This window comes from Gymnodraco acuticeps, unplaced genomic scaffold, assembly GCF_902827175.1.
Source record: "Gymnodraco acuticeps unplaced genomic scaffold, fGymAcu1.1, whole genome shotgun sequence".
Taxonomy (NCBI): Eukaryota; Metazoa; Chordata; class Actinopteri; order Perciformes; family Bathydraconidae; genus Gymnodraco; species Gymnodraco acuticeps.
Genome location: NW_022990271.1, coordinates 6729375 through 6795818, shown reverse-complemented (window position 1 = coordinate 6795818; position 66444 = coordinate 6729375). Strand labels below are relative to the sequence as shown.

The following is a 66444-nucleotide window of genomic DNA, read 5'->3' as shown; positions in this document are numbered from 1 at the left end:
ACAACAATAGATAGCAAACGTGTGTATGCCATGTCATCCTGTCATTCTGACCTGTAAACAACACATTACACATCACGAGGGACCCTGGAACTCCCCAAGAACTCTGTTATTGTCCAAACTCGCAGAGAGTATTATTCTCAAATTGAAGTGCGTCGTATGTAAATAGATTTCATGCAACATAAATATTGATGGCCCAGAATTGTCATTCCCCTGCAGCCAGCAGCTCAACAACAATGTTATAATTTTCTAGTACCCTACTTTTCTTCATCTTATTGAAGCACAACACTGGAGAGAATAAATATCACTTAAACTCTTCTCGTGTTTCACTGCCTGCCCTGAAGTTTTGCAACATTTTTATAATTCTAGCTTTTACAACCATTTGTCAACCATTACTTTGATTTCCTTTCCACATTCCAAACACATTACACATTTATTTAAATTTGCGCAAAACTTTGCTGCTTCCCACATCATCCAATTGAAGGTCGCTCTCAAGTTGCACTTAGGCTCTTTTTTCTCTGACAAGGAGGTCCTCCTCTTGTTATTTAGGTGAAGGAGTGCCGATAATATACAGTTTGCATAGTGCTGGCGCCAGACTGACTCGCTGGGTATCTGACTGACTGAGGACTCCGGCAATTACTGGCTCTGCTCTTAAAGGGGCCGCAGCCACAAACCCAGCTCCACTTTGGACTGCAGGGACTCTCCCAGCAGCATTGCTTTTTAAGTTTACAGAAGCTGCTTTCATACAGAATAAATCCTGTCTATGTGGATGAACATTTCTGGCTAAAACCTTTATGAAGCAATAAGAAAAGCAGAGGATCAAACTGAAAACTCTAAGAATCAAATACAGTTAGAAAGATGTTCAGTGGGATGATACACTTGCAACATCAGATTGGATCTGTACAATTTAACTGATAGGAGTTCAAAATCCAATCCATTTGATTTCTATAGCACATTTCTAAAAGGAAAAGAAAGACAATGCATGTTTACAGTTATCAAATCAAATCAGGTTTTATTTATATAGCACATTTAAAAGCGATTTTTGGTCGAGCCAAAGTGCTGTATATGTAATAAAAACACATTACTACAATCACAATAAAAGACAATAATTTACAACAGAAATATAAAAAACACAGGGAATAGTCAGGTGTCATACTCCGCTCTGACTAGATTATGTACTTGGCACAAATAGCTCCTTAGGTTTAAGGTACAAAGAAACAAGTTGTTTGAATAGTCTGCCTGGAGAGTAAAGATTTATGTAATTTAGATTGGATTGAGGATGAAGTTAATTTATTTAATCTTCTTCCATTTATTTAACAAAATGTTCAGTTTAAATGAATCAAATGCTCGTGTACATAATCAGTTGTGTAAGACTTTTAATTGTATCATTCAGCAGCTAAGCAAAAGCATAATTGGTTCTCAGTGTTCTTTCTCAGTTGCTCATTGAAGACCATACAGCCTTTAACTTAACCTTAACTTGTGTTGTATTTCCAGAATCACCTCCTCCCCCATACTCTCTGTCCCGTTCAGACGAACACAAGCCACTGGGTGAGTTTGGAACCACATTGTAAAAGAGAGGGTGCTCGTCACCATCATATTTTTAGACTGAAAACACAAATTATCTTTGAAATGCTGCTTGTGTTAAAGGGGTCATAGCATTGGTCGAGTTTTACCTGAGCTCATCTTTTGTTTTGATGTGTCTGACATCTGGAGTTTATAATAGGGAGGCTCTGTTTGTGCAAACAGGCAGTCTGCTCTGTAGTTTGAGGTTCCAACTAATGCACATTCATTCATCTTTAACTGTCATCCTCAAAGGGATACAGTGTGATCTTAAACTTGTTTTTGGTACAAATAATCAAAATGATTGGTCATATAAAACTTAAAATAAACACATTTGATTAACTGTAGCCAGCAAAGGTTTGGTTTTTACTTGAAAAATGGCTTAAAACTTACATCTGTCACCAAAAAACAAACTTTGATCAATATCTCACTCTTCTACTGTGTGCTTTTTCTGCTTTCACCAGACTCAAATCTGTCTTACACTGAACCTGTGCCCCCCCTCACCTCCAATCCGCCTCACCCGACGCCAAGAGACTACACAGGTGAGTCACTTGCTTCACTACTGCAGAGCAGCATGAACATTGTGACCAGGCAGATGTTTGATTCAGCAAAGTCTGAAGTTTGAGTCATATACTCTTTAGAAGTGAACTTTTCACCACAAAGAAGTTTGGAAGCCCAGATTAAGGAACTTTTGGAGTTGTGCATTCACAGACGCAGACTCTCATGCATGCAAACTCGCAGAGCACACATCCACTCTGAATGTTTAGATAGAAGGATACATTACATTTATTGGAGTTATTAAGTTTGACTTTACTTTGTGTTTTCAAAGGCTGTTAAGACGAACAAAAAGTCGACAGCATAGAGCTTCTATTGTCAACGAGGCATGGGGGGCTTGGTGGGCTTGGTGGGGGTCTGGGGTCTCTCGCTATCTAGATACCATTCTGTCTCTCATTCCCCGACTCTCCCTCACTCCATACGCTTTCTCCAGAGCAAAATATTTCACTGGGATGAAGCTGCTCCCAATCCCCTTTGCCTTTCCAACCACCCATCCCCCTCTATCCCTCTTTCTTCCCTCAAATCCCTCCATTCCTCTTGGCAATTGAGCAGTGGAAAGAGGCTGGCATTTTGGGGGCGGGGGAGCCGAGCAGCTCTGATGAGGCGGAGGTGTAGAGTTTTGTGTGCGTGTATATGTGGAAAGAGGGGGGCCGAGGGCTGCGTTTGGACAGGAAACAGCCCCCTCTAGATGATGAAACTGGAGCTTTATTTGTTTACGTGCTGGGGTCGGGTGGAGAGGTCCTTGTAGCGTTAGAAGAAACCCACAAACCCACTCGATCAAGCCTCCCCGGACTCACTTGTGGACGGTGTTGAAAGGTGAATGGGCACCTATGAAGTCTGCGTAGTGTAAGTCACCACATCACCGGCCTTTCTGAAGAGTGTGTTGCTCCCCAGTGAGACTTTTTTTGGAATTGTTTGTCCGTGGTGCCCAGAAATATACTTTTTGTGTCATTGAAAACATTTTACGAGTCCTCCTGTTGCACACATCACCACTTTTAGAAGATATAAGGTGTTAAAAACAAGATGTTTTGCTTGGATCAAGCTTTCAAGGTGTTTAATTTCCCAACATGAAGGCCTAAAAGTAGTTCTCAAGCCTTCCCTTATGCTTAAACCTCTATTTATCATTTACTTTGTAAACCTAAAATAATCCGTCTACCAACAGTTTGTACATTTTTAATTGTAGAATGTAATTCACAAACAAATGCAGACATGACCTCAGTGTCCATTTATTTACGGTCCTGTTTACAATGTTTTATATAGAACAGAGGGTTAAGATAAGTCATTGACATGTCTTTTTAATATTAAAAATCACACTCTTTGACCTCCATTACACACTTTTGGGTTTTGAAAAAATCTGCCTAATTTCTAAATGACTTTAAAGATGATTTAACGGAGAACAGTGTTATTATTAAAAACGTAATCATCACAAATCTGTTCAGTCAAGGTCACAGGGGAGAGGATCACTTTATTGTCTGCCTGTTGAAATGAGTGGAAATGGATCAGTTTTCTGTTAAGATCTGGTATGTTTGTGTGATTTTCTGTGTGAGTGTGTGTATGTGTGTGTCTGTGTGTGTATGTGTGTGTGTGTGTGGTGTGTGTGGTGTGTGTGTGTGTGTGTGTGTGTCTGTGTGTGTGTGTGTGTGTGTGTGTGTGTGTGTGTGTGTATGTGTGTATGTGTGTGTGTGTGTGTGTGTGTGTGTGTGTGTGTGTGTGTGTGGGTGTGTGTGTGTGTGTGTGTGGTCTCTGATCCCCTGCCCCCCGCACCAGAATGCTGGAGCCGAGAACTGGAGCTCAGGCCAAGTGCAAGACTAGGAAAGAGACTAAACAGACGTGGCCAAGTATTCTGCGTGGAGCTTTTTCAACTCTGACAGATATAAGACTTTTCACTTGAGTTACAGCTGGTATAATAACAGGACATATGCTGAACATAAAGCTTGTATAAAAGAATATACTGTAACCTTAAAAATACAAAGCACAAACCCCTTTATGTTGGTAATCTTTCAAGAGTGTAAATGAATCTTTTTCTGCAGGTGATCCTCTGGTGTATTTTTAAAACCCTGTGATGTTTTCTTTAGAACAAATACAAGCATTGAACATGTGCTCTGGCACTTCAGCATCTTTGTTTTATTCCTATATGTATCCTAGCTTGGAGGAGAAAGGAGAAAAAAGGCTGCAGCAGCAGGGTGTGTCCATACATACCTTTGCCCTGGCCTCTTTTATCATTCGATCAGCGAGCGCTCCCTTTAAACCGCAGCAAACAGCAAGGCTTTGAAAAGGGAAATGTCTGCTGGAAGTTTAGTAGGCTTATATCTACATGTACCTACCTCTGTGACTCCAACACAAAGTGTCATTCAGCTGTTTACTTTCTGGTTGTGTGTGTGTGTGTGTGTGTGTGTGTGTGTGTGTGTGTGTGTGTGTGTGTGTGTGTGTGTGTGTGTGTGTGTGTGTGTGTGTGTGTGTGTGTGTGTGTGTGTGTGTGTATGTGTATGTGTGTGTGTGTCCTGATAGAACCCCTATGTGAGTCCTGCGAGACGATCTTATCACTAACTCAGACAGAAATTCCTCCCTTTCTCACACACACACTCACACACACACACACACACACAGTCACACACAGTCACACACACACACACGATTAGCTGGAATGAAGTCAAAGTTCTGCTTGTTAACTTTCATAATTGATATATAACTATAGTAAAAGCTGAATGCTTGCTGTATTGTATTTAACATAGCTACTGTGGACTATCTGCAGTTTTTTTCCCGAATCTCATTCCCTGTTGTGATACAGTATTTTGGTATTGAAGATGATGAAAAACGCTGCTGTAGCTTCTACAGACTGAAAATGACGTCTGCAGGAAAGATGTGTCATTAAATTGACAAAAAATTACATAATAAATTCCTTCCCAATAAAATCGGGCTAACAATTGCCGTTTTATTCTTTGACCTCCGTACAATATCTGGAGAATAAGGCACACACTTTGTCCGGGGTTTCCCTTTATCAGATGTAGCACACATCAGGATTGTGTCAGATAAATACTCAGTTTGGTTTTGAGGAGGGGTAAAGCCTGGGTAAAACATAGCAAAAACAGGATATGTCTGTAGAATCAGTTTTTCGCCGGGGAAATCTCTAAGCACCACAATACTTATATACTTCAGAATGCTATTTTGACACATATTGTACCATATAAATACAGGGGTCACTTGTTAAAATCAATATTTCAGTTTTAATTTTGTTTTTCTACAATTATGTTTTGTGTATTAAGTCCAGGGAAAGTCAATTAAACTAGTGTTGGGTTGGTTTGATAAAATATCTATATAACTTTACTTAATATTTAAAAAAACATTTTCTCTGCACTCATGGGAATATCAATCATACTTGTTATTCGATTTTGATGCTGCCCAAGTTCATGATGGGATTTTGATTAAATTAAGATTAGTGGTTCAACTCTCCGATAAACACAAATGAGACTAATGAGAATGATGCCATTTTTATCTGAAATAATTTTAGAGTGTACGTCCGAGGACAATGCCAAAATAGTTAGTGATGTCCTTGTCAGCTCTCATCATATGACATCATTGTTCTTGTCAAACGTCTGTCCACCTTGTTGTCATTAGGCTCCGGCTTTCGGACATGTGGAAACAAGTAAACCAATGATACTTAGTGGACATTAGTATGGCCTCGATGCACTGAAGTAAGACAAGAAGACTGCTCCCTCTCTGCCCTCTGTAATCATATTTTGGTGGCTTGTTTGCTTAAGCAGAGCAAGGTATCAGCCAAACATCCTGTCTCAAAGCCCTGTCTGCACTCGCTGCAGCATTAACCCCATGAATTGGCCCTTTGACTGATGGGGCACGGCCCAGGAATGTTGGGAAATTGGGAAGGTGAGGGGGAGTAAGGGTCTCGGAGTGAAAGAAGTGGGAGGGGGGATCAGGGGGTCTGACTCTGGAGAGTGACACCTGATACATGTTTGAACATATTGCCGTTAATACTTAAGAAACACGGAGCTGAGCCGACATTCTTGGAAGCTTGGGAGACAATTTTAAGAGTTCGGCTGCACCGTGCTGTTTTAGTGAGTTTAGCTCAGAAAGCGTGAAGCTGTCCAGGTCAGTCCAGGTTGACACAGTTGGACATGGTTTTTGTAAATCATCTGCTGAGGCTCGCGAGTAAAGACTTGAGTCACAGATGCATGAATATGAAATAAGATACCTTTGTAGAATTCACTTCAATATTTTGTCTTGCGAAGTGAAAAATAGCACAGAGACAGAAAGTATACAGCCAAAAGATGCTGCGTCCACTGAGAATGTATCTGTGTAAGTCTGGATGGGTCCTCTCAGTGACCTGAACGTCCAGCCTGTTTTCTGGCACGCGTACAACACTTTCTCTTATGCCTGACTGAGACACATTAGACTATGGAATTCAACATCAAGTGCTGGCCCATTAAGCATTTGCCATTTCCTCAAATATTTTCCATCACTGTACAAGCAGGGTACACAGCACACAACTCACTCAGAGCTCTGTTATGTCAGTCTGGTCAATTTCTCCTGAATTTTTTCACATTTAGGCTCACTACCAAAATCTTAACAATGTTATTAAAACCCTGTCCCCTGGTTTAAACACAGCTAATGTGGAACAGCAATAATTGTAGTGAGGAAATGTTGTTACCGAATGTAACAGTGAAATGTTTACTGACAAAGTATTTTATTTGTTTTGCCCCCAAAATGGCAGCTCCTGCGATACAATATCCATTCATTTTGACTACCGCATTATTAAACATTTTATGGTTGGTTCAGTCAATGCCAACACTTTTTAAGGAACGATTATGGTCTCTGTTTATACAGATTAAGTCTGAAGCGATTTAAATCATGAAAAACAACATTATTATCAACATTTTAGTAATACCACAATCTTGCCTTGACCTTGACCAAAGTGTTTTTGTTGCCTAACTAACCGGGACTCGGGGTGCAAACCCCGGTTTCTCTTGTCAAAGTCCTGCTCTTTGTCCATCCATCATCCAACACGGGCACCTTTCTATGGCTCCAGGAGTAATTCAATGTAGCGTGTTTGTCACCACAACTCATGGGAAAACAGTTTAGTACTTTATTCATAATTAAAATTATTTCCATGACACAGTTTGTTATTATCTGTAAATAATCACACAACAGTAAAGTCGAGTTAGATTTCAGATGTTTTCAAAATGAAACTTTACTGCTTTAATGTCTGATGGTTTGTTTGTTTGTTTGTTCCTTTTGAACTAGAAACCATTAGCTGATCCACAAATATTATAAAATAAGAAATGAATAGAGAGATAATTAGAAAGAGGAGAAGTGAGATGAAAGGTAATATTGATGTTCAGAAACAGTCAACATTCATACCTCTAAAATACTTGTGCTCCAAGTATTTGAGGGTGTCTGAGGTTGAGCAGGAAAGGATATATGATATCATGCGTAACGTCAAACCCAGATCTAAAAGGAAGAAACAAAAGCATATTTCATTTCCTATTTTTTTAACATTTTGGTTTCTGGGGGTTGATGTTGGTTTTTCGTACATTACGTCTTCGTAGACGCAGTACTCCTTCATGTCTTTGTTAACAAAATGCTTCAAGAGGCAGGTTTTTTGCAGCATGCATTCATGTTCTCGAAGCCTTTGATTTTGACTGACAATGAATCAAGAGCCTTTGACCTTTTTGACATCAGAAACAATTGTGATTATCAAGTAGAGACTGTCTTATATTTTGCAGATCATGTATTCATCAGCTTTGTTCCCATCTATTGCTCCTCTTTCCTTCGCGTGTTCAGACTAACTTTTACTGTTCTTTGTCTTAGTGTTAATTCTTCTTCTCCCCTTGCAACCTCTGCTGTTTGTTGTACGCACATTTTAGCTCTCTTTCTCTCCGTCTCTCTAACTCTTATACTCTCCCCCTCTCTTTTAGTCTATGTTGTCAGGCCATCACAATTTAAAATAAGGTTTAAATTACAGGACTGGCTGTGGCTTTCCGTTGTTCCCTCAGAGTTTTTGCCAACCAGCAATTTGGCTTTTAATGGAATCCTGCCATGCTGCTGAACCTAAAGATTCTTTGCAGATGTCGACAGGCTCTCTGACTCTAAGAAATGTAGGAAACTGTCGCCTGAGCTGCAGAGTGCAACGCTGTGTTCGGACTCGGGAGTGAAGAAAACTTTTGAAGGAGTTTTCAAACGATTGAGCTGCCTGTTGTTAGTGAGAACAATTGAGTGTTTGATTGTGCTGAGCATTCACCCATGATAGTGGAAACTAAACTGACGTACAGTATTTCAACTTCACAAGTCAACTTACACCCCCCGATACATCCCCAGGTCTAAATCATCTGTCAGCTCACTGCTTGTTTTTACTTCCAGCATCTTCTTTACTGTTACTCTCATCTCCTTTACAGTCATTTCCATCTGGACCAGGTAGCTGCATGCTTACTGCAAAACATCTTTAATTGATTGCATTCTACCTGCACTAAATGAAAGACTGAGAAAGTAAGCAACAAACTAGTGAACGTAGTGAAGTATTTAGCTGCTAAAGAGACAGATATTTGTCTTGGGATTTACTGGAGACAGTAGTACATCAGGTTGAGTTGCTTCACTCCCAATTTAAAGTAGATTTCATGAGGAAAATGTGGGAAATGTTTACATGCAGTGTATTGTTATAGTACACGTTCGCTGAGGTAACTCTACTAAATCATCCGTCCGGCCCTGACTGTGCAAGTTACGTAAAGTGATTGTGTATTGTTTTGTCCACAGTCTTGTTTTTCTATACCACTGGACTTTCCCATTTAGATCATTCTCGCAAATTTTAGAAGGAATTTCATTATGCCTTCTTCATGGAGGAATAAATGAATCTATTCCACCGATAAATGTGTGTAATTATGTTGTGAGGATTGAAGGACCACGTGAGGCTCAATGAGAGACTTGTCAACTTGACCCCTGTGACTGGCTGAGCGGGGGGAGGAAGTGTCGAGGAAGAGGGCCTGTCCAGGAATGTGTTGGGAGGGGAGGCCTGTCAACTGCAGAGCTCCGCTTCTCTGGGTCTGCTTATATGTCTCTATTCAGATTTAAAGGTCTCCTATTATGCAAAATCCACTTTTTCATGTCTTTTATACATAAACATGTGTCCCTTTGTGATGAGATTCTGAAAGTTTCAGGAAAAAAGATTTGCTCACTTTTTCTCCTGATCCATTTATATAAAAACCTGTCTGAAAATGAGCTGATCAGATTTTGGCCACTTTATGATGTCATAACGATTGTTTTGGCTTGTGTAACCATTGGCCAATAACCAATCAAGGTAACTCCCCCCCCACCTTATCACCTGAATCTCCTCCTAGAGCACCATTGTGTTCTTTTTAACCAAATATCTCTCAGAGGGGCGTGGGGAGTGGCTCCTTATTTTCATCTAAAGTAACAGACAGAGAATCAGCACTTTTGAAACAGGGCTGAAACAGAGGGGATTATGGGATGCTACAATGCATGATCTGTTTGGTATTTGGAGCCAAACACTTCAGAGACATGTTTTGTATAATCTGAGACCTATAATATATTGTTGAAAAACAGTATTATAGGGGACCTTTAAATCATCTATCTATAAGTTGTTGAGTCTATAAACTTTGTTGTAAGTTAGTCTGAAAGTTACAATCTACAATTGTCCTTACTGAACTGTCTTAGTCCAGCCTGATTTATGTCTCAGTGTCATGATACCTGGGTGTGCGTGTCTCTGGTGCCTCTGTAGGTAACTCTTGATGGAAATGTAACCACATGTATAGGGGCTTCTCAGGCTATGCACACGCCACATGAACTGTGAAAGAGCCGCTATGATTGTTGATAGTGAAGACAACATGTAACAGGCTGAAGATGAATGTTCTCCTTATCAAAAAATGGTCAACAGATTAGCTCATCCTCATCTAGCAAAGCCATTTCCAGGGCAGACTTTGATGTGATTGTTTTCCCCACTGAACATGATTACATCAGGACCAGGAATGCAGCAATCGATCAAACAATCTCCTCTAACACTGGTGCAACAACAGTGAAGAGATAGAGCCTGTGCAGGACAATAAATAACGTCATGCTGTAGCTGCTGTGACACCTTAATGCACTGGAGAAGTATCATTTAGGATTCAGTCCCACCCTCCACCTGCTTAGCTGGTTGAGTTGCACAAAAAAACTGTTGCAAATGTTGCACTGAACTTGAACTTCAATGAGGAAGTTATTTATGTATTAGGGATGATTTCCAATAACACGCAATCAAAATTAGTTCTGTTTACTCAAACTAATTTAGCTTCAGATCTTTCTTGTTCAAAAACTTACCAATAGCTTTTAGCTGCTCATCAAGCCTTCTGAAAAATGGGAATAATAACTCAAATAAATCCTTGCATTGTGTTGCCATCATTTAGTTTATGTAAGAAGTGGAATCAATCACTGTGAGGTCTCCCATTGGTTTGTGCACTACAATATCCAAGCCTTGATTTAGTCAATTTGGCCTGCTACGCAGCTCTACCCAGCTTTATTTTTCTATTTTACTCCAAATGGGACCATCATTTACAAGATGCACATCATGCTGTATTGATGAAGATTTGGAACTTGTGATAGAGACCGTTAAAGCGAAAATCTTTAGTGAGGTCATACTTTAGATCAAGCAGGATCATTTTCTCATAGACTTTAAGGAACTCCTGCATTGGCTCCACTTGGTTGTGGTTAAGTTGTTTGTTAACTACTTTTTCATTGTGGATCGTTATTTATGGGTAAGGAACAGTTTACAACCCGTTTTATGCGTCAGAGCAACTTATTCTAAAATGTACCTGCAGATTTGTTATAAATATGAACTTGCAAATGTACCATGGAGAAGAAACCAGACTGCATCAATGAGAGAGCTGTGTTTCTGAACAACAGCGACTTAACTTTGTGCACGTTCTACGAGATCAAGTTGAGTGATTGGCTGTAAAATGATATGTACTTTTAGTTGATTGAATTGAACCCAGAACTATAACTCTACAGTTACCTGGCTGGATTCATGTCTCGCTTTCTCTGTTTGATTGTAAATGCTTTATATTTTTTAAGTAGCCAATGTTAAAGGTCAAACTTGTGCATTAAAACCATAGACTGATTAAAACACATTCAATAACTTGGAAATGTGAAATCTGAACAGAAGTTTTAATCATGTAGCTGAATTTGGATTTCAAATGTTATCAATTGACAACAAAAACGTGGTGTCTTGGTGGATGACACATATCAGACATGACAGCAAAGTTAGTCCAGGAAGCAAAGATGTATGCAAAGATTCCTAGGCTTAAGTAGTCCGGAACAGAAATGCAGGAAACTGGTTACTTTCTCTCTTCCTCTTCAAAGAGCTTTCCAAACTACCTCCGAACACGTCTTCCCAGGAATTTTACAGGGACACACAGTTACTTTCCTGTGGCTCGGTTAACCTGCAGGTTCAAGGAATGCGGTCGTCTGTTTGTATGAAATAATGAATCGGTGTAGAGGATTGTATTTCTTGTGCAGACGCAGAGGAAGATGTCTGGCTGCAGACTGCAGCAGGGTCCATCGCAAGATCAACTTTACAATGGAAAGAGAGGGAGAAGGAAGGAGTGTGTGTCTGCAAAAATGTGTGTGTTTGTTTGTATGTGTTTGTGAGCCCCGTTGTGTTGGACTGTGAAGCCCATGTCTGGCGATAACGCAGCCCTCTGATGGTAGAGATAGTCGAGACGCCAGCTTAAATGTGGCTTGCTGGATTGAAGTTGCCCTGTAATGATAGTTGTCTCAAACAACACAGAACCTACCATTTGTAGCGAGGGAGGGGTGTTTTTATTTTTTTTCCCCTTATTTTGACTTATTCCTACATTTTTAGAGCTCTGAGAGGAAATTTGAGGAAGTTGAAACAAAACAAAGCATCTTAGAGCCGGCCGACAATGGTCAGTAGCTGAATTCTATCCTCCTCTGTCGTCCCTCTGTCGTCCCTCCCCTCCTTCCCCTCCCTCTCCACAACCCACCCACTTCTTTCAGCACAGTGGAAGAGTCTAATAACTGGAGGGGAATCTAATTCTTGGCACTGGATGAAAGACGAGGGTCTCCCTCCCTCCCTCTCTTTCTCACAGTCTCTTTCTCTCCCTTCATTTTTTCCGTGGATGCTGGTTATGCTTGGCAGGTTCTCTCTCTCTCTCTTTCCCTCTCATTTTCCCGCTCCCTCTTTCACCCAGTCCCTCTTTTTTTTTACTCCTCTACGTCCCCCTTTTTCCCCCCTTAACTTTCTTCCTCTCTGTGCAGGTTAGGTTTAGCGCGAGCGAAGTCTCCACTGCTCAGACTGAAGAGATAGAACTAAAGTTAGGGATCTAAAATAAATAGTTGGGCATTTTTGGGAAATATGTATTTAGTTTTCTCGATCAGAATTAGAATATTGATCCCATTTTGTATTTGCTTGTTACATATGGTTAGTTTGCTTAGCTTATTATCAACACTGGAAACACAACAGCTGCTAGCCTCTCTCCAAACTTTAAAACATTTGTATATAATTGTTGTTTAATTTATGAATTTAAAAAGTCTTAAGATAACATTTCAAGATGGTGTTGCCTGATTGTAGGCAAACAGGACTTTACACCAACAAATAATCTAGGACACCCTGATTTTTTTCGTACATATGAGAGAAATGATGATGTCACGTTTTAGCTGTTTCTAGCAGCATTGTGGTTATGTTGAGCTAAGCTATGATAACCATCTGCTTCCTTGGGCTACATTTATCATACAGATAAAGCATAAGTGGATCAATCTTGTCATACGCAACATTCAACAAGAATGTGAAGGGTATTTCCCAAAGTGTCTTACCATTTCTTTAATATCTGATAAGAAAGAAGAAAGATGTGTGTTGCTGTTATTGTTTGAAGTCCAGGTTGGACACTCTGTGGGGAGACAGCCGGGAGCTGCCTGCTTGACCCGTTCACTTTGATTGCCATTGCTTTTTATCAGTACAAAAAACAAAGCCAGTCCATAAATGTATCTTTTTTCAATTACAGCAAGACCTTTTTTTACCTATCTCCCCACCTTTGTTTGAGTCTCCAAAAACAACACTGTTTACGAGGGCGTTTCCGTGAGATTGGCACTAAGAGACAGTGATTTTGAAATGAAATAACAAAGGCTACTTATCTAATTGGTAAACAGAGCTGTTAAATGGTGGTTGGCGTAAACGCTTGCAGCGCGCTGTAATTGCTGCCAGCCCTCACATATAGATGTAGGCACGGCACGCACATTCACACAGTCTCACACTAACACGCGGTTTTTATACTTCCTCCACTGGAACATAAACATGCTGATAACCTCCAGTTTGAACCCGTCTTTTAAAATTCCATTGATGAAGTTTGGTCGCCCACCCTCCCCTTCCTCCGTCCTCCTCCCTCCCTGCTCTCCGTCAGTCTCACACGGCTCATTATACCTTTAGCTGGATAATATCCAGGCTGAGCATGATGACACTAAGGACTGTGCCAGAAACATTAAACATGACATGCGGTACCACTCGCGCTGCCAAAATCATGATGAAGTGGTTTGACTTTAAAACATATCACTCAATCTGCAGAAAACTGTGGCTCTAAATCTGAAAGACAAAAATGCATTACATGTAAGAGCAGATAGAAGAAACACGAGTTACATCAAATAGAAGATACACAAATAAACTTAAATATATGAACAGCATACAAAATAGAAAAGCATCATACTCTTGACTTCAGGTTTCATTAGAAACTTAAAAGCCAGGATTTAATAATATACTGTGTGCAGCATCATTCATTATATGCTGGAAATTAAAGTGTACTATGTCTAAAAAAACCTAAAAAGTCCCAGTTTGTTTTATGACTTCTTTGGGAATTAATTTGATTGTGAGCTCATAAAGTCTCCCTGTGTTTCCCCAGACATGTTTGTGTTGCCTTATTACAGGGAAGAGCATGCCTTGTAAAAGTGTGTGTGTGTGTGTGTGTGTGTGTGTGTGTGTGTGTGTGTGTGTGTGTGTGTGTGTGTGTGTGTGTGTGTGTGTGTGTGTGTGTGTGTGTGTATGTGTATGTATGTGAAAAGAGTTAGAAAGAGATAGAGTGAGAGAAAGAGAGAGATCCTGCTAGCTGAGCAGCCTGCTCTCTTATTGGAGCGCTGTAAAAACTCCTGACCGCAGGAGTTGCCAGCCTGGAATTCACTAATGACACACGTGAGCCTCAGATGAGAAGTGCAATTGTGTGTGTGTGTGTGTGTGTGTGTGTGTGTGTTATAGTCATACTGTTTGGATCAGAAGCCTCCATTTATGTGTGTACGTGTGCATGTGTGAGGCCCTATCTCATAATCTAGTGTGTATGTGTGTGCTTGTATTTGCTTACAACACTCACACACATCTCCTCCGACTCCGAGTTCTCCGCACTACCACCGCCTCTGTTGCCCCATCCCCCCCGAAACAAAAATGGCGGCTGTACAAACATAACACACCTAGCCTAATCTCGGTCCTGGTTTCACCCAAAAGCCGCTTGTTAATGGGAGAAGAGTCGCAGCCATTCTGGCCCCTGGTGGATGGAGAGGGGGTGCTTGCGGGAATATGAAAGGAATGGGGCCACCGGCACATGGGTCTTTAAATCCTCTGTGTCAATAGAGTCTCTGGAGCAAAATAATGGCATCACTCTGTGTGTGAGTTAATTTGAGCTGATAGCATGAGGGCTGGGGGGTCAAGGGTTCACGGGCTTGCGCTAGGTTGACAGAGAGCTGAATGCTTTCTACCCCCCCACTCCCCTCTCTGCTGGTCCTCTTTAACCCGGGACCTGAAGGAGTGTTATGGAGGGAGATGATGAGGGATGTCAGGGGAGGAAGTGGGCTGTTTAGTGTTGACCGTTTTAGCCGCCTTTTCAAAATATTCAGATGAGTGACAGATTGAAGGAAAAACTTTAAAAGAATGAGAGAAGAAACAGTGAACACAGACGCTTCCCTGCAAAGCAAAAGTTCACCGTGTTCACCTATTTTGAAACACATAAACACGCTTCCAGGCTGCGGAAACATAATTCCTGTGAGCCTCACGAAAGGTTTGAGTTTGCACTGAATTTGAATTCAAGCAGTGCAAGAAATCATTTACTTTTGTCATGTGAAATGGAAATAAAAGCCATGTTTATCTTGCTGCTGTTTGATTGAAAACAGTAGATTTGTGGTTTTTGTTTGAGGGTTGTTTATGTTCTGCTGAATTCTGACACTAGTCGTGGTCCTGTTGGCATAACTGGTACGAGTATCGATAAGCATTGTTCCAAAATAATGAGGGTTGGGTCATGTTCTGCTCACATAAACACTTGTCTTAGTGCATGCAGTCTTTTTTAACAATGCATATATTAATATTTCAACCTCTCCTCTTCCCTCAGACACTGGTACCTCCATCGGCTCCTCGACTTCCAGCGGACATCGCTCTCACTGGTGCAGCGTTGCCTACTGGGAGCAGCGCACACGTGTTGGTCGCCTTTATCCAGCCCACGAGCCCTCGCTCAACATCTTCTATGACCTACCTCAGGGCACGGGCCTCTGCCTGGGCCAGCTCCACGCCAATGCCTACCACAGCCGCCGCGAGGACCCAGGCAGCCACAGCACGGCAGGTCTGCACGGACACCCCCGCCATGGAAGCGGAGGGAGTAGCAGTAGCAGCAGCGGCAGCAGCAGCGGTGTGCAACAGATACGCAGTAAAATCGGACACGGAATCGTGCTGAGCCGCGAGCCGGACGGAGTGTGGCTTTACAATCGCAGCAAGCACCCAGTGTTTGTACACTCGCCCACCCTGGACCCCCCCAGGGCTCGAGGGCTGAGTGTGAAGAGGGTGATGCCGGGCTTCTCCCTCAAAGTGTTTGACTATGAGCACTCCAGCTGGATGGCGCAGCACGGCGTGAAGCCTGAGTGCCATGAGGGGCCCTGGGACCCCCACAGTGTTCGCATCAGTTTTGCTAAAGGATGGGGCCCCTGCTACTCCAGACAGTTCATTACTTCCTGCCCGTGCTGGCTGGAGGTGCTGCTCAACAACCACAGATAGCACACACACACACAGACTCACAAGGCTTCCTGACCCATTATCCTTATTGTACTCTACCTAGATTTAATATAAAGTTTATATATTATATAAAATATATTATACATGTAAATACTTGAGTCATTTTTACAATGCAATTATTTATGTATAGTGTAATGTGTATATGGACAAAATAAAAAGGAACAAGAATATGCACTTTTGATTCTACATGCATTACAGTTTCTCAGTGTATATTTTGCTATTTTAAACTGTACAAGTAAGACAAAACCTGGTTTATGTTCTCATGATTTAGCAATTCCTTCAAAAGTATGCCATACACACATTGTCAATAAAGTATTTGTATTAAACGAAGGTTTCTGTGATGGTCTTAATAGCTTTAATGGACTAGTTGCTAGTGACAAACACTTTTCTATTTTCTGTTTTCTACTGGAGCAAACCAACATGTTCTTTTGTTACAGCATGGATGCTGTTTCAGTATTTATACTATTGCTTCAAGGCACTTGTGAAATGTATACTTAAAGGTTGGAGGTCAAATATTTTGATTCCATTTCTTACATGTTTCGAATCCAGTTTACATTATTGCAAAGTAAAGACAAAACATTAACTGTGTGTTTGAATCAACTCCTCCTCTTCTCATAGCCATCTCTACTGAAACACCGCCATCACCAGTCTCTATCACAGTGGATGAAATAAACACAACGATTGCGTGTCATTTTCAGTAATGAGACTAGGCAAAATTGTCTCTATCTGCAGTATCTTCCAGGGCTCACATTTGCATAAAGCACACCTCAACATCACTGATATCATAAAGTAAATAAAAGAATGTAAACACAGTAACTGCTGAGTATAATTAAAGCTCAACACAGCCTTGTACTGCTGGTGTTTCAGTGGTACCATACTAAAATCAGACACTTTTGTCTAGTGAAACCTAGCTCTAGGTCACATGACAACACTTGATTCATCTCTGGTCACTGAGAAAGACCGTGTGATACAATTAAAGTATCAGGAAATCAAGTAGACCTTTGAGCTGACATTCATTTTGATTACACTGTTCCCAAAGATGAACTTTCATGCTCAAATGTTTCATTGTGGGTGTCAGTGTCAAACTATGTAAACCTATTAAGTTTTAACTATCTGCTTGGCATTAAAAGGGGACGAGTGGCATTGGAAACAGTGAAAGGCGTCAGAGTGCCAGTGGTGCGAAAACAAAGTGCATAACTGAGAAATTACTCAACAAACCACAGCAGGGCACTCAAACTGACGTTCTGTGTTACTGCATAATGGTATCCTCTTAGATTTCAATAACATAATCATTTATGGAAACTTATATTAGAAACAATCTAAGCAGTAAGAAGGCCATAATCTTTCTGACGTGTGTTTACGAATCAACAGCAGCACCTCACTCAGCTCAGGCAGTCAGGCATTTTTGTTTTGACCCTGAACCTCTGCAGGCTGCTTTCTGAAACCTGTAATTAACTTTAGCTGTAAAACTAGAGAAGGGTTGATTACAAAGTTGCAGCACTCCTGACGAAAAACATTCAAACATCTCCCCAGTATTACAGCATGAGGAAGAAGAAGAAAAACTATACTACTAAGTCCTCATTGGGGAATTCCGTGTTTTACTGTTGTCACTCATTACACACCCATAAGCCTGAAATAAGGTAGCGGGCTGCCAAATAGTCAGCACTGTGAGCAGTTGGAGGTGTGGTGCCTTGTTCAACACAGGAGTTCAACTGGCTTCTAAAACGCTTGGAGTCTGAGCTAAAATTGATGTAAAACCATGTGTATATCTTAGTTTTTAAAACTTTTATTTAATAACAGCCAGAAATGGATAACAACTTTATAAAAGCTCATTCCCACATACATACACAACCCAAAAATGCCAATGTATATTTCAGTCTAGGCTCTGTTCTGCTTTTCCAGGCAAAGTGTGGGATTTGTGGTTAGGATACAATTGAAGGATTCAGAGGAGGGATCGGGGTGGGAGAGTTGCTGCTGGCAGAAGCAGTCTAAAAACCTTACCATGTTTCTCTTCCTTCTCTCTTTTGGTTTTCCAATCTGAAAACACCCCTGCCCTGTCTTAATTGTTTTCCTTTGTCAGGATTCAGAGTCATGGAGACGATGAAACAGATCCAGGCAGCGAGCGGCAGAGGAAGTTTTCTGGCCCTCGTCTTCAGGGCTGCGGTGTGTGCTGACCTCACTGTGAACTGAAGGAAAACGGGCTAATTCTGCCGCTGGCTTTCGAGCTCCACCCCTCCAACCGTATAATTATCCCTCTCCAGATTATGATGTTATAATTATGTTAATGAATACATCAGGGATGGATAATTAATGGCAGACATTTTCAGTGTATGCTATAAGCAAGATGAGGGATTGCTTAAAGGAACTTACAAAGGTGTTTACAGGCATTGTTACTTAACTGCAAATCATGAATGCTTTATATTTTAGTTTTCTATTATTTTCAAATGCACAGTTTAGAGAATGTTGGCACCCTTTAAACTGCCGAAAGTTACCTAAATGATGTCATGGTGTTGAGGTCAGCAAAGGGGTGTTAAGATGTCCTTTTAAAAAAATTGTACTTTGCAATTATACTTTGTATCTGCATCCTTGTAAAGTATATTTAAGATATGTTAGAATATACTTAATCGTGATAATTTATTACAACACGATGGCAAGTAACCTGTATTTGTTTTTTTTTATCAGCCTGAATTTGGAAAACCAATTGCCTCAGTTATAATCACAGCAGCAAACAACAAAAATATGAACGAAAAAGATGATACATTTATAATCAAGTTATAATAAAAAACCCAATTGAATATCTTACGAAATAAATGAATTCACAATTAATCCATTCAGGGATTTTTTTAGATGATTATCCAGCAATGAAGAATCCCATGACTGCAGAAATCTGAACCAGTTCAAGTGATCACCAGAGAAAGAACACTCAAACCTCAAAATCCACACTCTCCTCCCTCATCTCCTCATCATCATCTTGACGGTGTTTTGTCATTTTGCTGCTCAGAGTGCATGAGGATCGATACCTCCGCTGTCAGCGAGCCCTCTGTGTGAAACCGCAGACAGCTCAGACATCTCTCTCTGCCTCGTTGATGATTGAACATCAGTGTTTATTCATGTATTCACAAACAGAGGAAAATGTTGTTAGACAGGTCCTAAGGAATTCAAAAAACATAGAAATAGTGATCCAATCAATTCAGCATTGTAGAAGTACACTTAAAAGGTAAGACACACCTCTTTATACATCATCTTAGTGCTTTTTCTATTTTGTAAGAATATTTTTAAAGACATTTCTGCAGTTTTTATTGAAAAGTGATATTTCTTTTCAATAGCTTCAATTGTATGTCACCCATTGAGTTCCAATCACTATATTTCACTACAGTGTGTGAGTAAGATACATCTCTTATATTGGCTTTTAGGGCTTCTTTTTAGTCTACAAATATTGTTATATTCTTTTTTATTAAAGATCATGATTTCTTTTCAATACCTTCCATGTCATCACACCAGGAGACTCTGAAACTGGACACACCTTTTCTGGGGGAATTTTTGAGCAAACATATCTGGTCCCAGTAATCATACTCATACTGTCTGGAGCTTTCCAAAAAATAGTTTGTCAGTCTTATTTCTGTAAACTAATTACACACTGAAGAGGCATGACTCACTTGTGTCCCTGGAAATAAAGTAATACCGTTGTGGTTAAGGGTTCTTGTAACTCATAACTATTATTTAATGGAAATTAGTCTTAAGATGACTGACTGTCAACTTTATGCTTACAATGGACGTAGCTTTGCTTTCACTGTAAACTATTTCCCCTCTCTGCTAAACTATTAGTATAAAACTCTGCAATGTACACATCTCGGGCTCGCCCTTTCAATGAATGACTGAGGTGCTGTTTATTTTCCAGTCCGTCTTTGTTTTGTTACTTTAAGCACCATGTCTGTCAGCCATAGTGTAATTATATGGCGGCAGAGACACAGGAGGGGGGGGAGGCGTTGGAGACAGCCTTCTCTTTCAGCTGCTGTGAGCCGCGACCAGCACTGCCTGAAGCTGCTCGCCTCTTGAACAGCAGCCAAGAGACTCTTCCACTGCCGTTTAACCCCCTTAGATCACCCAAAGAGGTCTTTCTCCCAGCTCACCTGACGCCTTCCTCAAAATAGTTCTGACCCCAGAGGCAAACTTGAAAAGGTCATGGAAAGTGACGGACGTCCTGTTTGTGAAATGTTTTTATGAACTAATACTTATTATCAGTCATGTCACCAAATGTCCATATGTGAAGTCATTAGTCACACATTGCTACTTACAAGTTAAATATACAATTTTTGTATGTGACCGACAGTTACATTTGCTCAGTCAAGATGTTGTTTAATATGTTGCAGTCACTCTCACAACGGCAAATACAAGCGAACTATATATGCAAGCATGATAGAATAAAATGTCCTGAATATGTTAGAAACGATTCAAATTCAAACATTAGTTCTATTGCAAAATATCATATACTTCTGTAGTGTAAAGAGTGGCATGTAACTAAGCATTTGGCTATTCTGCTTTCTCCTATATCTATTTATAAAACTTTTAAAAATATATATATATTTAAATTATAAATAATCTGTGAACTTTAATGCTACGATGTATGTGATGTCAGATGAGTAATAAATGAAAAACAGGTATGAATTACTATATGACAGTAAAACAAGAATACAGTTTAAAAGGGGAGTGATTTGTAAAATATCCATAAAGAAACAGTAAATCTGTTTCCAGTTGTGTTTCATATGGGTGTTGAGAGATGTATCCATAGAGCTCTTAATATTGCTCTCAAAGTGCACCAGATTGATGCTTTTAACTTCAATATTAAAAGAAAAATCTTGTCCGCCCCCCACAAAAATAGCACTTATACACCTATATGCCGTGAGCTGATTATCGAGCCTTCATTGTGACAATCGCGGATGTACTGTGTATGTGCGTGTGGGGAGTGTTGCAGTAGAACATTCAACTGTGGCGCCCGGTACCTTGATGGGAAACCCTATATGTTTGAGCACCCTCTATGAAACGTCAAGCTACCCCACAGCACCCCAAACGAAAATCTCTGGCGCCGCCACTGGCCGCGGCACATGATGGTTTTGTGTGCCCTCCCATGAAAATCATATGCCCTCTCTGTAGATTTGTTCTGGCGCCGGGTCTGGGGAGAATCATCCCAATTAATAACCTAATTATAAACCCTTTATGAATCCTTTATAAGGGTAGTCTTATTGTAAAGTGGTACCCGAAAATGTGACAATACATGAGTTAAAGTTGTTCTCTTGATGAACAGGAACAAAACTGCGATCACCTTGATGCTCTAATTGGTGGAAGGATCTAGCAAAAAAACATTTTGACACTGAAGCCATTTTTTTTATTGTTTTACTTTACTTGAAACTTTACTATTTCTCTCTGGGAAGGTGAGATCTTTTAAAATAGCCATTTTCAGCTTTTATGTGCTCGTATTTCTAAGTGTAGACCTCTTCTCTGATTAGTTTTATATGTGTTTAATTTTCATTAATGCTGAATGGTGTGTCTTATATTCAGTAAACATGCTTCAGGAGTGATTCGGACGTTATAACTAACAGAAACGTTTTTCTCTCTGGGTTTTGGAGTGACAAGACACTTTTGTGTTCCCAACATACTTGGGAAATGAATGCAGTTTAAGTTTTAAAAACAGTGAAAATGTATACACATATGGTGGTTGAATAGTGGTCAGTGTAAATATAATTCCTGGTTATGCTGGCACTCAGCCACACCACCAAGACAATAGCTCGAGCACATTTCCACAGACACAGAGGATGTTTGACTGTTTTCATAGACATTTTTTATTCATTTTACAAATCCATAACAAAGAACAATTCTGCCCGAGACCACACAATCAAACGAACTCCTCTTCTGTTTCCAATTTGCTATTGTTTGCAGATTAGAAGATGCCTTTATATAACTTGCATTTACTCAAAATACCACCAGAAAAAATAATCACAACCGAACCAATGTACTGTATGACTTTTCTTCATCAGGAGGTCTAAAGGTTTTCCATATTGTGGGAATCTAAATGGATGCAGGAAATGCTGTCACTCCACTTACTTTGCTTTCCAAACTTCCAGAATGAGGTTTTGGCTCGAACAGATGCCAGTGCGGTAGATTCCTGCGCGGTACCGACCCGGCTCAGGTTTCCTGTCGCTGGGAGAGAGACTCCTGGAGTCTCCGCCCGCTCTTGATTCAGATTAACACAATATTTCCCCCTTGCTGTCTATTCAGCTCATTTCAGATATTGTGGAAATGTGTTTGCTTGACTTGAGGACTTGGTCTTGAGATTTCCTTCAGGAAACTGACCCAAAGGCATAATATAATAGCCCAAGCCAAGTTTTTTCCACTGGAAACCATCATATTTTCTCAACTTAGTAGCAACACGCACATAATCGAAAAGTTCAACATTGAGTAAGCTGAAAGTAGAGGAACTGAACAAAGAGACAGCATGAACATAGTGAAACATAGAAGAACTAGAAACCATGCAGACACAGCATGTTTCATACAGACTGGGGATATTATTTTATAAACTGTCAGCCTGCACTGCGTTGGGCCTTTCAGAGGTGTTGGAAAACATTAAAACGGTGTTTAACACAGACATGGATCAGTGTTAAAAACAATCTTTGGCTACAACCTATTGAACCTGACAACAGTATACATTTTTGAACTTGTCTCTGTTCATCAACTGCAGCTCCCACCCACACAACGGGATAATATACCGTTAAACTAGCCATGCAAGCCACTCTGTGAGGTTGCACAGTATATAACATGTTCTTGTTAAGCAGGTATTTTGTCTACTTTCACTGGTACTTAGTGTACTGTATTAGCATGCTAACATTTGCTAAGTGTAACTTAAGACAAAGAACAGTTGAGCCGGATGGCAGTGTCAATAGTTTTGCAGGAATTAAGCCATACACTTGCGGAACTAGCATTGGACTAATATAACATTTGACTTGACGAGTGAGTTAAATGAAAGGACTCATCGTACAAACGACATTAAAAGTTGTTGAAACTCTTGAATCCACAATATGAAGCTGCTGGTGGTAGATAAACAATTGGGAGTCATTAGGATTCATCATAGGTCCAACATGAATGTCAACCCATCCAATGTTTGTATAAATATGTCAGTCTGGTTTAAAGTGGTGACAGTCATTGCGGTGGTGTGGAATGTATAAAGGTGCTGGCACTATAAAACATGTTGTTTTCCCTTCAGCTTGCAGAAAACACCTAAATTAACATCAATTAGGTTTAAGTTGTTCCAGAGCTTACATGCTTGTTTTTAACATTTGATTCTTCTATGCATTTCATTGATTACATTTTCAAACTGTTTTTCTTCTTCTAACTGTCCTCACAGTTATCCATCTACTTATTCAAAATGTTTTAAAAGTCATTAATTACAAATTGGAAAAGTAATGGATCAACTCTGAAACTTTTAATCTTTTCATAAACTATTACGACTCTGCATGTTCCCTAGTAACTATGGCACCATCATTCTTTTGTGACCAAAACTAAGCTTTACTTTCAACATAACAACGTGCAGGTCTACATCAGACAATAAATCTATTGGAGACATTAAACGTGACTCTTTCATGTCTTTCCCTTTCTTCTTCTTTCCCTCTTTGAAATACACTGACATTATTCCTCATATCAAAGCGTTTTATTGAACCATGGAGGCTAGCTGAAGCCACAAAGCCTTATTGTCTGACCTCCTCTTGAACCATTCAAACGTGTACAGCCATTTTTCATCTCTCACCCTTTGTCTCAAGCAAGGTGTTAAAAACAGAAATAAAAGGGTGGAACTGAGAGGTCTTACTTTCAGGGAACTGACTTTCATATGGACAATAGAGGATAAAACGCCTTGTTTTCCTGCAGTAGTAACCAGATAGTCTTTCAAAAGGGGAGTTTGGGTGTTGAACAAGAGACGCAGCAAGTGTAGCACCAGATCAAATCAAAGTCTGCGCGCTTGTGTTCAGGCCTGCGCTGGTGAAGTGTATTAATGGGGATTCTCTCAGGTTTTTGTATAAAGCTGTCAATCAGACTGAGGTGGAGGTGAGAAAGTTATATGTCGACTTGTCAGAGTGCTCTGTTGCAGGTACTAGCCAGAGCCCTGAAGGCAACATTAGCTCCACTACTGATGTTCTTGAGATTGTCGGAGGAGTTGTCAACACATTCCCTACAGTGCTACAGTTGGCCTCTGCTGCTGCAATCATTTATGTTTTTGTTATTTTTCGTCTTTTTTTTGGTATCTTGGAAAGTCCGGAATATCAAGATTACTACAAAACCTAAAAAGTGCTAATGGTTTTACAGACAGGGGAGTACACCGCAGAAATGTTGCACCTTAAAGGGGACATATTGTGCTCATTTTCAGGTTCTTACTTGTGTTTTGGGTAGAACATGTATCCATTATTTATTTTTCAAAAACTTTTACCTGAGACTCAAAAACCTGTATTCACCCTCAGTCTAGATCAGGGGTGTCCACATTTTTTTCACCGAGGGCCACATACAGAAAAATATAGGAAGAGCTGGGCCACTGAGGTGATGTGAGTTATATTGCCTCATATAAGTCAGCAAAAATACATCAAATGTAGGTAAATTATGCTTAATACTTGAATATGCTCTCCATAGGGTTTCATTTATTTTGTTAGCAGCACAAAACAGAAGCCTCAGATTGCTTATCATAAGAGGAAATAGGAAGGGTTTATTTCAAGCGTGTTATGAAAATAAATTATTGGGATTTTTAACTTTAACTGGCTGAATTTGTTTGAAAAGTGGGCTTCTTAAACCATGAATACTGTGAAATATCTGTTTTCATCTATATTTAAGAAGTACAATACAAGACAAACACAAGTTTTCATCTGTGAGCTCTATTATATCTTTTGAATTTGCTGAGGGCCGATTCAAAAGGGCCTGTGGGACGCATTTGGCCCCCGGGCCGTAGTTTGGACACCCCTAGTCTAGATGGTTAAGCGCCTGTCTCCTAAAACTCCCATCCAGAAAAATGCCAAGCCTGCTTTAATTGGATTATGAGAAAAATATGGGGCACCTTTGCAAAGGTAGTTCTCAAGCCATGGTTAGAGATACTCAGATGAGGCTGGTATACTCTAATGAGCATGCATGTGACATATGAAGGGGAGACACATCTGAGGCATCCAAGGCAGATACCTCCCCTTCCAGATACAATCTTCAAAGGAAGTACTCCACATATGATAGTATATACATGCTAGTTTTCCTCTACACAAACAGAAACAGTGTGGGACTAACACAGGAGATGCATTCAGAAAGAAGACAGACAGAAAGACAGACAGACAGTGATGGGCAGTTAGAGGGACAGGCCGTTAGACTGTCTGACTCCAAAGGATGCCTGGACACACACAGTGAGACTTAGTACAGTCTTTTCTTTCTCTTCAGTAACACAATCCTCCTCTGAGAGTGCTGTGGAGTACATTATCTTCATCTCTAAGTGTTTTGTGTGGTGCTTACATTTATGAATGGACTTTGTGCACCAGGGTTACTATGGGTTTTTGCTGCCATCTCTTGGCACAAATGTAACAAGTCAGATAATGTGTTTGGTTTTAAATCGTCACTGAAAAAGGAATAAGGAATGTTGAGACATTTTGTGTCCTTGCTGCCTTGTATGTATACACATTAAATATAAACAAGAAAGCTACATATCTCTGCATTTGCAAACTTTGAATTATGAAATGTTTTTGCATGAAAAATTACAAACTCTTTGTAAAGTTACTGGAAACGTAACTTGTCAAATGAATGTAGTGGAGTAAGAAGTACATTATGAACGTCCAGTTGTGGGAACAATTAGATGAAAACACTAAAGTACAGTACATGTACATCAAATGTGTAATTAAATGCAATAATTGCATACATTTTCACTTCTAGTTAAACAGCCTCAAACATGAGTCTACAAGGGGTCCATGACCCAAAGTGTGTCCTCAGAGTTACTGCACGGGGGGTGCAATTTTCACTTTTTTTGAAAGATGAAACATGATCTAACTGTTACCCATGAATCCTGCTGCCATCACGTGTGCTAGATTACACGTGATGTTAAATCCCTCAAGATCAGGAAACTCGTTTTTTTTTAAAGTGTTACTTTAAACACGAGTTGTGTAGGCATGCCAGGCTGCCTGGCACGATAGTATATGCAAACAAATATTGTACACATGCAGTAGGGTACCTCCTCTGTCTCTCCTTCCGCTAAGGGGTCCGGCCTGAAAAACATTGAAGACCCCTAGTTTAGAAACAGTTGTGTAAAGGTTGGTTAAACCAATCAGATCAGGTATTGTAGTGAAAGTATGTTACACTATATTTGAGTTTGTGTGAAATTTCCTTAAGGTGGTCCAACTTTATTCTCATCATGATTACATGATTTATTTCCATCATCTCTAGTATTCGTGTTAGATGTCTTTATCTAAAAAGGACCAAATAAAATTTCACATAAAAGGTAGAATACATTGAGATGAGAGATGTATCTAATTTCCATGTTGTTCATAATACAGGTCGTTCAAATAATTTCCAAACAGCATTAGCAGATCACACACTGTACATCTCTTTGTGTATGCCCCTACATTATGATCAGCTGCAGACATTTTTAAAGGCTCATGGAATTTGATAACAACTCCAGCAACGAAAGTGTTCCTCTGGCTCATCGTGTTCAAGTGCAGCAATACAATGGTAGCCCAGGGACATTATTTGCATATTGTCAAGGGGTGTGTGAATAGGGCTTAGGAGAATGAGAAATTATATCAGCCAAAGAAAAGCAATGGTCTGTGACCAAATGCTCGATCTTCTATGCATATGTTATCTGAGATTGAGGGGTTTTGTTGTCATATAAATGCAAATGGGAAGCTGGTATGCAGGGGTATAATGTGCAATTATGGTTCAAATAGGATTTGTATTCTATCTAATCCACTTTAGTGTTCTGTTAAGTATGATGTGCAGTGGACAGTATCGTACAAACCCCACATAGTATATGATTTTAATCAGTGATAGTGAGCTCATCATGGTGGTTCATCTCCATCAGAAAATAAAACACATTAAAGATTAAGATGACCAGGATTGATAAAGTCTGTGATGATGGTTTAAGATGATAGATTTAATTGTGTTCTGCTCTGAGATGCAGGGAATGATATACCTGAGAAGTGCACACGCTTGTAATGAATCAATGTTGCCACTTGGTGGTGCAATACACTTCCTTTTTGAAAAAGACATTCCTGTAAAAATGACACAGTCAGCTGAATGCAGGAAATCAGAGGTTGTATTTTCTAAATAATCAGCTGTGTGGTCACTTGACAAACACCTTAGTATGAACAACACCTGTGGTATTTTTGTTTTACTTTTTAGGGCATCAACAGAGTCAACGCGGAAAACCTATTTTAATCCTTTGAATTATTGTTATTTTTGTCTAAATAAATTGCTATTTTGAGGGCCTTAACAGTTATCAAAAATTGATAAGACTTGTGAGGTCTGGTAAATAATTTGGTATTATGGGGGTCGCATTCTTGGGGCTTTGGCAAAAAGCTCTATAGCAGCCCCTACAAAGTTGCCAAAAGGCAGCCCCTCGCTTTTTTCCCCCTAGAAAGTAAAACATTTGGTAGGTAGCCTATATGAAGCATGTTCAGACGCACAAAAAAGCCTTTTGGAGGCATATCGTAAACCCATCTGGTGAAAAATAAAAGGAGTGCTTCTAAATCTGACAGAGCTGTTGTTAAGGCTTTTCATATTTGGAAGCACAGGCAGGATGTTCATGATAGTTAGTCTCCTCTAGTTATCAATATTATTATTATTATTATTTGGCCCCAGCACTGACAGTCTCATCAACTCTCAAGTGACAACTAAACTGACTACAATGAGACAAAACAAACAGGCACAACTGACAAGAGATTTAATCCGATGTAAAATAATAATATAATATAATATCATTCTGACTAAGGTATTCAGTCCTTTGGCTTGGACACATAATGACTCTTTAATTAATCAGCTTTTAGATGTATCCTCCTTGGGTATCATTTGGAAAGGCACAACCCTGGTCAATGCATATTGAATTAGTAGTTCTGCTTCTTGACTATCTCTTTGGAGGGTATTAAGGAAAAGTGTCACCTCAAATCACATGGCTGACTACTTGTCATCCCTGTCACTAACACTTGAGGATTATGGTGGCTATTTTTAATCTTTGGTGAAGGCAAGTGATGATGGACAGACGTGAACTCAAGTGTAATGCAACAGTATGTATTCTCTGCTGTTAAAGAGGCTTGAGTGTGTTTATTTTCCTGCTAAAGCTGCTAACATGATGAAAAGTGACAGACACAAAACTTCCATAGTTTGTCTCACTTTATTGGAATCCATGTACATAAACAGAATCATCGGTTCACATGCTGTTGTTGAGTCATTGATGAAAGGTTTAATTTGGTAAACAGAACAGATTACACACTTTGAGCAGATAATAATAATAATAGAAAAGGTATGTCTGTTATAATACTCCAATAGAGCATGTATTGTTAAATGATACCAAATGACCGCCTGGTGCCATGTGGCACAATGCGCTGTGCGACTTGCCTTTGCACACCATCTCTAACTGAATGACCTCAACTCAATATCCTGTCTGCTATCAATGAGATTATGCAGGCATGCTAACAACAGGAAATTTGCTCTCACAGGGATTGACCAGCAGCCATTTATAGCAACTCATGACTCAAAGGCAAGTCATGACAGAGTTGCCTCAGTCCGCACTGTAAAACAAACTTGTGTTTTATAACTCATTGACAGGAACACCAAGTTATCTCTAGGGTTGTCATTTGACACCATGAGTCACAGCACGAGTGGAGATAAACTGGCAGCAGGTTTTGGTCACGATGAGCATATATACTGTATGGGACGAGGGCAAAGCTACCAATGTGCTGTGAGTCATTTGTTTTTGTTTGATAGACTCGTGTGTGTGTGTGTGTGTGTGTGTGTGTGTGTGTGTGTGCGCGTGTGTGTGTGTGTGTGTGTGTGTGTGTGTGTGTGTGTGTGTGTGTGCGTGCGTGCGTGCGTGCGTGCGTGCGTGCGTGCGTGCGTGCGTGCGTGCGTGCGTGCGTGCGTGCGTGCGTGCGTGCGTGCGTGCGTGCGTGCGTGCGTGGGTGGGTGGGAGAAGCAGCATCAGCAGAGTCACACAGTGTTTATGAGCAACACACACATGGCTCTGCTCTACCAGGCTGTTACTTCACACACTTACACTCATACCGACTCAATGTGGGTTGCAAAAATCGCTAGGGTCCCCCCTCACTACCCCTGTAATCCTGCTACTGTGAAAGAGTCAGGGTTGTTTCAACCAGAAAGAAGACTAAGGTCTTTTTTTTCTCTTCTTTTAAGTAAGTTGTGGAGAGTCTAAAATGGGAAGGTAACACAAAACAAGTTGCTCACCACCAAAATTCAAAAACACAGACTGATCACCCATTCTACATTTGACTGAAAAAAAGCCTTTCAGAACTGCCACTCTTTTACAACTCTCAGTTTGTTTTTCATTCAAGTTTAACATCAGGAGAACAGCTCTATATTTTTCATTTGTCAATTTCGTATCAGTTGAGAAAAAAAAACTACTGCTGAGACCATAATAATAAAACTTCCTCTAAAACAGAAAAGTAAACAGATCTCAGAAGCTCTGAAGGTATTCCAAAGCCTTATTTATGTGGTATTAGTTCAGTTATTAGTTATAATAAATCAGCCTTTATATGTTGTTTGCATCTCTGCAGGCTGCTACTGTAGATTTTGTGACAGGCAAATACACTGAGAGGAAAAAGTGCTGTCTTCCAGTTTGTCATATAACAGTAAGTTGTGCAACTGCCTGCAGTTCCAAAGCATACGTCACTGGGGATTTATGAAGCGAGAAGTATTTCCTTACTGTAGATCGATTATCTGATGTAAATAATGCTCACAAATACATCAAATGGGGTGATTGTTCAACAAAATGAAGGAGAAGGAAAGACAAATTGTCATCTTCTGAATTTGTCATGTACTGAAGGCAGAAGGAAGGGCAGGCTGCATGTGGGTGTGTGTGGTGTGTGTGTGTGTGTGTGTGTGTGTGTGTGTGTGTGTGTGTGTGTGTGTGTGTGTGTGTGTGTGTGTGTGTGTGTGTGTGTGTGTGTGTGTGTGTGTGTGTGTGTGTGTGTCAAGATGCAGAGCCTCTGGTACACCATGTGCTTGCAGGAGAAGCTGTCAGGAGCTGTTGGGAGATTGATGGCTTTCTCAGAGAGAGAGAACAAAGTGTGACGTTATTGGCAAGAAATTGGTGAGAACACTTTTTATATGATTCTTCACACACTCAATGTAAGACACTATTTTGACAGGAAATACATTTGGCGTCATTAATCTGCAAAGATCTGTGACCACACAGACAGTACACACTTGTGTGATGAAAGTAAGCTGCATACATGTACTCAAGTACTGTAAATAAGCAAAGTTTTGAGGTACATTTAATACTTTACTTGAGTTTTTCAAGTTATGTTTGCAATACTGCACATTTCCAAGTAATTTATTGTTCTTTTGACTGTACTTAATATATTTATTAGCTATTTCCAGACTTACTTAGCATTGGTTTAGTCACAAAACATATAATCATATTTTGAATAAGATACATTGGAGATTAAACTACAAAAGAGTATACAAAGAAATTAAAAGATCTCCATCTTGAGCAGCTATGCATAATGGTTTAAAATGGACACTTTTACTTTGAATACTTCAAGTAAATGTACCTGATGATTCAAAAGATGCTCTATCAAGTAAAGACACACTTCCTGTCTCCTAAGTGGGCATGGACTAAATAGTAGTTGTGTTGGGCGTTTACAACATTGTTACATTGAAGCTTCTAATTTTGACACGGTTTGAGTAATGTTAACCCATTGAGCCGGGTTAGTGAGAGTGTGTTGTTAAGGCTGATAAAAGAGGCAACAATACCAGATTATAAATAAATGAAAGCATGTATAAAATAATGGCAAAAACACCTACACATTTCACTCAGTTTAATAACCTTTTATGCAATAAGGTATATATAAAACTACACAACGCAACAGACGCAAGATATGTTTTAACCTAACTTTGAAGCTACTTAAGGGGAACTTTACAGTGAATGTTGAATACAAATGAAGTGGTAAATGCTCTTTTTTATGTATTAAAGATACGTTTTAAAATGAGCTGTTCATCAGTGAAATTGTAATTTCCTTTTTTTAAAGATGACCAAACATTGATAATCTGTGTCTTTATCAAATCCCGACACCCACATCTTATTTTCTTTCTGAAACCAGCTGACATAACCCCCCTTTCACACACACACACACACACACACACACACACACACACACACACACACACCACACACACACACACACACACACACACACACCCACACACACACACCACACCACACACACACACCCTGGACCAAGTCCCCTGAGGTTGTGGCAGGCACAATGTCATGATCAACCATCGGATTGTATGTGGTCACTGCCCATTCAGTCTTGCTGACGTGCCTTTTGTGCTCAGTAATTCTTCTCACAGAAGACCCCCCTCCCCTCCACCATCCCCACCACCCACCCTGTCCTATCCCCCCGTATACTGCGGCCCATCTGTAATCCCATCCCCCCCCATCCTGCACCCCCATATACGCCCCGTCTCACCCTGCACTTCTCCAAAACAAACCAGCTGTCTTGGCCTGTCGTGTCCCTGGGGGCGTAAACAGGTGCCGTGAGGGCTTCAGGGACCCAGCATGTGACACATGGCAGCACGCTCCTCTGGCTGAGTCCTCCAACCTGCCAACACACCACACATGAGACCAGAGTTTTACAGATGCATTCTTGGTGTTATCACAGATGAGGAACGGTTCATGGCTAAAAGCACAAGAAAATGTCATATAAATTGGAATTTTCAAAAGTAAATTAAAGACCTATCCTTTTAATTTTGCTTATAATTTGGGGCAATTGGAATGTTTTAGTAGTATCAATGTTCATGTTTTATTGTTTTATGGTTCAGTGATATAACACTTTCTGTTTGTTTATACCTAATTGTGTTCCTCATTTGTTATTGTCATTTTCTGTCATACTCTGTAAAGCACTTTGGGCACTTTTGGGCAAGCATGAAAGGTGCTATACAGTAAATAAAGTTTATTATTATCAATAATAAGTTATTACATATTTACTTTATTTACAAGTTGTACATGATTTTTGTATTTCAATATATTATTGTGCAGTGTGAATCTTTTATCAGGCTTCTTTTGGATGTACGCATGATGGAAGAACCTTGACATGCCTTTAGCTGGTATAAAAATATATATTGCTGTGTAACCAAAATAGATAAAAGGAAGGGGTCTGTCCTGCTGTATTTTTAGCACAAACACCACACTGTGCACAGAGCTGCTGGTCGATGCTCCTGTAGCCTATACACACAAACCAAAATGGTAACCACATGGCGATGCTACTATTCTTGGATGAGTGTGAACTGTCAATGGAGGAACTGATTAAAGGTTTGGCTCTTTTATGTGATGGAACATTATACGTTTTCCACCTACATTTGACTTATAATCACATAGTTCAGTTCAGCAGTAGAAAAATTAGTCATTTTACTTTTTAATGTATATTTTCCAGTGCAGCCTTTTAAAACCCTAAGTACGCAAGTTATTCCGCTTTTATTTGCTTGACTGGCTCTAAAACCTTTTGTGTTTTACACTTTGAATATTGGAATTTGTGAAAAGAAACCCAGCAAGTACTCCAGCTTCTTTGTGCATAGCATTTACAACTTTTACAACTCTTTAAAAAAAAAGGCACCCAAGTTTAGAAACCGCTTTTGAAGCTTGAAGCTTGAAGAACAAAGGCTGCTTCACACCCTAAACTGTCCGACTATCACTCTCTGTGGTGAGCTCAGCGTGACACACTCTATTGTACATCTGGCACTCTTGACTCCTTGACACTGTGTGTGTGGGTGTGTGTGTGTGTGTGTGAAGTAGGGGTGTACACATGTGTAAGTGTGAGCATATGTCAGCCTATATTTGCAGTTTAAGGGGCTGAGCCCCGCTGCAAACCAAACTGCCACCTTGTTGAGTAGGCGTCCTGTCTTCATATCTCTGAAACAAGCTGAGGCAAGTTGCTGGCTTAGCGTGTGCATGACTTTTATCACCTTCCACCTTACAGCAGCTACTCAGTTATTTACCCACGTGGAGACAAACACAGTATAGCAATTACTGGAGAGTCTTGTGTTGAAGGATGCTGAATTTCAAACCCCATAAGTCTTTGCACAATAAACAACCACAAGAATGTACCCTATGCAGAAGCAGTTAAATGTTGGATATAAGAGGAGTGTGTGGGTTTCCAAAGAGAACATTTAAAAAAAAGATTGTGTTTTCCTCTTAAAGTGAAAAACCTAAATGGTATTACCCTGTGGAGGGATAATAAGGAGGTAAGAACACTGGGGCCCTTTTTGGACTACAACTATGTGTGATGTTATGCAAATAAACTGAAACAGATGCAGGATTTCATTTTGGTAGTTTTAGAGAGGATTCAGCAAGAAGAAATTCAACTTTTGTCTGTGGAAATGTAGTTTAAGTATAGCCAATCTCTACTTAAGCTATACTATATCATATATTTTTAGATAGTACACCTATGGGGTTGAAAAAAACAACAGACAAAAGTACAACATTTCATTAAACTTTCTAATTGACGGTCACAAGCAATTTCCTTTTTTTCTAGGTGTTGCATACAAGTTATCTGTGCATGTGTTTGGTTGTGACAGCTCATTTAGGCACACAGCCCCATGCAACTTTCATCAGCAAGCAATTGCAGAGAAAAGAAAGGGGTTGTGCAATATCAGCGCAGCACATTTGGCCAGCTGCTCAGCCTGGCCTCTCGCAGGTCTGCTGTGCAGTCTGGAGATTGAATGGTGACTCTCAGCAGCAGCTCAGACTGCATTTGCATTTGATGCAGACTTTAGTCGGGAGACCCAGCACCGCGGATGAACTCAGCAAAACTTTGGTGATCGGAGGTTAAGGCAGCAAAGACAAAAATAAACGGATAAAATACTTTCAGTTCGTTGCTTGAACCTGGTTGGAGTTAAATACGTAGTTTGGGCGGGACTCGTGTTGGGTGTATGTAGAAAATCTGTTAGATTGAATACGTGCAGGACGGGGACTAGGTTTCGGCGGCGGAGTAGCACTAGATCCACAGCGCCGCAGCAGACTACCGGTGCACAGTTCACCGCTGAGCTCCAGCCAGACGGAGTGCGCTAAAACGGGAGGGTTTAACTCCGGGATGCGTCGGTGTTTCGCTTAATAAACAACAACAATTTGTCTTTTGGCTAAATAACGCGTTCGCCTCCACTGTTTGGGCCGTTTTGCAGAACAGTTTCCGTGTTTTTCTCCTGACCCACCGGGACTTCTCGACACTGGAAGGACTTAAACTTAACTCAAGATGTCAATTTTGCCTTTCACTCCCCCCATTGTTAAAAGACTTTTGGGCTGGAAGAAGGGAGAGCAAAACGGACAGGAGGAGAAATGGTGTGAAAAGGCGGTGAAAAGTCTAGTGAAGAAGCTGAAGAAGACGGGACAGCTGGACGAGCTGGAGAAAGCAATCACTACCCAGAATATCAACACAAAATGCATCACCATACCGAGGTAAGCAGAGTGATGGGGACCGTGAACTCAGCATCACAGTGAATTTTGCTGAGTTGGATACTTTATACAGACGTTTAATTACAGCTTATTTTCAGAAAACAGCTCACATGTTATCCCAGTGTTTAGCTATAGCACCTTAACTCACATATGTATGGCATCCTCACTTGACTGACAAGTTCCCCTTCCTGTCTTGCGACAATATTAAAAACTCCTGCAAATGTTTAATTATACTGTATCATTGTGGCTAATGCAATGCTTAACGAGCTAGCAGTGGTCCATAGAGAAAGCTAGCAAATGTCAGTTAGCTTCAATGCAATCATTCATTAAGCCCAAGAGACGCTTTTTGTGCAGAGTTTTTTTTAATTGAAGTTTAACTGGAGTCATGTTGTTAAATAAGGATATAATGTGTAGGCCTAGCGAGCAACGCACATGCGATGCAGAAGCACCAATGGAGTCCATGTTATATAACTTGGCCTTAATCTGGGACACTTTCTAGCGCTGTGGGTTTGTGTGAGTGCGTGGGCTAGTCTGTGCAGCTGTCTCTCTCCTCTCAATGCATCTATGTAGGCTTAATTGTCTATCAAAAGAGTATTTTAACCAAAAATCAACTCTGACATTCAACATCACATTACTGCTCTTCACTATCAAGCATTCAGCTAACTTATAAACATCAGCTCTCTTGCCATAGTGACAGGATGATACAGGCAAGAGATGCTTTGTAAACACAAACCATGTCTGCCAAAAGAGTGTTAATTTTCGCAGATCTCTCTCAGAGTACACACTCCAATTTACAGCATGAATGGACTGTGTAGATATAAGAGGGCAGCATGGATTACATTCTCTACACTCACCTCCCAGTTTAATAACACACCTAGGAATTGTGGTCCACCGCATGTACAGTGTGAGTGTACAGCTGCATCGTAGAAGTCTCTTCTTCTATTCAAGAAAATATTGATCAAATATTCCCAGGTTCCAGCATACAACTATGTGGGAATAATTAACAGGTGTATCAGTAATAAAATAAGTCCTAAATGAGCCCCTGAAGACCAAATAAAAGAACAGGACTCTCACTATAGTGCAACAGAATTCAACAACCCCACAATAGAAACCCTCCAAAATAAGGATGACATTAAATGAACACCTCCCATCAACAATTTTAACAAAACTGAACCGTATGAGTTGCATGAAAGCTGGATTTGTATTAGTTTTATCATATTATATTTCAATAATTCCAGTCAGTTGATGAAAAATGGCAACGGAGTGTATGTTCACAGCTATTCTTAAGTTTCTTCTGATTTTCAAGTTATAAGTAACACATAAAGGCCTCGAAGTATTGCTTCCGTTCAGGAAAGTCTCACTTGCATGTGTGGTCAATGCAGATGTAATAGCTTACTGTGTGTCAGATGAATATTGAACCCCATTCACCGGGCACTCCCACATTCTTTATTGCCCCAAGTGTGCATATCACAGCCTGGACCAGCGTTCAGAGTTAAGCCTACCCGGAAAGTTAAATAATGTTTGTCATGATCCAGGTTTCATATTCACCACCACTAATGCAGAGGGGAAGAAGGGGAGTGTATTAAGATGACCCCAGATCAGATCTGGTTGTCAGTGTGGGCTAACAGTGTCCCTGGAGAGCTGCTGTTTCTATTAATTCCCCTGCACAGTGGCTCGCTGACAGCAGCTGCCTTCGTGTTCAGGCCTGTCCGTGAGGAGGTCAGCTCCTATCTCTCTGACACATGTACTCCCTGATGGGGCTCATCGCTACCCCTCTTGATGACAGTTTGCCGTGATGCTGAGTGCCGAGGGAAGCAGTCCGCTGTGCATAGATCCAGTCAATTGTTGCATCAGGTGGTGGATTAGCAGATCAAGTATCTGTCAGGGGAATTTCAAAGTAGGATTATGGCTATTGGAAATGAGGAAAACAGGTGATTCACTCATCACTGCGGATTCAGATATCAGATATCCTAGAGGGCCAAATACCAGAAGCTGATTTTGAAATCGAAAGGCTAATGTTTTCTAGTTCAGTCAGACAACTCACGTGTTTCTTAATATGTGTATTAGAAGCAGCATATAGTTTGAGTTTGGCGTCTAGGCTCGTGCCTCATCACTCCACAGATTTACAAAGAACATTGAGTGATGATTAGATAACTATCCCCCGAGCCTGTGGAAGCTGGGGTGGTGGTGGGGCAGGCGAGCAGCAGGAACATGAACGCAGCAATAGCAAGTGAACACAGCAGTGGCAGCAGCAGCATAGCGAGCCAGAGGCAGGAAGACCTGGCAGCTTAAATAGAGCGGCATGTTTAGGAGAATGTGTTTGGTTGGTTGTAAGAGGGGACGAGGTGCGTCACATGTTAATGTATGATTGGTGTTCGAGTTGACTGCATGAACTAGCTCGCAGGCTTCGCCCCATTTATGTCAAACAAAGTTACTGATGTTTATAGGTTTGGTCCAAAGTTAAGTCTGTCAAACCTACCTTGCCAAGTAGTAATATTTAGATGTTTAACAGATTTGGGAAAGCCAGATGTCAGTTTTTAAGTCTTTATTTTGCTAGATGACATTTTTAAAGCATCATCATGACAGTCTCTGGTTTGAAGCCACGGTATCACAACTTGGTGAGTTTGGTTCCAAGTTATTTCTGGATGTGGGTGGTTAGCGTAGGCAATGTGTCTGTATGTCACAATCTGTTTACACTGGAGATAATGTCTGTGTCCTATGAAAAAGTTAGTCACAGTCCCTTTGATTTACATTTCTATTTGAAGGCTTTCCCAGTATATAGTGCGTTGCCTATCAGTTGGGCAGAGCTTCTGCTTTATTTGCCTTTTAGGTCACTGAGGTTTTCACAATGAGCTGTTTTCACTTTTCCCTCACAAGTGAATTCTGGGGCTGCTGCCCAAATTCAAATCTTAGTCACTCAACAACAAGCAATTGTGGTGTTGACCTCCTCTCCCTCCCTCCTTTCCACCCTCTTTCTCCTTTTAGTTAGTCACAAACATTGGTGTGTAAAAGAACACGTCCCGACGGAACGTCGGCTCACGTCGCCTCACGTCTCCTGCGTCTTGGCCATGTTTCGCACTGGAACTCACCGCAAAGACTTCAGCCGACGGCCAAGTTGCACATACGAACTGCGCATGCGTGAGTGGCAATAACTCTCCTTACCAGCAGGCGGCAGTAGTGTGTATTCGTCCTTCAAAAGAGGCAACAACCGGAAGACAGACTGCGTGATACACCGAGAGAAGAAGAACAGACTGCGTGATACAAACAAACAACAAATAGCGTGTGCGTTCCATTTTCAATCTACAGCGAGAAGCTCATGGGGCTTTCCCGAGAGCTGGAGTTAAATGAAATCTCAGATTTGCCTTCTTAATAGTTTGTTTGGGTCCCTCACTTCCGTTTCGCTTCTCATGCACTGATTCGCTATCTGAACAGCCAATCAGAGTGATTTCTTTGGCCGTCGGCCTCCCGATTCAACATGTTGAATCGGTGGCGGAAGGTGTCGGCACGGCCGAAAAGACACAGCGGTGCAGTACACACCAATCTGAGTAGGGCGACACGACGCTCATCGACGGCCCGAGATCTATCGATGCCTAAAATCGGCTCGGTGTGTAAGGAGCTTTAGATGTGAAGTGTGGTGGCCAGCGTTTCCGCCAGGGGGGCGTCTTGCCATCATTTGACGCCCTTATTAAGCTCGGGACGCCCTGAATTCGAGCCGAGGGCGTCCAAACATTTTTTTTTATAATTCGAGAGAAGATCGAGAGTTTTTATCGCTGAAATAACGAAAAGGAAAAAGGACATCCCTCTATTGGAGGGCAAAGGAGTCTGGTGGAATTATTTTCGGAGTATTGAAGATCGTTTCCCGATAGCGGCGGTCCCCCCCCCCCCCCCCGCTCTCGGGGTGGACGCCCTCTCAGCCCTGGTCTGGTGGAAACACTGGTGGTGGCCTGCACCCACTGTTTGAATGTGAAAGCATGACTAACAATGTTGTTCAAGGAGACTTGTGTACATTTATAAACAAAAGACAGGTCTGTTTTATTAATATCTGTAGGTTGGTAGATTATATCTCAGATGGTTATACTGTAGCTGCCCAATACTAAATATTCTTGTGACTAGGGATGCTCCGATCGATCGGCCGCTGATCGATCGGAGCCGATACTCACTCTCTGCCGATCGATCGGTGCTCTCTAAAAATGCAGATCGCGAGAGCCGATCACATGATGTAAAATACATGACACTTTTCTCTGTGCGCGGCAAAACAAGCTCGCCAAAATGGCTTCACCAGTCTGGCACTATTTTAAGGTGTCCGAAAAAGAAAGCGGTATGCAACGTGTGTGAAGCAGAAATCCTGCAGCTCCACCCGCTGTGACGGACCGGTGAGCAGAGCAAAACACTCACTAAGAGTTAGACCTAACACACTTAGCTATTTTATCTACCTCTGGAACAAGCTAAACTAGTTATTAATATAGGTATTCTTCACTGTCGGGTCACTCATTACTGGATCAGCGAGCTGCATGAGACGATACTGACAGGCTGTCAAGAGAGAGGGGGAGAGGAAAAGAGAGCGCTTCCGCTAATTTCTCCCGTGTTATTATCCAAATTGAATGTAAACTTGAATAATGTACTTCATTTGAATGTAATAATTATGTTGGTTGTTGTTTGTGGAAGTGCCAGTGAATGAGCCCCATTAACTGAGTTTTGAACATCACTTTTTAAATGGAAGATCCCCATAGGCCCCGCCCACTCGATCGGATCGGCAATCGGTATCGGGCGATACTGATTCCGGCGATCGGCCCCAAAATTGGCGATCAGAGCATCCCTACGTTTATAAAAATAAACTTGCCTTACTTGTGACAAGCCCTCCTGGTTCACAGGAGCTGTGACTGCTGTCCGTCTCTTGGGCAGATTATTCAAATTAACCACAAAGTCAGGGTTAGAGGGAATCAGTCACATTGGTTTGATCGGTCAACAAAACACCAGATTTTGACACAAGAGGCCACTATTTGCGTTCTGTTTTCTAACAATAGTCATTGTTGATGGTAAAAATGGTTACATTATCTTTACCTCGATGATGAAGGTCCTATACCTTCTAAGGCAGGGGTCTGCAACCTTTTTGACCAAAAGAGCCATTTTGCTCCTTTTTCCAAAACATTTTTTTGTCTGGAGCCACAAAACATATTTCATAGTTTGTTATATCAGACAAAACTACAGTTTTTTTGCATTTATTAGGCTATTTATTACATGATATAAAAACTGTTAACCTCTAATAAGAAACAAAGAACTCTTATAAGGAGAATTTAAAATAATACACAGGCCTACTTTAAAATAAATTAAACACAGCACTTGTGGAGTCCTCTGCACATTTGAAGGAAAAAAAATATTATTAAAATGGGCCCACTTTGAAATAAATAAAACATATAGCTGCACCCTAAAAAGAGTTAAAGGTAGGGTAGGTAAGAATGGAGAAACCAGCTCGAGTGCGCTAGAATTTGAAAGTACACAACCGGAAAAAATATGCCTCTTCCTTCAGACTTTCTTACAGAGGCCCTCCTCCAACATACACGAACGCGCACATGACCAATGAGGGCACGAGATAAGTTTGTGCACAGATGGAAGGCTGACAGGCAGGTAGGCCATCCAGTTACTTTAGCCGGGTCGGCTAAAATGATTGGTTATGCTTTTTACAGCGCTACGGCTTCCAGAGATGAATTTTTGTATGTATTTATTGTCAAAGCATTTAATATATTCATTGCTATTGGGACGTTCCATGGAATATAACAAAAAGTGTTTTCTGAAATAAATTACATACCCCATTGAATTATGACTGAAGATCATCAGCTGTCTTCCTCTCCCTTGTTGTTCCTCGATACGTAAAGGCTGCAGCACCGTTGACAACTTCTCTCTACATATCAAACATACCGGTAAACCAGCATCGTTTGCTGTGAAAGCATATAACTCTGTCCACACAGAATTAAATCCTGTGTTCCTCTGATACTTTTCTTTGATGTATCCATAGTTCGCTCATCGAGCCGGGGGTCAGGTTATTCGCCTGCAAGAAAAGGCGCTCGCGCGGGACCGTAGCAGGATGTGACGCATATTTTAGTTGACCTAATTAAAACCGTTTTGTTTTTTATTTATGTGTCACAGTATCACCTCAAAATACAAGATACGAAACATTTTCAACCATGCAACAAAATATAAATAGTCCTACAAATACTTTATTTTATTTCCTTCTTATTTTTGTCTAAGCTCAAGGGAGCCAGAGCAGAGGGCTTAAAGGGCCGCATGCGACCCCGTGTTCTAAAGGAAAACTTTGGCCGATTTCAAACTCACTATTTGTCATTGCAGTTTGCATTTTTTAACTTTTTGTAATTTTTATTGCTGACTTAGTATGACACAAAACACTGACAGTAGATGCGGCTTCTGCCCCCATAACTTAGAGTATGTAACAACAAATACTTACTAGGGTTAGGCAATATATTGAAAATGTCCTACAGGCCATTGTCATTATCTACTGCAAATATATCCACGTCATCAGCAGAACCTTGACTCTCACAAAGCATGTTTCTTTTGTAACTAAGCAGCCAGACTAAAGCAGATTTAACACGCCTTTTCACATGCACTGTTTTCTGTTACACATGGACATTTTCATATATTTACCTTTTTGGTTGCATACTGTTTACAATAACACTTTAAGAAAGAACAATTCTCTTCTAAATGTATAATTAATAACTTAAATCAAATAAAAACTGAAAATAATAACTCTAAAGAAGCTAGTACCAACAAGTGTTCATTATTAGTTGGGGAGTAAAATCAGTTGAAGAATTGAATCTAGTAGTTTCAGACTTATACAAAACAACATATGCAATACTATTTTTGATAGATGGAAAATTAGTGTGATATTGACATTTATATTGGGCAAAAAAAGGCAAGTATTACACAGACATTGTGTAGTTACCTATCTGTAATGGTGCTGTCATGTTTAAACAGAGGCCGTATGGTATGACTGTGGAAGCCGAACAGTTAATAACACTAAGATGAACACAACAATGTTTCAGACTCTGTCTAAAAGTGGTTTAAAAGTTTACATAGGACTTGCAGAGCAGCAAAATGATCTACTTCAGTGGGAAGAAACGGGTAGTATATTCAGATAAATGAGTGTGTGTTGCGTGTATGTGTGTGTTATGTCTCTCCACAGAGCCTGGGGTAGTGGATTCCTTAACAGCTACCTACCCTAGCTTAGTCTGGGTTTTGGCCAGTGCTGGGGAGTGCTTTGGTCTTGTCCACACACATCCCTCCTGGCAGCAACACTGCAGTCTGATTCACAACGCTGCATGTCAGGGCAGGAGGGAGGCAGTGAAGGAATCCCAGGGACAGAAATAAAAGATGGGTTAAAACAAGAACACCACATAATGTTGACTCAGAATGAGAGTGACTGCAAAAGAGAGGAACCCTTACTCTTTACTCATATACACATTGCCAGGCATTCACAGGAAGAGACCTGTGTCCAAACGGTGTCTCTTATTAAGTGGGGTTTTGCTGACACTTTGGTTAAGAGGATTCTTTGTATTCATTTACTCAGGCTGTGAAAGAATGAGTGATCAAACCAGTGCTACACAATCATGTAGAGGTGTGTCTGTGATCCAGAACGTATCACAAGTCAGAACCAATAGATGCCAATCCTAGAGTAGTCTTGTGGTAATCCTTTAACAATAGGAAACATGCGGTTACCATTTTGAATCAAGTCTTGTTTACTTATTTTATTAATCAAATAGTTTTGAAATGGAACCAGTTTTTAACACTTTTGTAGAACACTTTGTTTTCTCTGAAGCTCAAAGACAGGTATTGGAAGAAATATCTCTTTGTTCTCATTACCAAAACTATATTATATTGTCTCTTCCCAGACCTACTACCGGGTTGGTACCAACATACAAGTGCATTTATCCGACAGTTTTTTATCCGACAGATTCATGCTATAGTGTATACTTCTATGGCATGCTGAGATGGGCAGAGAAGGTATGTCATAAAGGGTGACTACAGTGGAAAGAAATGGAGTTGGGGATTCCCAGTGTTGTGTCTGGTGCTGCAGGGGAGGGCCTGTCATCATAGTGGGGGATCTAGATTTAATGACACATAAATTACAGACGGTAGAACACAGGATAGAGAGAGTTAAAGTGATAGAGATGAAACAAGTTAAGAGGATAACAATTTGAAAGAGAAAGGTAAACCAGAAAGCCCAGGGTTTAGATGAAGGAAGAGAAAGAGACAACATATTTGGCAAGAGAAGGTAGGTTGGATTCTCAAGCTTATCAGAGGGAGACTGCGATTACTGTGGTTCGCATGCAGAAAAAGAAACACGATAATAGCCGAGCTGGGTTGTTTTTTCCAGCTAGACAGCAGTTCAGCATCACAAGAAGTGTGTCTGCAAGTGTCTGGATGATCAACTACACAAAGACACACTAACTGCAACTCCTGTGTTGGGAGGATATCGGGTGTACAGCTGTTTGAATGCCACACATTCATCCTGTTCATACAGTATGCACAGAGTCCGTCACATCCTGTCATTAGCATAGTTTGTGTATTATGTCTTTATCAATGCATATTTCCTCTCTGAACTGTGTTTAATCTTTTTATATTACCGTTATTGCCCAGTGAATCAGTTGTTAGTCATCATATTTGATGCATGCTGTGGTTCCTTGTTGTGGTCAGAGATGGTAGAATGATTGGTTTTGGTCTAGAGACATTTGAACACCTTGAAATGACAATTTATTCAAGTCCAAGTGGATCTGATCAAAATGTTAGGTTTGATCCAAACAACATTCTAAATAGTCACTTTAATTAACATTTGATACATGGAAGAAACAAGTGTTTGCAAAAATGATTTTAAAAGATTGATTGAGTATCATGTACATTAATCAATGAAGTATATTTGGTCCTTGCCACCGTGCTGTTATTCTCTCACCTCTATCTTCATCACACACACACACACACACACACACACACACACACACACACACACACACAGAGGGCGCCGTAAGGGGGTGAAAAGTTAGGACGATTCTAAGGGCCCGTGACTGACGGGCCCAAACTATTTTAGAACATTAAGAAAAAAAATGTTTAAGTAACATTTGTGATTATCTTTTCATGGGGCCCAAAATCCCTTGCGGTGCCCCTGCACACACACACACACACACACACACACACACACACACACACACACACACACACACACACACACACACACACACACTTGCTGAGGTAGCAACTATGACACCTGAGTCATCCGAGACAGCATTGTTGGACAGGGATACAGAGCGGGTCACACAGAGTTTATGTGTGCTGTCTGTCTGTGTGTGGTTGGCTGTCTAATGATGGTTTTAAGTTGCCCTTGAAGGTTGGGTTTAGGATTCCTGTCATTGTTTGATTTGGTTAATAGAAAGTGGATACTGCTCCACTAAGTGTGTGTATGTGTGTGTTTTTGAAGACTGAAGGAGCTATGTAATGATGTTTAATTTCTTGTAACTAAAGAGTTTTAACCTAAAAAAACTGAATGTGGCTTCACCTACTGCTTGTTTAGTGTTTGATAGACGGATGGTGTCATAATATTGTGATATAAAGACATTTTTAATACTGATATGACTGATGTTTAAAAATGAATAACAGCTATATATAAAAAAGAAGCACAATATGAATATGAAACTAATTTGAATGGTTTAAATTAACGTGTGTGTGTGTGGTGTGTGTGTGTGTGTTGTGGTGTGTGTGTGTGTGTGTGTGTGTGTGTGTGGTCGTGTGTGTGTGTGTGTGTGTGTGTGTTGTGTGTGTGTGTGTGGTGTGTGTGTGTGTGTGTGTGTGTGTGTGTGTGTGTGTGTGTGTGTGTGTGTGTGTGTGTGTGTGTGTGGTGTGTGTGTGTGGTGTGTGTGTGTGTGTGTGTGTGGTGTGTGTGTAGTGTGTGTGTGTGTGTGTGTGTGTGTGTGTGTGTGTGTGTGTGTGTGTTGTGTGTGTGTGTGTGTGTGTGTGTGTGTGTGTGTGTGTGTGTGTGTGGTGTGTGTGTGTGTGTGTGTGTGTGTGTGTGTCAGTTCAGAGGAATGCTCTCTGCCTGCCGGGGCCTTGAAGAGGGCGTCGGCTGCTGTTTGGTTTTCAGCTTGCTCCGCGGGTGGAGGAGGTTAGAGAGACAGCTCTGCTTTGACTTGGCCTTCTTATTATCTGCGGGGGGAGTGCATGTGCACAGCACGGAAACACACAGTCACACGCACACACAGACACATTCACCAGACAACAAGCCGGTCTTTGTGCTCCACTGGCCACTAACACCACCACCACGGCTGCTAAAGGGTGCATACAGCTGGATATGTACAAGAAAACAACTTAACGTGGAGTAGCAGTGGTTTAAAAGGAAACGTGGGGTTACTTTAACAACCCAAGTGCAAGTGAACAGATAAACAGTTTCTGACACTGAAAGTCCAACAGTGGTCCCGGACTCACTAGAAAGGAAACCCTGGTTGACAAAAGTCACCTGTTATCAAATAAATAATACGCTTATATTTTAAAACTCAAAAAATATTGAATCGATAACCAATACAACCAATGAGGTAAGCTGTGGGACTGACTAAGGGATTAACATCATAGACTGTATAAATTAACATTTGTTGGAAAAAGTACAACTGTTTTAAAGGAGGCTACACAAAAGTTACATTAACAGCCTTTTTTTAATGATAATATCAAAAAAGGCAATTTATTTTATGAGGGTGTCTGAAAACAGTAATCATTTAATCAGCGCTTAAGATAAGAGCAACACTTTAGGCAAAGGGGAGAACCTGAAACGTTTGTCTAGATATTTGCTCCCCTGACATTAAACTGTCAAAAACATCCAATTAGTAACACGAGGCTCCGTACCAACATCAGGATTGACTATTGAAATGTCTCCTGTTAAATGTTATTCTTCCAACATGCCAACTTCTAGGTTGTGAAGCATTAGCGTTATTTAACTATGTCTTATTGTATCTGGTCTGCTGGGAACCCTAGGTGCTCTGGTTTCCTCCAACAGTCCAGAAACCTGTATCTGTATGGCTCCCAGTGCAGGTTGGGATAGCCTCCAGGCTTAATGGATGAGCAGTAAAAACAATAGACGGATTACAAATGTCAAAAGAGTTGTTGAAGATGTCTACTTTTTACTTCTGAGTATTCTCAGTTGCACATCTGAGCTCACTACCTTAAATATAAACAGTGGGCTTATACTTCAAAACTCTGACATGAGCTAAAAACATATTGAATCAATAAACAACCAATGAGGTAAGCTTGGGACTGACTAAGGGATTAACATAGACTGTATATATAAATTACATTTGTTTCGAATAAGTAACTGAGCAAACGACTGTTTTAAAAGCACTACAAAAAAGTAACTGTAAAACTGTAAAGTCCACTGAGACAAATGTAACATTTGTGATATTGGGCTATATAAATAAACATTGATTGATTGATTGATAACTATCAGTCTTTTTTTAATAATAATATCAAAAACTTCCATTTAAGTCCCATGTAATAGTTCTGATGCGTCTATAACTATTAACTAATAACTATAGTTATAATATCGCAGTTAATGCTTAAACATTCAAAGTTGGACTTTTTAACCATTGGTCCAATGAGCCTACTGTAGGGAAAAAGCTGAAGTGGACTGTCCACTGTGCAGAGAAGTTTATTAATGACTTGAATCTGGAATATTTTCAACCATTCGTCATTTTGATGCAAGGGAGAGGGGCTGCTCAGCTCATTGACCATTAGCAGTAAAACTAATGGTTCCCAGTCCTTTATCGTCCCCCCGCTTTTTGAGAACTGTATTTGCCGTCTAGCCTCGCCAGTCGTCTGTCTGCTGGTTTCTTATTTCAAATCCCTCAGTGGTCCCCGATCACTGCGGCACGATGATATCACCTGTGGGTTACGTTCAGACTTGCTTTTCTCTCATACTCTATTCCTAGTTCTCATTTTTTCACACCCCGCTCCTGCTTTTGTAAGAAAAGGAGAAGGCTGATGGCTTTTCCAGAAAGAGTGGGAGGGGGGTGTGTGAAATACGTTCCTCTGTGTGAGTACAGGAATGGACTCACGTGCCAGGATTTTTGCCCTTTGAGCATTTTTTTTCTTTGATCAGTTGATCCCTGCTGCCCCATAATGATGACATATTTGTGTAAACCAAAAAAGTCTTGATAAGAAATTATTTGAAATCAATTTGGAAATCCACTTTGAGGAAATATCCATGAAATGAAAAAAATACCTTGACCAATACTAACTGCCAACTGTCCCTTCACCATCAAGGACAAGAAAGGGGAACGTTTTATCTAGCTATTCAGTTTCATATTACATGTTAACGGCATTTGCGCACTCTGACTTCAGACTGTAACATTAGCTCAGACTCATCGTTGTCATTGGACTAGCCCCAAAAGTGCTTCCACAGTTTCATAATGAAATGATAATATTTTAACACTTGCGCGGGGTGCTAGTCAAAGTCAACTTCATTGTCAATCTTTCAGTTTGTGTGTACAGCCGGAGAGATCGAAATACTGTTTCCCACAATCCCGAAGATACAAAAAACAAATATATATTTAAATAACAAGATATACATATAACACACCTGTTAAGCACAATCTGCCCAAAAGATTCAAAAAAGCATTTCAGGGACAACTCCTCCCTCGAACAAACTTAACTGGGAGAGAAAGAGAGGGAAAACTGCTACTGTATCAACTTTTAGTTTAATGTTGATGTCAGTCCTCCGGTTGCAGATTCTTTGAAGCTTGCACAACAAGTAATGGATTGGACAGTCCCATGAATGAAAAATGAATTCAAGCTGGGGGATAGCTGCAGTAGAAGATATAGCAGTTTTAAGGAACATTAAATGAGCTTTGATAACTTAAACTTTATTGCAGCCACTTCTCCAGAGTTAGTGAATGATTTGTGTCTTCACATGTTGTTACTGGAAGACAGCGGCTGACGGGGAAATGTCATTTGTCTGCAGCTCCTCTTGGTCATGGCTTCACAGACTGGCCACAGACTTTATGAAAGGCACAAAGGCCAGTTCAGCACTTCACCCCCCCCCCCCTTCACTCGGTGCTGGGACGGAGGCAGGGCAGTCAGGATAGTGGGACAGACGGAGGAGGTTGGGGGGGGGGTTTAGGGGCCCGTTCACAGACACTCTGAGCTGCCCTGAGCTGCTGAGACAGCCTGCCTGTCCTATTGTCCAGCAGCACCCTCCTTTCTTTATCCATCCTCCCCCCTGTCCCCCCCCCCCCCCTGTGCTCTCACAGGACAGATTGTGACTAGAGCTCCGGATGTTACATGCACTTGCAGACATGTAAAGTATCCCAAACCATTTATTTTAATTTTTGTTTTTAACACTTTTTGTTGGAAGACAACAGAAAATCAGAACCAACCAAGATGGAGAGTTATTTGATTTCCTTGGAATTAAACAACTTACCAAGCGGTAACAGTTGCAGCACAGGATCAGGTCATAAACTACAGGTTGTGCAACTCATAGGGATGTGAATGAAGTCTAAGTCTGATTTATTGAGAAATCATGATCATGAGCTTTTGTTTTTGTCTAGGTTGTTTTGTGGTTTAGTTGTTTCTATTTATTATATTGATTGGTCACTGTGCTGTACTGCAAATGTCCCCTTTCCGGAAGAAATATTTGTAAAAAATCAAGTTGATTTTCAAAGGCGTTCAGCTCCCTTACTGTCAGCTGGCATCTGTTGAGTGAGCGTGGATCACATTTGAATTTGAAGCTTGGCAGAGGGTTTTAAAAAGTCTATGTCAAAAGGTCCTCAGGGAGAGTGTGTGTGTAAGTGTGTGTGTTCAGAACTGCTCGCACCATGGTCAGCCTGGACACACACACATTGTATATGTTTGTGTCTCTGAGAGTAACTGGGCATGCCTCTGAGTGTTTGTTTTGCCCCCTCCTTCCTGAGCTCAGTGAAGCTCAATCTGCTCTGTCTAGGTCTGCTTTATGAGTCAGTCACACACACACACACACACACACACACACACACACACACACACACACTTTCACATGCAGCCGGACCCTCCTTTCTTACTTCAGCACTCGACAATATAACTTTACTAGATGACAACTTATCTTCCCTTCCCTCTCTTTCACTGTTGTTTGCACTCTCTTCACAAATCCCCAATGTTCACATTTATATACAAATGTATTCTTTAAAGCTACATTTATTTGTACATGACAATTCTTTGCATCAGATAATCCATTTAAGGATAGGAAACACTTCTCTCAACCATACATACACACACATACAGAAACGGCATGTGGAGTTTGTGTACTTCCCCTTCAGACAGAAGATTACTAACATAATTCAGTTATTTGATGTTACTGTTGCTCATACCTTTGTGTGATTGCGTGTGTGTGTGTGTGTGTGGGTGTGGGTGTGTGTGTGCACAGACAGATTGCGTCCCACACCATTCGCAGAAATGGAGCTGGTTTTGTGTAACGGTCAGGTTCAGCCATGACACTTCGGGTCATGACACACCATGATGTTGACACAATTTCCCCTGAGGCCAAAAATCTATACCAATTTGTCCCTTTCCCTTTTTGGACATCAATTTCCCTCGGACTGTCTCTTGCCAGAGAAGCGTGGAAGCTTTGGCTCTTGTTCTCAATCAGAAGGGTATCGAGATGACCTAAAGATGTCATCTCGTCACCTTGTCATCTCGTCACCTTGTCATCTCGTCACCTTGTCATCTCGTCACCTTGTCATCTCCCTGCAGATGGAATTCAAAATCAATGCAAGTCTGAAAAGTTGACGGTGGTATGGATACTTTTTGTTTAAAAACTTTAAATATGTTAAACACATATTTATTTGGTTGTAACAACTATAAATAATAGCAATTAGATAAATACATGAATATATGCTGACAGATGAATAACTATAAACAAGTCTTTTTAGTAATTCAATGATTAGACTCTAGGAATTGATTGATAGTGAAATTATGCATTTGTTTTACAGTACCACACAGTAGACTGCTGCGTAAAATATGTACACACAATTATTTGGCAAAACATGCTGATGGCAGCCTTCAACCACAAATTATACCTTATTGATTCAGAGGTTTAAAAACTTGCAGCCAGGATTCTTGGAAGTCTTCAGATCCCACCCATAAACACCCAGCTGGGGATTTGGGGTCACAGTAACAATTTAATACAATAAAACTACTATATGAGAGAGTAAACCGTCATGGTTTGTGAACGCTATGGATTGTATACCATTTAATAAAGATACCATTGAAGTTTCTTACTATGAGTAATGGTATGAAGCAATGCTACGAATGGTTTCCTGTTCTGTTGTAATTGCTAAGTTTGTGCCGTTAAGTTAATATCTGCGATTGTTGTGAACGTCTGTCTGTGTGTTCACTGCGTTTGCCTCGTGCATCATTTTTTTCATTGTAGCTGGGATTCAACTGTCTTTGTGTTTCATTCATTTGGTCCAATCATTTTAATACAAGGTTGCAAATCAAGGACCAATTCGTTTTAATAAAGGAGTGACAACATATTTAGGTGACTATTGAGGTGACTTAAAAAGATCACATCATTCACGAACTGAAACCAAAAAACGATGAATTGTGGTAAGGGGAAATGGAACCAATAAATCACAATACATGCTAAACACAGGAAAACGGCATTAGACAAGAGGTACACCAGTCACGTCAAGTAGAACCTCAGTAACATTTACTGAAAAACATCAAACTATATGTTACTAGGTACAATTCAACTTTAAAAAGTTGACATTATTAGCAGTAATATTTATCGCAGTTTCTGAAATCTGCCTGGTTTTCGATGCTCCTAGCCATGATGTCACAGATTTGTATCATTATGAATATACTGTTGCTCACTTCCCTTTTTTATGTGTAAGCTGTGACAACCTGCATGGTGTTGCTTTAGCTCATTCTGAAATATAATAATGTTACACCAAGCAAAAGCTTTAAAAATAAGACATTCTTTACAAAACTGAATGTAAAAAGCGTTGGACACCGAGTCAGGTTTCTATTATTTCTGAAGGAAAAACATTGCTGTTTTATGTGTATTTGATTACAAATAATAGCTGTTGTCAACTTTCACTTCTGTTATAGTGGCTACTGGACTGCTAAATAAAGAAATGGCTTTAAAAATGTTTACAAATGATGGCAACTGTATTCACTGTATGGGAAATCTTATCATGCAAGTATTTAAGAGTGCACTCCGCCTCTCACTTTCAGGCTGTTTTGTATCCTCTTGTAATACAAAACAGCCTGTTTTCCTCTTCAACTGTACAGTATGCTCTTGTGTGCACTAAACGTACTCAGACACCCTTTACAAATTCAAGGCTCCTCCCCCAAACACACACTCTCCACAGTCCATTTGAAAGTACAGAGGACTTGAATAAAGGCCTTTGCCATGAAAAAGTCAAACACTATTCTCTGCTTGCAGGAAGTACAATGGCTGACCCAGATGGGGCTCTGCTGAGAGTTCAGTTGTTTGTTTTTTTGTGGACTGACATTTGTCCTTCAAGGGCTTTAGCTTACGTCTGTGACCCCTACTCTGCGTCTGTGTGAGAGTGAGTGGGTGAGACAGATAGATAGAAAGGACATAATGGTCATGGCCTCTTGCATAAGATGACAAGTGTGTTTTTGGGTCAATGTGCTCAGAGATTAAAGGCTACATGCCCATTATCACAATCTGTAGTGTCAAACAATAACTCATTACTATCTGGAAGCCTTAACCATCATCCTGTATACAAGATGAGTGCAGATGTTAAACAACACAATGAAACTCCTGTTATACACACATGAAATCTCAAAGGCGGATGTTTATTCTAAGACATCGCCTCATAACCGGCGCCCGCACAGCTGGGATTCTCATCAGCAGGAGGTCGTTGTCAAAGCCCGGAGGAAAACAATAGTAAACACATGGTGCTAAAGATGATTTGGAGGACAGAATTGTCTCTTAAGTGTGAAAGAAAGATCAGAATACAAGTGAGTTTATTATATGGCTGTGCATTGGCAAAATCTGGCTCTACCATAAATACATCATGATACAGGTATTCAGTATTTCATTTGAAAGGTTATTGACGAACATCTCTGCTTCCTCCTCTCCTCCCGCCTGCAGGTCTCTGGATGGCCGCCTGCAGGTTTCCCACAGGAAAGGTTTGCCTCACGTCATCTACTGCCGCCTGTGGCGCTGGCCCGACCTGCAGTCCCACCACGAGCTGCGGGCGGTGGAGCTGTGCGAGTACGCCTTCCACACCAAGAAGGACGAAGTGTGTGTCAACCCGTACCACTACCAGAGAGTGGAGACGCCTGGTACGAGCTGGAGTGCCTTTATCTCTTCTTATCATTTCCTCATAGAGTTTTCCAAGTATTTTTATGGATGACGTTTGTCTAGATTTATCTCATTTTGCTGTGAGGGCCCTTTTCTCTAAAGTTATGAATTTACAAACTTTAAGTGACTTGGTTGTATATAGAGAGCTAATCAAATACTTCCCCTGTTATTTACTACACTGTTTATTTATGTTACCCAGACATGAAACTAATCACTATTGCTATTTTCTAATAACTACTTGTTGTGTTTGTCTACGTGTCCATCCTACAGTCCTCCCCCCTGTGTTGGTGCCCAGACACACCGAGATCCCCAGTGAGTTCCCACCTCTGGATGATTACAGCCATTCGATCCCAGAAAACACCAACTTCCCTGCAGGCATTGAGCCCCAGTGCAACTACATACCAGGTACTAATGCTGCCTAACATGGATCCCACCCAGAAACTCCTTCACATCATAACTTGGATTCAAATTATTTACAAAAAGTGTGATTATCCAATGTATCCCAGGGTCAAACGGTTAACATAAACATAGCTCGTTCACTGCAACACATCATCACTCTACCTATCAAAAGTTCTTCCTAAGAGAAGATTTTATCCTGCGGACCAGAAGTAGTTCAGATGTTTGTGGTCCATGCTTTTAGTAAATCCAATCTTTTGTTTCTCGGTTGAGCTCTGACAAGCCTCGCTCTTTCCCTGCATTGTCACTGTAAAAAATAATTGACTTATATAATTAGTTGTGGTTCTAAGTGCCTTCACCCCTTTCAGTCTGACACAGTGATAACACGTTAGCATCCGATCTAAACGGTTCAACAATTGTTATTTAACATACTCCCACCTCACAATCAGTTTTAAACAGATCATTAAATTGTATTTTATTTGATGTTGATTGAATGTTGTAGATTGACAGTGTTTTTGTCTTCTTCTGTAGTGTTTCAATCAGCCAGCTACTATACGTATACAGCAGACATTTGCAAATGATATATTCGAAGGACCTTGAACTCAAGTTGTTGCGATTGTCTGTTTGTTTTTGCGTGTTTCAGAAACGCCACCTCCAGGTTACCTCAGTGAGGATGGAGAGACCAGCGATCACCAGATGACCCACAGCATGGACACCAGCTCCCCAAACCTGTCACCTAACCCTGTATCACCCACACACAGCAACTTAGGTAAATTGTGTTTATGTGTCTCTGTGTGTTTGTGTACTTCTCTGTCTGCATGCCTTCACTTACAGACACATTTTTAAATAGTGTATTTCCCCAGTGGGAATACTTTGTTTGATCTGAGTCGGTTTTCTTGTAAGAGGAAACCAGGTGATGAAAGAAGCCTTTGTCTTCGCTGTTGAACAGGCCAAGACACCATTCAGCCCTCTCTGACTTCAATGACAATATCTGTTGTTTATTATATCAGTACGGGAAAACTCCAGGGGGGCCTGTCTGGAAAGCCTCTGGTTGAATAACAAAATCACACAAGTTTCATTTGGCAGCAGACTCCAGCTCTGATCTGGACTTCAAAGCCAAGGACGAAATGTTGAGGTTGTTAGAGAGTTGCCATGTTGAGGGGAAAATAGCAAATGACCAGAACCAGTGAAAGTTACTGAAAATGATCTTGGATAGGCCTGTCATTTGACCATTTTGGCTCCACGTCCCACCAGTGAGGGTTAAGTTTCCACATTAGGTCTGGTAAAAGCTTCTGGGAAGCAGCGTATGGATTTGACATTTTGTGACGCAAGCTCGGCCCGAATGTTTTCTTTGGTTAGGTTTTTCTCCCCCTTCAACATCTACCTCAACCCCTTTTCTCCCCACATGTACCTCTTCCTTGCTTCAGTTGCTCTTCATTTTAATCCCCTCTATTCTGTTTTCTGCAATTATTTCTCTGATTTGCACTTCTTATCCTCTAAACCTTGAATCCTGTCTACTGTAAGGCATTTATTTTCTGTATTATTTCAAGTATATTCACAGCCTCCCTGATATCTAGATTGTTGTTCTGAGTTCGGTCTGATGATGAAAGCGAACTGTATCTTTCTCCCTCTCTGTGTCAGACCTTCAGCCAGTCACATACTGCGAGCCGGCCTTCTGGTGCTCTATTTCCTACTACGAGCTGAACCAGCGAGTAGGAGAGACCTTCCACGCCTCCCAGCCCTCGCTGACAGTGGACGGCTTCACGGACCCCTCCAACTCAGAGCGGTTCTGCCTGGGCCTGTTGTCCAACGTCAACCGCAACGCAGCTCTGGAGCTAACGCGCAGACATATTGGTACTGTGGATTTTACATCCGCTCTGCACATATGATTGGTTTAATACCAATAACGAACAATACATCCCTCTGCATTTGTAATTTCTCATAACTTCATTTTAATTTCTTCAAGGCCGCGGGGTGCGGCTGTATTACATCGGAGGAGAAGTGTTTGCTGAGTGTCTCAGTGACAGCGCCATCTTTGTCCAGAGCCCCAACTGTAACCAGCGCTATGGCTGGCACCCTGCCACCGTCTGCAAAATCCCCCCAGGTCAGTGTGAAGCTGAAACAGACGTTTTTTTCCCCATGTGCTCACAAATAAAATAATACAGTTGTGTTTTCCCTAACTGAGACAGCTAAATGTAACCAATGGGGCACCTTTTTGAGACATCTTTGTTTGTATGTCTATAACTGCCTACTACTATTTAATTATTATATATCATTATTCTATTCTATCTACTATACTATATAACTGCATATTACTTTGTTATTATTTAAATGTGTAGGTTAAATACATTATTGCGGTCAAAAAAAGTTTTTAATAAAACCTTTGTGGAAGCATATTAATATTCAGAGCATTACCCATCCATTACCCACAATGCAGTGTCGCTGCAAAATGCTATACTGTATACCAGGGGTGCCCAACCTTTTTTGAACCGAGAGCTACTTTTAAAGTTGCCAGTCTGCCGAGATCTACCAGTCCAAATAGAGAGGCGTAGCCATTACTGACAGCCTACTACCAGGTAAATACACACTTCTACTTGTATACAACTGACCTTTGTACGATTAATACCTCACAAAATACTGCAGATCCTTTATCTTACCTCTTTCTAATCTACACACATACAAGTATTTAACTGAAGTTACACAACAGTGTTGTTGATACAGAGTTGGAGTTTATTCACACGTCACCACAGTGGGTAATGTTTTCAAGAAACATTGAACAGTGCTGCCACATATGACACAGGGAAAAAAGAAAAGACTCTGAACCCTTTATTTGCCATTATATAAAAATAGTGTTGCTACAAAAGTATAAATGAGGCTTACTAATAAGACAACTCAGATCTGAAGCTACACAGGAATCTGCTGCCAAAGTGCAATAAAAAAGACAAAATTAATAGAATCAAACCCTTTTTTGTTGCATTTTAGTAGAGTATACAAATAAATGCCTTTTAATAGGATGCAAGCAACAGTTTCTTAACCTGAATTGATAATAGACTATAATCAATTTAAGTTTGCATTCTTATACCATTTTGTACAATAATTATAATGACTAAGTTCAAACAAACTAAAACTCACAGCTGATTAATAACGGTATCCAACTTGAGTTTTTATTATATCAAAAACCTGTTGAAATGCTACTGTTATTGTTGTTGTTTACTGTCCCCAAAAGCCTCCAGGAATGCTTCTTTCACAACTTCGCCGTCTTCGAAAGACTTCATGTGTTTCGCAAGAACGTGACTGACACGATAAGATGCTATGGTAGCAGCCTTGCTCTTGTTGTTGGGCCTGGTGAAAATGGACTGCTGTGCATTTAGCTGTCCTCTCAGGCCCCTCCCCTTTTGGAGCGTAGGGCAGAATTAGGAGGGAATTCCGTCTCGTAGCGTTTGTGCACTGTTTTGAAATGCCGCTCCTAAATTACCCTTCTTCGATAAAGCCACGCTCGCATTGCAGATGAGACAGATGGACTTTCAATTGGAATAATCATCCTCCCACTCGGGGTGACAATTATATATTTTGGGCTCTTTTGCTTCTGCCATAATTGCGGTCTTGTGTGTGTGTGCGGACTGTCACTCCTGTTGACACGGACAACGTCAGCGAAATAGTGCCCACTGCCCACCAGCCACGCCCCGACACATGGGGTCACGCCGGCCAATCACAAAGCTTTGATGCGTTCAAGTGCATTATTCTGGCACAGGAAGATTATGTTACAGGACATTAACGATAAAACAGAATATTGTTGTTCTATTTTTAGACACATCTCGCGATCGACTGGGAATCTCCCCGCGATCGACCGGTCGATCGCGATCGACTGGTTGGGCACCCCTGCTGTATACGATGAGTTTTAGCCAACCCTCTGTCTCCAGTATTATGTACGCTAATGAATAAAGTGAGAGCAAAGTGATTGTGACCAGTTGGTGTGGCTTCACTCTTGTTTGTGTGTTTGCTTTCCTTCTCTACAGGATGTAACCTGAAGATTTTCAACAACCAGGAGTTTGCGGCCCTGCTGGCCCAGTCGGTCAACCAGGGCTTCGAGGCTGTCTACCAACTCACCAGGATGTGCACCATCCGCATGAGCTTCGTTAAGGGCTGGGGAGCCGAGTACAGGTGAGCTGTTGACACACATCAGCTGTGGTTCAATGACAACCAATGACTTTTTCTTTCTTAACGGTAAACCAGAGCTGAACTGCTTAACCGGATGATAAAACCCTCAACCAACTTGTCAGAAGCAGCGTTGTGCAAAGTCCTTATCAAGCTCTTATGTAAACACAGACAATAGAAACAAACAGTATGTGAATCACATCCCACAGTCCGGCCGCCCCCGCTCTCAGGCATCTGCTCACACTCGGGTGAATCCGGTGCGTGACGTCGCCGAGCCCTCATCAATAGAAATGGGCCCCAGACCATTTTTAAGCAAACACACATGTGCTGTGTCAAAAAGAATTGTCAGACTTTCCCTCCCTCTCACCCTCCCTGTTTTCCATACAGTGTGACTCACTGATAGTAAGAAAAGAGGAGACTGAATACACGAGGAGCTGCTGATTGGCTGAAAGTCGGCTCGGCACAGGAGATTTCCTCCAGGGGAAACCTTTGCACTGAGAGCGACTGCCTACCAGTCCTGTCCAGACTAAATGCTGACATGTGGAGACACTTAAAAACAGGATTCAGGTTACTGGAGCAGCCAGCCCACAGCTCACTCACTCTCTCCGTCTGCTTCACTGCTGGCTCGCCGTTGTTTTTCTTTAAACTCTTTTGTTCCTTTTTCCTGTTTAATCATTTTTAATCTACTTAAAAAACATAACCAGAAAAAATGAAATAAAAAAACTATAATTGTTGCACCAAATGAATTCAGATATAAGCTGTGTTGCCAGCACTCATCAAACAAACCACATAAACCAGAGGGAAATCACGCAGCTGGCAAGTGTCTCCGTTCATCTGGCTCGCCAACGCCTAAATTAGATGTATAACAACATACAGGATACATTTTGCCTGCTGTTGTTCTTGGCATTGACTGAAAGATTATGGTGTTGGTTATTTGATTCGCCTCAAAACATGGGGTTTGGTTTATCACTAAACCAGATAAAACATTCAGTTTTACATGATTTGTCAGAAAAGATGGCAAGAATTATTTCCCTGGCTGAGGAACACTGTAACCAGAACTCTTTTGGAAATATAATCCCTCTTTTTTATAGCTAATACAAACTGCTTTTTTTCCTACAGTGTCTGCAATGTGTTGTGCAGCTGATGCTGGTCTTTCCCCAGGCACTTCAGGCATAAGAGCTGTCACTTAGCTCCACTTAGACTCATACATTATATTACTATGGACACTTTTGCCTCTCCTCTCGTCTGTGATAAAAGCAGAGAGGGTTTTCGTATGAACGCTGTGGGGAATCAGGCAATCACCAAAGGATATGGAGGTGAAGAGGTTGAATGTCTGGAAAGGTTTTGTTTATTTTGCCTCTTCTAAGGTTTATCTTTTACTATAATGAAGAACAAATGTGTCAGTGGAGAAACCTTATCATCACTTTGTACATCCTTAAGTCTTTCAGAGGTGTGTATATAACAAAGGTGACCAATGTTTATGAACAAAACCTCCTACTTTAAGTTTACCTCCAAACATTTGCTCTCAACAGCTTTTCCCTGTAGTCAACACATATCTGTGCTCTCCTGTGTCTCCCAGGCGACAGACGGTGACCAGCACCCCCTGCTGGATCGAGCTGCACCTGAACGGCCCCCTGCAGTGGCTCGACAAGGTGCTCACACAAATGGGTTCTCCCAGCATCCGCTGCTCTAGCGTCTCCTAGGGAAACCCTTCATCCTCCCACTTCCTGTCAGAGACTAAAAACACACAGACTGCATTCAGGCAAGAGACGCTACACAACTACGGAAAGACGATGAGCCCCCCCCCCACCCTTACCCGATTCAGCCAATCCTCAGTCTGTAACTCAGTCCTTCCTCCCCACCCGCTGTCAGTAGCACTTTTTATATTCATGTTGTTTGTGGCGAAAGGGGACAAGTGCATTAAAGCAGTACCAGGTTAGTGTGATCTCCACATTATGTCCAGATTTATTGTAATGGCAATGAATAAGTGCCAGAAAGGCTGTAGCAAAGGGAGGAGTTTATTTCTCATTGGAAGAGATTCTTATTTCTTTACTCTTTTGTTTAAATTTCATTTTTCATAATTTTTACATTTTATTTTGTACAGATGTTATAGTGAAAAGTGGATATAAAAAATATTTTTTTTAAGCATTTATTTTGTAAAGCATGTATAATTATCATGTGTTATGCATTTCACTTGACTTTGTTTCTGTATTTGGGCATTTGATAGGTTATGAAGACATTTACAAATGTGACCCAGTGAGATAGATTGAAAATGAATAATATAATGGCAATGTTCAACCGCCATTTGTAAACACTGTGAAGGAATATACTGCAAGCCTAGTAACCACATTTGTTTACGTTTTCATACTGTCATATGCAGCCTGTTATACAAATAACACAGTGTCTCAACAGATAAGAGTTTCCAGAACAAAGCCCAAACCCATATATCAGTTATATCACTGTTCAAATGTGATCAGGAGGATGGTGCCCTTAATTAAATGTTAATACGCTAGTAAAGTGATGTCGGAAAACTACATTTTATTACAGTTGTAGCTTACAGCTGTCGTGGATTTGTCAGAAGATTATATGAAATATATCCTGTATTCATTTCAGGAAGATTTGCCAATTTGCTAAATAATTTGCAGCTTGTGTATTTGTGTACTAGGTATGATTTACACAGAACTTGAAAACATCTCACATACTTTGCTGTTCTGTACACTTTTAGTTAAATTATACATTGTACACAAAGTATAGGTGGAACACTTGTGTGTGCTGTGCAGAGGGCTGTGTAAAGGGAGCAGGAAGATGCCTTTGCTTTTTTAATTTTCTCTCTCAGCAGTCCATAACATTGGTCTTATTTTTGCCATCAGTGATATTGAATTTTTGCACACTCAGGACCGTGAAAATTACAAACAGCTGAATTATGTACAGAAATCAGTGAAAAGGACAGATTCATGACTCTTCAGACGTTAAAGTCTATTTTGCTACCAATTATTTTTGTAGGAGCGTAAAATGATAACGTGTTTTTGCATACACATGAAAAAAACAACTGCTCCAGATCTGGGGATGTAACTTTGTATTTTTCTACATGTGAGGACGAGGCAGTTTCAGGACAAAGCACAGCTCTTTACAAAGGGACATGTTTAGATGGGCAGAGGCATGTAAATAACAGTAGCTTCTCAAAGTCTGATGTCCCTATTTTTTGTTTTGTTTTAGGTATATGTACATGCAGTACATACATGTGATATATTGCCACCGTTAACCTTTATAATGTTGATGGTTTTGAAACGGGCAAATTAAAACCTGAAAAAGAAAATGTTGAGAAAAGCTTTTTGCTGATAGAAAAGCAGAGTCTTAGCTTTGGCCCCGTTTCCTTTCAGCTGCCCACTGTGGTGGAAGTGGATCGATTTCCTTCTGGTTCTATAACACTGAACAAAGACACAGTGGGTAAACACGGACAATATTTTGAATGGTTTTACAGTACTTATTTACATTAACCCAGCTATTGATGTTAATGTTAGCCCGTGGTGCTAGTCTTTAACATTTATAGGGACTCTAGAGAACAGCCAAGCCATACGATTTTACTGAAGAAGCCAAAAGATTTTTGATGTCTTTTTAAATGATCATGACTTTTAAACCCTAAAACTGTAAGGTGGGATGGTTTCAGAGAAAGTAGCATCTACCAATCTGAGACAGCTCGCCATAGAGCTTCTAGGGTCCTTGAACGCAGCATTTGTTACCCTAAATGGCTCTTTTTAACCCAATGGAGGGTTGAACATTTTTGAAAAAGAGAAAGATTAATTTTGATGGAAATTGCAATTGGAATGTTATTTACGATATTGAGAGGAAAATAGATTTTTAAATGTGAATGGTGGGATAATTTATGACTATCTGCTCCTTACAAATATATTTCTTAAATCTGTATGATTTTTATTTTGATAAAAATGCAGATTAATTATTCAGACCTACCCCATAGTCAATGTAATAAGTTGGTTATATTTTGCAAGCAAATGTTTCATTTATATAAACTCAAGTCATAGTGAGACTTCCCGCCTTGTTTTAAGTGTTCACTGTTATCGTTATTAGTTGTGATTTATGTATGTGCTCTAAATTGGTCTTTTTAGATGTCTTGTATACAAATATACCCTTTATATTTCTCTGCCTATAAAAAGTGGATGTGATGCTTTATATGTGTGTGTATTATTGCTGGTCTATGAATAAAATATATATCTTGTGGTGATGAAACTGTAAACCAAATCTTCAAACCACCCGTCAGTAACTGTTTAGCATACTATTGTACTCAGATTCAGTTTGTTGAGTATAATTGGTCCAAAATGGAATAATTCCACATTTGAAAAGGGCACTTCATTGATTTAATAGCTTATTACATTTTGTGTACATGAAAGGTACATACCCGCCTCTCTGGAGACACTTCAGGTTGTACACTCCTCTGTCTGTTTTGTGTTTGGGGATTTCCTTGTCTGTGGTGGATAAATTGGCGCTGTCCGGAAGCAGACAGAAACAGTAATTACCAAAGCAGACACTGTTGGCTCTTCACTTATTGCTGCGTTACACCCTAATGCCAACCATATCCCTTTCTGCTGTCACAGAGGCACGATATGGCCCTGAATATGAAAGCAGGGCTTTGTTCTGATGCCCTTAAGGTAAAGTAGTGCAGGCATTCTGAAACCACGTCACTGTGGTGACAAATAGTTTGGGTGCATGAGAAAATCCATTGTTGAAGTGAAAGAGGGGGGCGTGACCAAAACCAAAGATGTGTAATTCTGCAGGTCCACTCTGTAATGTCTGGATTCATTTAAAAACGGTCAACGCAGTAGTAGGCGAGTCCTCATGATTCTTTATACATTTCTGTATATGCTACTCTACTGTCTGATGGTATCAAAAGATGAAGCAGCAGCTTCTGCAGCACTTCTCCAACACGTTCTCTGAGTTTTGCCTGAGCTTCCTTCCAGACAGCACAAACACTAATTAAACAAGCAGGCAGGCAGGGATTGAGACTGTAAATGTGTTTATGTGCACACATCAAATATGGAGCTGCTCTGCAAAATACTAAGGTTATTATTATCTTAAGGTTTATAACATACACAGTCATCGATATAAAAATAATGTATATCAAGCAGTTTCACTTGGTACTTTCCTATATTAGGCAGTTTATGATGATTCAAACATATCTATATATCAACAGTTTAGGCACTTACTAAGACTTATAATACAGATGAATCTACTTAAACTGTCTAATTATAAAGTAATGTTGTTTTATAGTGTACTCCAAGAGAGATATTATAAAACAGTTTCAGGATAATTCACTAAATGAACACAGAAGCATGATTTTGAAACCTCAATAATATTGACACAGTGGATGCTATCAGACAGCAGACGCTTTTTAAGATACTGGTTGAGTGGTCCTGTCTGAGTGAAAATGATTTATAAATCATGGACTGAGATTGTCTATTCCACACGGACCAGATCTAGACTCAAGCCTTTTTGAAATAAGTGGAGAGCTGTAGGGTGTGGTGGTGGGCCTATGTTTTCACGTAAAGTGCATCCGGCTCTGTAATCATTTTATTTAGATATTTTTACTCAGTATGCTGGCCGTAAAAACGATCTGAATATAACTATCATAGTATTATTATTGGTGGTCACCCACAGCTCATGTCAAAGAGGAAATTATATTATTATAGTGTATGATTTATCACATCATTACAAAGTGATATGCATGTCGGTTAAGTCTTTCGCTCCCATGCTGACTACCCCAGTTTTAATTCAACTTATTGGTCTTATTTAAGCTGCTTTATTTAAAGATATAATTTCCATTGTTTGTTTAGTGTTGTTATTAAACTGATGCAAATGATCTGCTTTAGATCAACACTGTCATCTGCTGGCAGCATGGATTACTGCTGGGCCTGATACAAAGGCAGTGTTAAGCTTTAAAGTTCCCAAACTATTGTTTATTTACTTAGTTTGAGAGTATGTTTACCTTTATTTGATAGTGTACACTAGGGAGGTGACTCAACACTATTACTAGCTTCATTGTAACACTATCAACCTGTATATACCTGTGAAAATGATCTGCTTTAACTGGACAACCACTTCAATGAGGTGTGTTTCTGTTTGTAGAAAACCTAGGTGCAGCAAAAAGTAAAGATGTTTAGCAAAAGTCCACAAATGGATGCACATTAACCCCAGACACAATTTAAAATAATGCTTGTCTAATTGTATTGTATGTTAACATAGACAGTTTATCTAGGATTCTAGTTAAACTCTACTGATACAGACTTTTTAAAGGTAACTCGTAAATCTACAGTTGGCTTATTAGGCACCTTTAAACTCAGAAGTCATCAGTCTTAAAAAGCACAGGTTACCCTAGTATAAGACTATTGAATAATAATAATATAGTGCAAATTCAATCAATGCACAAATATCAAACTCAAAGTTATTAATATCTTCGATCCCTATATCTGTTCATAAACGTATCACTCCAACCCATTAATGAAATGAAGAATTACCGCCTGTTAGTGTTGGCCTACATGATTACAGCTAATAATGATGAAATGGTCCTGTGTGCAGTCAGTGGAACGAAGGCCTTTGTGAGGAAACGTCTCATGATTTCTGTTGAATTGAGGAGTGGGCCCAAAGATGAACAGATGACTGCCGTCAGCTCTGTCTCCACGTGAAGGTCACTCTAGCAGGTGCTGACAGCGAGAACATTTGTTGGTAAACAAATCCATCTTTGCAAAGGTCACCATTTGCTTCGTGTCACTCACTCCCCCTCTGTCTCTCTTTCCCCTAAATATATCTTTATCTGTATCCTCTCTTTATCTTTTTGTCCTTCATCACTCTCTTCCTGATCTTTCCTGCTCTCTGTTTACTTCTTTGGTACCGGCCTGAGTTATTTGAATGAGGAATGACTGTCATTGGGCAGAACTCTGCCAGGTATAGAAAAAGCACAGAGCTCAGCATTATCAGCATTCAGTGGCCACCAACCTGATTGCACGGGTGGCTACATTACACTACAGCTGTCTCTGGACAGCAGCAGGTACTCCGCCCGGCATGCCAGCTGAGATGGGCACCCATTCCCCAACCGGCTGCTGTTGGCCCTCTGCCTGCATGTCACACACACACACATATGCGCACACACACACACACACACACACACACACACACACACACACACACACACACACACACACACACACACACACACACACACATACACACGCAAACACACGCAAACACCAGCTACTACGCTAGCCATGCAACACTCATCCCCCTTGTCATCTGTACCACCCGTGCAGGAGAGGAAACTGTCACACTGTCTCAACTGAGCAGACGTTTTGTTCAGACAACATTCATAAGCACCTGGCTAACACTTATGTTCAGTCGAAAGAAATGTGAGCTTATAAGATGTTCAAATGCAAGCTGGTTGTAAGAGAGTTTCTGGTATAGCGGGGAACAAGAACAAGAGTTTATTTGCCCCTGAAAGCAACGTGCTGCACCTGGGTGGAGCTTTTTCCTCCTGTTCTCAGTTTCTCTCCCTTCAAAAACACCCAACTTAATGTGAAGAGGAATGCTCCCATTGTTAAATATTGATATTAATAATAAAGTCCAAAGCAAGAACAGGTCAACATTAAACCAAAAAGAACAGGGAACAAGAACGATCATAGGAGCAGAGAGAGAGACTGTGAGGAGAAGAAGTGGGGAAAAGAGGCAGTGAGGGAAACATATTTACTGACATCCATGGGCTGTCACCACTCTGATTAATGGTGGTTGGAATCCCTGCCTGGTGAAAAGGTGTTGTTCGGGTGTAGAGGAAACCCAGGCGCTGACCTAGAACTAATAGCATTCGATTTGAACAAGCTGTCCACAGCACCGGGCTGGAAAGAAAAGGAAATAATAAAAGTTAGAAATGGTAAAGAAGGTGAGAAGGTTCACATGGAAACCTTTGAACTTTGAACACCTGGCCTGACTCCACACCGTGTCCAACTGACTATTCTCTATATAGTACGCATTTTATTCAAGTAGTGGTCAATACAACCTTAATTGACCCTTTAAGGTGAATACATGTGAGATTCAGGGCCCGTGAGGACACAAGGTCATGCAAAGAACAACCAGTTTAGCATGTAAGCATGCACAACTGAGGCTGTTAGGGAATAATTTGCTTACTGTAGGTATTCGACCTTCGACACAGTTCATCATTTTCTCCTCTCACTGTCTCCTTTCCCACGGCATAGGTCTACGGCCTTGGGTATTGCTGCTATCTCTCTTAAGGAGGAGCAGCTTGGGCGCATTGTTGTTGCCAGTCTGACAGAGCACAAGACGCCATGAGGTAGTTTACTGTTCAGGGACGAAGGTTCCCTGGCGCACATTCTTTTCTATGGACGAGAGCTCTTAGATTCAGGGTCCATAATTGTTTAGTCTCACTGATGAAGAATGTTGATTATTACACTCTGAACTAGTTAAAACATCGAGCTGCAGAAGAGTTCTTGAGAATTGGTTTGGCAACCGCTGTGTCAACTCGTGACACACCACCTGTTTTGTCAATTCTCCGGCCGTAACTCCAAATAAACCACCAGTGTTTGCCATCAAAGCTCCAGCTCTCCTCGTGCCTCTCTGAATCCTGACTACATTGCTACAGAAGTTTCCCCCACAGAGGCCTGTTGAAATGTCAATAACTTTGCAGATATTTGGTCACAAACACAGGTAGTAGATAAGTTACACCTGAGTTCTTCTGAGAAAGTTTGTCCTGAGGGAAGCATGGATCACTCACTGTACTCAGTTTAATGACAATGCATCCAATAGTGGGAAGGATATTTGAGTTGGGAAACTTGCCACGCAACCAACATATTTTGTAGAAAAATATTAGGTGAGTAAGATTACAAGTTAAATATTTAGTTTGAGCTCTTTTAGTTAAATCAGGTCTTACTTGTATAGCCCATCAATAATTCAATGGCATTATAGGCATCGAAAGAAAGAATGTTTTATGTTGGTCCTTAAAGACCCAGCCCTTTCATGCACACAGGCTCAGAGAAAAAACTCAACACAATTACCAATAGCTCCTGCTCATGTTTCCTTTCAAAACACCACAAAAAAAGGTCTTGCTTCAAATCATCTGCAGTGCATTTGCCAGGAACATCATCCTGCCGTGGTTGTTATTGCTGAGGGCAACAGCAAGCCCAACAGCTGGGACATAATGAAGCTTTCAGGCACTTGTTCTCCCATCGTGTAGCGCCAGCCCCTGTCTGCTTCCACCAGATGTTCCAAGTTTTCCCTCCAAAATGCTCTGATGCCAAAATGGGGACGATCGCTAGCAAAGCGGGTATCAGTTAGCTCCACAGTTGAGTCATGATTATTGGGTGATATTTGGGTTAATTGCCTTTTTCATGTCCATTGGGTGAGGCCCTGTCTTGGTTGTCATGTTGTGTATAGCTGAGAAAAGCAGTTTGAGTGAAACTAGCCGCTGTTATCAGCCTGGATATGGAGTCAGTTGGGAATAGATTAACATGATGTTATTGATTTATTGTTCAAAGATCAGGCAAGCTTTCTTTGTGAATTACTGTATTGTTTGGTTGTTGATGAGAGAGTACATTAAAATGTGTCATCATGTGTCCTCAAAGCAAGATGTCAGCTGGAAATGCTACACCATAAACCAATTAATTAAAGATGTAAGATAATGCA

At 40.7% G+C, this 66444-nt stretch overlaps 2 protein-coding genes across 4 annotated transcripts in view; both read left to right on the top strand.

The window, feature by feature from the left end:
- Positions 1-16492, top strand: part of LOC117549441 (mothers against decapentaplegic homolog 6-like) — an 18032-nt gene extending 1540 nt beyond the window's left edge. Inside the window, exons 2-4 of the mRNA XM_034221362.1 lie at positions 1492-1545; positions 2022-2099; positions 15489-16492. Coding sequence (XP_034077253.1) covers positions 1492-1545; positions 2022-2099; positions 15489-16144 — 788 coding nt within the window. The 3' untranslated portion in view covers positions 16145-16492. The remainder of the gene's footprint in view (positions 1-1491; positions 1546-2021; positions 2100-15488) is intronic.
- A 17618-nt stretch (positions 16493-34110) lies between these two features.
- smad3a (SMAD family member 3a) lies at positions 34111-61000 on the top strand. Of its 3 annotated transcripts, none has more exons than XM_034221188.1 (8): positions 34111-34847; positions 51985-52178; positions 52468-52602; positions 53237-53362; positions 54235-54447; positions 54560-54697; positions 56610-56754; positions 58328-61000. In XM_034221188.1, exons 1-8 carry the CDS (start codon positions 34645-34647, stop codon positions 58449-58451), a joined length of 1278 nt encoding a protein of 425 aa, XP_034077079.1. In that variant the 5' UTR covers positions 34111-34644; the 3' UTR covers positions 58452-61000. The 3 variants fall into 3 exon arrangements, with proteins under 3 accessions (XP_034077079.1, XP_034077081.1, XP_034077080.1); XM_034221190.1 differs by lacking the exon at positions 34111-34847 and adding an exon at positions 49314-49651; XM_034221189.1 differs by lacking the exon at positions 34111-34847 and adding an exon at positions 49706-51851.
- Positions 61001-66444: the final 5444 nt, after the last annotated feature.

Coding starts and splice junctions, on each gene's coding strand:
- smad3a (XM_034221188.1), top strand. CDS start 34,645: ATGTCAATTTTGCCTTTCACTCCCCCCATTGTTAAAAGACTTTTGGGC. Junction 52,179..52,467: donor CCAGAGAGTGGAGACGCCTG/GTACGAGCTGGA, acceptor TCCATCCTACAG/TCCTCCCCCCTGTGTTGGTG. Junction 56,755..58,327: donor GGCTGGGGAGCCGAGTACAG/GTGAGCTGTTGA, acceptor TGTGTCTCCCAG/GCGACAGACGGTGACCAGCA.